Source organism: Arachis ipaensis, chromosome B1 (assembly GCF_059453495.1).
Source record: "Arachis ipaensis isolate K30076 ecotype BB chromosome B1, ASM5945349v1, whole genome shotgun sequence".
Classification (NCBI taxonomy): domain Eukaryota; kingdom Viridiplantae; phylum Streptophyta; class Magnoliopsida; order Fabales; family Fabaceae; genus Arachis; species Arachis ipaensis.
In genome coordinates this window covers 115,231,487-115,303,575 of record NC_142436.1, presented here as the reverse complement: position 1 = coordinate 115,303,575, position 72,089 = coordinate 115,231,487, and the positions used below count along the sequence as shown (strand labels likewise).

Sequence of the window (72,089 nt, the reverse complement as noted above, 5' to 3'; positions counted from 1 at the left end):
TTCCTAAAAATTCGATACTTTATTGTTTTCGAAGACCTATAAATGTATATGAAAAATTTGTTATTAGCACATTGTTTTGTTAAGCAACAAACAACTGAATGCGCTGATGTAGCAGCCCATATTATTTCTGACTTTGTGCTGGCAGAGTGAAGATCGACCATTTTGGACAGACAAAATCATAGGTTTTATTTAGTTGCCATGCGTGCAAGAAATGTGTGAGTATGTGACCCTACCATTAGCTTTTGTCTCTTTATGATCTTCTATGTCACCAATGGAGTTAGATAAAATATTAGAAGAATGTCAAAAATATTTACATAATAAAATAAAATTAAAATAAAATTTTAGGAAAATTTAAATTAAAATTTATATATTTATGAATGCTATTTTATCATTTCTAAAATAATATGTAAGTTATCCTTTTTGATAGATCACATTTTAATTAGGTATTTATTTTAATTTGAGTTACTTTTTCCATTCTTTCGTCGTCGTTGCGCCTCCCAACCATTACCGTCTCATTCGTGTTTTATTTTCTCTTCCCAAATCATTCTTCTAGAAAAGGTACTCCAACTCTCTCTAATCACTACAATAATATAGACTATTTTATAGGATTATTATGTGTCAAAAAAAATTAAAATTCGTCAAAAAAATAAATTTTGACATTATTTTAACTATGAAAATATGTTAATAAAAGTTTTGTCAAAAATAGTATTTTTAACCTATAAGTAATTGTAAAAAAAAAGTTTAAATCTTATTTTGATAAATATTGGCCGTAAAAAATAATTTGTTAGAAAAATTTAAGAATATATTTTTTGTGATACTTATTAACCGTAAAAAATACTATTTATTTTTATACTTATTGACCATAAAAAATTCTCAACAAAAAATTTTAACAAAGAATGAGATGAGATCTTGAAACTGAAGAATAAACTGAGATTTTGAAGATGAAGAATGCGTATTATGATCCTAAACTGAGAGTAGTGTGATGCCAAAATTGACGGAGCTCAACGAAGAAAAGGAATAATAGAGTAAGTTGAAAACAAATAAGTGTCAAAATTGAGGAATAATTTTCTACAATCAAATTATTCATCAAAAAAATATAGAGAATTTGACATTTGTGATATTTGTCAAAAATATATATTAATTTTTACACTTAACTATGGCTGTTTAAAAAAATCATGTTAAAATAGCTCTTTTTTCTTGTAGTGAATTGCGTTATCATTACGTCTCCCAAGCATCACCGTCTCATTGGGTGTCTTATTTTCTCTTCCCAAATTATTCTTCCAGAAAAGGTATTCCAACTCTCTCTAATTGCATTTACTCCTCCCCCGTTGTACTCCATCATCGTTGTCGTTACGCCTCCAAGCATTACCGTCTCATTGGATGTCTTGTTTTCTCTTCTTAAATCATTCTTCTAGAAAAGGTACTCCAACTCTCTCTAATTGCGTTTACTCCTGTTTATTTCTTCTTCTGTCAGGCCGTCACCTTAACTCAGATTAAAATAAACACACAATTAAAATATGACATATCAGAGAGGGTAACTTACATATTACTTTAGAGAGGGTATGATAGCATTCACCATAATTTATATGTAAAAAATTAAAATTAGAGGATCGTTGCCCTCCTTTTCCACTATGTAATAGTGTCACCATTTTCATAGAGTAGACACAGATGGGATCTAATCTACATATTTACGAATCAGATCAGATCGAATATCAGATATATTTGTAAAATATTAAAATATAGTTAAAATTTTATTTTTATTAAAAAATATCAATAATATCTTTTTTTATTCTTTTAAACATGTTTACTCTTAAAATAATATATATCAAACATATTTTTTAAAATAATAAAAATAAAATAATACAATATATATGATAATTATTAGTTGAAATAAAATATAAAAAATATTTATTTATTTTTACGGATTCGCAAATATGCGGATACCTACACAAAATCTGCAATTCAATCTTATTAATGTGTGGATCTGATCTGATCCGATCCGATCCGACAGTCTTATAGATCGAATCTATATATATCCGTAATTTTTATATCGAATTCGAATAAATACTATGGATATGTAAATTAGATTTGATCCATGAACACCCTACATTTTCAAACATGTGAAGTTGTGAACATACAATTTGACTTTTGATACGGTACCTGTATCCTCGGTCACCCGGAATACTCGGCACACAAATATCCGAGGCTGACGTCACGTTAAACAAGCTCGGAACAAAAGCAGATAAGCTCGGCCTCACCCATTCAAATAAAAGACACGTGCATCATAAAGCTCGGTCCCGTATCAGCCGTCCGAAAATCTCGGCACGTGATCAGGACCGAAACAGCATCACGCAACTGAAAATAGGAAACGTGCTAAACTAGTTTATAGCACCAAAACAGAATATCTCAACTAACCTATAAACTAGGACTTATCCACTAACGGGCAGAAGACAACTTCTATAAAACCTAGCTAACATGCTTGGCTAGGTCTCAGGTTCCACTACCAGTTTCCATATTCATTTATTCACTCTCACTTAATCACTCTCTCTTTCTCTCTTTTCTGAGACTATTACTAACTTGAGCGTCGGAGTATCTTTTGCAGGTATTCCCGCCGCGGTGTTTGTCCATCGGCCGACGTGAAGCCCTTCCTCTCCGTCGACGACTCACTCGGAAGTGCTTAAGCTCGGCCTACCCAGTGTTCGGACGAATCACTTGGCGCCCACCATGGGGCCGGAGTACATCTAACCCCACTGTTTCCTTTGTTTAGTCTTTCACCTTATTTTGCAGGATCCCCGATCCTCGGACATGGCTGACAAGGAAAATCCACAACTTTCACAGGATGACCTCCTAGCTCAGATCGCTGAGCTTCAGGCGGAGGTACGAAGGATAGCCGAGCTCTCAACACAAAGTAATGGAGAGAACTCCAAGGGCTCAGCTCAAAGTACGGCGGACCCTTTAAACATCGTCCCGCCAAAGGAAAAGCTCACCCTTGACAACCCCTTCTCCGAGGAGATCACGAATTACCAGATGCCAAAAAACTTTACGCTGCCCACCGCGCTGGAGCCGTACAAGGGATTCGGCGACCCCCGAGCCCATGTGAAGAAGTTCCAATCGATGATGTTCTTCAACGGCCCGAACAATGAGCCCATCCTCTGTCGAGCATTTCCCACTTACCTAGATGGTGCAGCGTTACTCTGGTTTTCTAAACTTTCTGCAGGTTCGATCTCCTCCTTTGAAGACCTCGCCAGATCATTTATTGATTACTTCGCTGCATCAAGAATATATGTACATGGCTCGGACTTTCTCGGCACCATCAAACAAGGTCAGCACGAGAGTCTGAAAGACTACATGACCAGATTCGCTGACGCCACTATGGAGATCCAAGACTTGGACCCAGCCGTTCACTTGCATGCTCTCAAGGCCGGCCTCAGACCTGGCAAGTTTCGGGAGACCATTGCCATAACAAAGCCAAAGACGCTAGAGGAATTCCGAGAAAGGGCGGCTGGGCAAATGGAGATCGAAGAACTCCGAGAAGCCCAGAAATCAGACAAACAGCCACATCGGAGAGATGAGGAAAGGACTTTCAGATCGCCAGGCAACAGGGACACAAAGAAACCTCCTAAGCCCGCGTCAAAGTACAACACATACACCAGATTTAACACCCGAAGAGAGAACATCATCAGAGAGATTCTCAACGCCGGAATCATAAAACCACCGGCCCGAGCAGGGAACTACCAGGATCAACGATTCGTGGACAAAACAAAACATTGTGCCTTCCACCGAAAGTTCGGTCATACCACAGATGGCTGCATCGTTGCGAAGGACCTCCTGGAAAGACTAGCACGCCAAGGTCTCCTGGACAAATACATTGAAACCAGGAAGGGCAGAGGAGGAAACTCGGACAGGGCAGAGCATAAGCAAGCAACGGCTGACGACAAAAAAGAGAGGACGACTCCTGATCCGCCAAGAGGAGTCATCAACCACATATCAGGAGGATTCGCAGGCGGAGGAGAAACAAGCTCGGCCAGGAAGCGGAGCTATAGAGCGATGATGGCAATCGAAGGAACCATACAGCCAAAGAAGGGCAAAGAACCAGACGTCACAATATCCTTCAACCAAACAGACTTCAAATCGGCAAGCCCTAACCTCGACGACCCCGTGGTAATTTCCATCCAGGTCGGAGAACTGTTGGTAAGAAAGACATTATTAGATCCAGGTAGTAGTGCTGACGTTTTATTTTACTCTACTTTCACAAAAATGAAATTATCAGAGAAATTGATACAACCCTCCTCTGGAGAGCTAATTGGGTTCTCCGGAGAAAGAGTCCCCATCATGGGGCATATATGGCTAAAGACCACAATGGGAGAGATCCCTATGTCAAAATCAATTGATATTCAATATCTAATAGTAAACTGTTACAGCCCTTATAATATTATACTGGGGAGACCCGCACTGAACATATTCAGGGCAGTGGTGTCCACATTACATCTGTGTGTCAAGTTTCCAGTGCAGGAAAACAAGATCGCTATGGTGCATGCTGACCATCAAGAAGCTCGGCAATGCTATAACGCTGGTCTAAAACCAGACCAAACAAAACAGGAAGCTCGGCCCCAGGTCCAAGCCATCCAAACATCTGCCAACACAGCAACACTAACCGATCTTGACCCAAGGGAAGACCTCGGCGAAAGACCTCGGCCAACGGACAATCTTCAACAAGTAACACTAACAGCAGACGACAACCAATGCACATATGTTGGAGAAGCCTTAGAAGGGGCAGACCGAGCAAAGCTCATTCGCATACTACGTCAGAACGCCGACCTTTTCGCATGGACGCCAGACGACATGCCTGGAATAAATCCAGAGGTCATCTGCCATAAGCTAGCAATTGACAAAACAGTCCGACCAGTTGCACAGAAGAAAAGGAACCTCGGAGAAGAGAAAAAACAAGCAGCACTCGAAGAAACCCAGAAGCTCCTCAACGCAGGCTTCATCAGAGAAATTCGCTTCACCACATGGTTGTCCAACGTGGTAATGGTAAGAAAAAACTCAGGTAAATGGCGCATGTGCGTCGACTTTACAAACTTAAATAAAGCTTGCCCAAAAGATGCATATCCACTGCCTTGCATTGATAAATTAGTTGATAATGCCTCTGGTTATAAAGCTTTGAGTTTTATGGATGCATACTCTGGATATAACCAGATTCTAATGCACCCAGAAGACCAAAGCAAAACAGCTTTTATAACAGAACACGGGAATTTTTGTTACAAGGTAATGCCCTTTGGCCTAAAGAATGCAGGTGCGACATATCAAAGGCTAATGGACAAAGTGTTCCAACAACAGATAGGCCGCAATATGGAGGTCTACGTAGATGACATGGTAGCAAAAACACCTTCGCAGGGGTCACACTGTGACGACCTAGTAGAAATCTTCAGACAACTCCGAGCATATAACATGAGACTCAATCCAGACAAATGCGCGTTCGGAGTACAAGGAGGGAAGTTCCTGGGATTCATGTTAACATCTCGAGGCATCGAGGCCAACCCAGAAAAGTGCAGGGCCGTGCTGAACATGGCAAGCCCAAAAACGGTAAAGGAAGTCCAGCAACTTGCAGGACGAATAGCTGCCCTGTCACGTTTCCTACCTGCAGTGGCAAACCGATCTTATCACTTTTTCCAGACATTCTCTAAAGGCAGGAAGTTCAACTGGACAGACGAATGCGAAAATGCTTTCACCGAACTTAAACAACACTTAACATCACCACCAATCCTCCAAAGACCAGAGACAGGTAACCCACTGTATTTATACCTATCAGTATCTAACCATGCTATAAGCTCGGTTTTAGTAACAGAAACAGGAAGAAAGCAAAACCCAGTATACTTCATCAGTAGGGTGCTACAACCAACAGAAACAAGGTACCCGAAGATAGAACAACTGGCGCTAGCACTAATCACCACAGCAAGAAGACTGCGGCACTATTTTCAAAGCCACACAATCATAGTACGAACGAACCAACCGCTAAGGCAGATATTAACCAGACCCGAGCTCGCCGGCAGATTGATAAAATGGTCGGTTGAGCTCTCCGAGTTCGACATCCAGTACGAACCAAGGAAAACACTGAAGTCACAGGTGCTAGCCGACTTTATATCGGAAATGACTAATGATACACATAATACAGAAGTCAGTTGGAGCATACATGTAGATGGAGCGTCAAACAAAGAAGGCAGTGGGGCAGGAATACTACTAAAAGAAGGAGACAAGGTGGTGGCCGAGCAGTCACTACAGTTCCGCTTCAACGCAAGCAACAATCAGGTAGAATATGAGGCCCTACTTGCTGGACTAAAGCTCGCCCTACAACTACAAATACCTCGAATAACAGCCTACTGCGATTCTTCCTTAGTGGTACATCAAATAAAGGGCGAATTTCAGGTAAAAGATCCTTTGTTAGAGAAATATTGGCTCATAACAAAGGATCTAATTTCAAAATTTAAAGAATTTGATATTATCCATGTAAACCGAGAACAAAACACCAGGGCCGATGTGTTATCTAAGCTAGCCACAACTCGGCAAGCCGAAAACACATCGGCACTGTCCCAGCTAACACTTAACAGACCAAGTTTTGAGCAGGATACGATTCTAAGTATTACACAGGTCTCAGATTGGCGAACACCTTTTCTCGATTACATCAATACAGGCACCATTCCAAAAGGTGAGCCAAACTTGCCGCTCTTCAGAAGAAGAGCAAGCTTCTATACAATGCTCGGAAACACCTTATATAGGCGAGGACATTCACAACCACTGCTCAAGTGCATCAGCAAAGAGGAAGCCGAGGAAGTTATGGCTGAAACACATGAAGGAGTCTGTGGCAACCATATCGGCGGCCGAGCATTAGCAGCAAAGATCTTGCGAACAGGATACTATTGGCCGACGATAAAACGGGACTGCATCACAAAAGTCAAAGCATGTGATAATTGTCAAAAGCATGCCACCCTCTCAGAGACCCCAGCCGAAGAGCTCCATACCATAGAGGTAAGCTGGCCTTTCGATACGTGGGGATTGGATATCCTCGGACCCTTTCCGAAAGCGCCAGGCCAGGTAAAGTTCCTCTTAGTGTCAATCGATTATTTCTCTAAGTGGATAGAAGCACAACCACTAGCACACATAACATCAGAAAAAGTGCGATCTTTTCTATGGAAAAATATCATATGCAGATTCGGTATCCCAAGAGAAATAATCTCAGATAACGGAAGACAATTTACAGACCATAAGCTCGCCGCCTTTCTGACAAACTTTAACATCAAACATCACTTCAGCTCAGTAGAGCACCCGCAAACTAACGGACAAGTTGAATCAGCTAATAGAATTATCTTGCAGGGATTAAAGAAAAAGCTCGGCGAAGCTAAAGGGGAGTGGGCCGACCTCATTCCAGAAATTCTATGGAGTTACAACACCAGCATTCAATCTGCCACAGGGGAAACTCCCTTCAAATTGGTATATGGCGCAGAAGCGCTCATTCCAGTAGAGGTCAGCATCCCAACACTAAGGACCGAGCTCTATAATCAACCAAACAATCAACAAGCTCGGTCAGTCGAACTGGACCTCGTAGAAGAAGACAGAGACATCTCCGCCATAAAGCAGCGAGCCAGAAAACAATACCTAGAGCAAAGACACCACAAAAGAGTAGTTCACAGGTCTTTCAACAATGGAGACCTTGTACTCAGACGAACAGAAGATGCACGAAAACCACCAGCACATGGCAAATTAGCAGCAAATTGGGAAGGTCCTTTCCGAGTTCTCCAAAACCTCGGAAAGGGGGCTTACAAATTAGAAACCCTTAGAGGAGAGCAATTTCCGGGAACATGGAACGTCTCCTCTCTAAAGGAATATCAATCGTGACATAGCCTGTGTAATAAGCGAATGATGGCACTCTTTTTCCCTCCGACAGTTTTTTCCCAAAACACAAGGGTTTTACTCGGAAAGGGTTTTAATGAGGCCGGACGCAACAAACCATTGTAGCCATACAACTTAATGTGCAACCAAAACAGTTCTCATTTTGGCAGTTAGCATACATTTCAGCTAGTAAACACTTCAAATTATTCGAGCATAACCCTCGGAACCTTAACATCACGAGCCGAGCTTATCCCTCGGAAAACCTCCACCACAAAAATAAGTCAACGTTATTCCCAATGAACAAACCAATCCGAGCCTCATACTCGGAATTCTAAATGCGCATACCGAGCATAATACTCGGACAAGTACAAACTAACACATTTTTACGATGGTCTCCACCATACGTTCCAACAAATAAAAATTTCAAAGAAATCCGAGCTTCATACTCGGAAAGCAACATACGCACGCCGAGTATACTACTCGGAGGAAGTACAAACAAACAATATCATCTAAATTAGTCAAACAAATCTTACCGCATTTCCATTCAAAAATACAAGTACTACGTTTAGAACAACTACTCTCATTTCTAACAAGTTCACCTAAACAGAGAATGGCTTTGGCCATCTTCGATACACATATACGATTACTTCCAACACACAATCATAAGTTTATCCAAAAAATCAAAGTTTATAAGATAAGTCATCATCAAGCCGAGCTATATGCTCGGAAAACAAAAGTATCGCAACCGAATTACATACTCGGTACCCAAAATGTTATCGCCAAATATTCGAAAACATAGTTCAAGATAAAACAACCACAAGTTTCAAGCATGCTACAAATATACAAAATAAACAAGATCAAATACTAAAAGCCTAGTCTGCCTTGTCACCTATGCTAGATCCCTCACTCTCACCAGCACCTTCATCTTCAACAAGTTCACCGTTAACAACCACTTTCATGACATCAAGTTTTGAAGGATCAGCTTCCGGACACACCACCTTGACCTGGGAAACAGCACGGTCAAACCCTTGGGCAAAAGCCTCATAAACTCCGCCTTCCAACTCTTTGACCCTAGCAGAAAGCTGATCGTTCTCAGATTCCACAACCTTCAATTTTTCAGACAAGGACTTTTGAAGTTTTTTCTCATCGGCCAACTCCAACTCCTTTTTCTCCATAGAAGCAACAAGCTCAGCAATTTTCTGATCTTTTTCCTGAATGAACCCAGACAGCTCTTCTACACGGGAAGCTTCAATCTGCTCCCGATCCAGGGAAAGCTCCTGTGCTCGGCCAATGGCAACAATCCGAGCACCAATCACCTACGACAATAAAACAATATAATAAGAGACATCAAAAAGCCACAACCATAAACAAAATAAACTATACCTGCAGAAACCGACTAACACCAGCTCGGCCGACTTCCTCAATCATTTTCATATCGTCCGGAAAACAACACAGTTCGTCAGCCATAGTACTGAAAGGATACAACTTTGCCCACAGAGACCTAGCGTGCTCATTCTCGTCATAACCGTGAAGCCTTTTCTGCGACTCGTATGCAGACTCAACCTTCTCCAAAATCATAGAAGACTCCCCCTTACCCTCCAAAACCTCGGCAAGGCTGCCCTGGGCTTGTCCCCTCTTCCTCTTATGTTTCGGCCCATGATGAATCAAGGCAGCTACACCTTTTCCAGCATTCGAAGACACCTCCTTTTCACCTTTCTTGCGCTGATTGAAGAAAGATTTCAGGCCCGCGGTTGTAATGGCAGGAGCCCTCTCGGCTGCAAAACAAAAACAAGCAAATAAAAACCAGAAGGAGCACCTTATAAAGGAAAGACAGAAGCATGGCAAATTACGTTACCTATGTGATCATAAACAGCCTGTCTATTAGTATCCCATTTCAACATCTCGGCAATCGATAACAACCCCTTCGGACCCAATGATTTAAATAAGAAGCTCATCATAATATCATCATCTGGATGCCTATCATCTACGTCTAATACCTGATAAGGTTCGGGACACCAAGACAAGGGGAACTTTTCGACCAAGTGCTCATTCAAATAGAAGGGAAACTCCTCGGGCACACTCCTCACCTTAACAAACATCGACTTAAAATCCTTAAAAGAAGATTTATACAGACCAAAGATAGCCCGACGCGGATAACTACTAAGATTTACCCATAACCCACGTCCCACCCCCTTAGCTTGAAACAACGAGAAGAAGAGCCTCAGAGAAGGGGGGTAATCTAATAACCCCATCAATACCTCGAAAGCCCGTACAAAACCCCAAGAATTCGGGTGCAGCTGGGTAGGGGCGCAGTTCAACCAGTATAAGACCCCACATTCAAATTCGGTAAAAGGCAGTTTGACCCCCAATTCAGTAAACAAACAGCTATACATATAAAAGAAAGACCAATCCCTCAACTGGTCACAGACTCGGTCCTCTTTACCACACGGCAACAACTCTATCCTAATGTTACTACCCTTTCTAACCCACAAGTCTGACCCCAGTAACTTTACTGACTCCTCATCATCAAACTGAGATGCATATTCCCTCACCCTGGCATCAACCCACCCACACGGATCAACCACATCACAGTTCTCCATTGCAGACAAAGAAAGGAAAAAATAAAGCACAAGAAGGAAGAAGAAAACGTGAATTCAGCACTGACCTTTGCTAGACATTCTCAGACAAGAAACCAAACCAAAACTCCTTTTCTCCAGAAAACAGCAGCAAATAGCATTTACAAAAAGCAAAGGTAATAAAGGAGTAAGCCCAGTAACCTAAACGGTTACACAAAAACCCCACATTTAATCCTCGTCGTCAAAAAAGAGAGGAATTTAATGACCTCCAAATCCGACGGACAGGGGTACCTGGGGATGCGGGGCACGTTTCACGTCAATCATGTCAAAGAGGCGCGAAGAACGAAGCAAGTATTAAACACATAGAAAACCGTTTCGTAGTCCAAACAAGACCAAGCCGAGCTTGGGGGCTACAGCGACCATATGCGACAAACAAATTCGGCAACCGAGGATCCAATACTCTTGGTCCAAAAGCTCGCCTTAGTCCTGTCCACACCAAGGCAAGCTTGGGGGCTATGATACGGTACCTGTATCCTCGGTCACCCGGAATACTCAGCACACAAATATCCGAGGCTGACGTCACGTTAAACAAGCTCGGAACAAAAGCAGATAAGCTCGGCCTCACCCATTCAAATAAAAGACACGTGCATCATAAAGCTCGGTCCCGTATCAGCCGTCCGAAAATCTCGGCACGTGATCAGGACCGAAACAGCATCACGCAACTGAAAATAGGAAACGTGCTAAACTAGTTTATAGCACCAAAACAGAATATCTCAACTAACCTATAAACTAGGACTTATCCACTAACGGGCAGAAGACAACTTCTATAAAACCTAGCTAACATGCTTGGCTAGGTCTCAGGTTCCACTACCAGTTTCCATATTCATTTATTCACTCTCACTTAATCACTCTCTCTTTCTCTCTTTTCTGAGACTATTACTAACTTGAGCGTCGGAGTATCTTTTGCAGGTATTCCCGCCGCGGTGTTTGTCCATCGGCCGACGTGAAGCCCTTCCTCTCCGTCGACGACTCACTCGGAAGTGCTTAAGCTCGGCCTACCCAGTGTTCGGACGAATCAACTTTCATAGAGGCTCGTGAACTTAATCACCACTCTAGAACCACTTTGATTAACTAACAACGTTACTAATCATTTTGCATATGGCTCTAAGGCATGCATGTTTGGTATATCACAATTTGGAATTCAAGAATAATAGAATAAGAAGAAAATTTAGAGAAAAAGACCTGCACGATGACAGAATTTGCACATAGTCACTAAAGAACTTTTTGGAATACTAATTTTAGCGATCAAATTTTTTTTTGTTAATACTTAACGATAGATTTAGCTGATATTGCAACAGAAAAATTAGGAAACAAATTTTCCTTAAATATTCATAATAATTGACGAATAAATAACTATTTTGAATTATGATGTATTTAAGTGCTGATAATTCTGATTATGACTCATTTAAATAAATTTTGTAACTAGAAAAGATTATATTTGTCTAACATTCCTAACCAAACATTAATCTGGTGAGAGATGTTATTAGTTCTGATTCTACGTAGCTGTTATCATTATTATCAAATTTGGCTCAATTCGGCCGGTTCGACTGAAAATTCGGTCACCCGATCACCTGGCCGAGTCGAACCACTTGTCGAATCGTTTATGCAACAGAGCTGGTGAAATCCGATTTGACCCGATGGGTTTTATGCGAACCTGGTGACCCGGCCAGTTAATCAAACTCGGTCTGGGTCGTGTTTATTATTTTTTTTTCTTCCTGAAACGACGTCATTTCAAACCAACCCCACTCCCTCTTTGAATGAACCCTAGCCACTAATCTGAGACTTCTGAATTCTGATTCTGAGTGGAACTAACCCCCAGCCAACATCGTCTCTCTGTCTCTACTCTCTCGAGCTTGGCGTCGACAGCCCCTCATCCTCACTCGTCACTCTCCCGTCTCTCCCCTCACCTTGTTAGTCGTCAATTCATCACTCTTAATTAGTCTCTGGATCTCTCACCGTGACCCTGCGTTCACTTCGTCAGAACCAGTGAAGCAGCATCTGCTCCCTCGGGTGGTGCTGGTGGTCGTCTTCTCAACCAGGTGAGCTCCAATTTTCGGCCTTGTTCTTTCTCTAGTTCAATGTTGATTTCGGTGAATCTGATGGTTCTTGAATGTTATTGTTGCTGTTTTATTTAGTTTTGAGTTGTTATTGCTGTTCTTTCTCTAGTTCGATGTTAATTTCGGTGAACCTGAGCAAATTTTAGAGCTGTTGCTGTTCTTTCTGTTTGTTGAATGTTGGTTTTTAGAGTTGTTGTTGTTATTCATTATCTGGTTCGATGTTAATTTCGATGAACATGAGCAAATTATAGAGTTGTTGTTGTTCTTTTTGTTTGTTGAATGTTGGTTTTTTAGAGTTGTTGTCTGTTCTTTCTCTGGTTTGATGTAAATTTTAGTTAGAATTATTGTTGAATCTGGTCGTTGCTGCTGTTGTATTTGATTTTTTAGAGGAGTTGTTGAACCTGAGAAAATTTTAGTGAACTTTGGTTGAATAGTTAAATTTGTTGTTGATTATCATTAGTGAACTTTGGTGGTTGTTGATTATCATTAGTTGTTACTGTGTTGTTGTGTTTCTTTTTGTTCATATCCTCGCACTTTCTATCCAACGGCTTTCCACATAATTTCTCATTACCTGCAAATGAAGAGGCATTGTTGAATCTAGAGCCCAATGCTGGAGGTATCTCACTGTCAAGGTTGTTCCCAGAAGCGTTGAAGTAGACCAAGCCAGGGATCATAGAAAGATTACTAGAAATTTTCTCACTGAAGTTATTAGCAGAGAGATCCAGCATTGTTAGGTTTGACAGATTTGTCAATGCTTCTGATATGTTCCCTGAAAGATGGTTGTGATCCACTAACAAATATTTCAATGAGGAGAATTTGGAAATATCCCCAAGCACATCCCCAGATAAATTTTTCCTGCCCAAATATTTTTTTAGATCATTAGTTATATTTAAAAATTGATATTGAATTATTAATGTTTGTAAAGGCTTATATTTTTAATTTTAAGACATTATTTTAATTTTATTTATATAATTTTATTTTTGTTAGTTATAACCAGATTAATCAGATAAATCAGTGACCCACCAATTAAACCAGTGACCTGATAACCCGGTCATATGATCGGATTGATTATCGGTTCGGTTCTAATAACTATGACTGTTACTGATCCAATATGTCAATACTTTATTTTAATTAAAAATTTAAATAATTAATTAATAGTAATTTACTAATCCTTTTGCATCCACTAACTTTTTTGGTTGAAACTTGAAATAACAAGCTTGGGGTTTTATTCTTTCAAAGAGAAGAAAGTTCTTCAACAATGGCAATTTTCATTCCCTTCTAACCCAACGGACTTCATCATTCTTCGCTGGCGTCTATCATTTGTGAGTGTGGCCGGTGCATCGTTGCAGCGATTGTCTTCGTCGGGTCTCCAGAACCTTCACATCGTCATCCCAGTCGTCGTTGTCGTCACCTGCGAACTGTGCTACTTTCAAGTAGTCGTTCTCGCCTTTCCGGCGTTATCGTCAATGTCTCTGTTCCAGTTGATGCAGTCCTATACATACTCCTCATTTTTCCAATTGTTGTGTTCGTTGTTTAGTTTAAAGCATTTTGTATTTTGCTGCATTCGTAATTTAGTAATAATTTGCACAATACTAGACTCTATCAATACCACTTTCAACCCATAGTAACATCTCTCACTCTCATCCAAATTCTTAGCCCTCTTTCTCTTTGAACCAGTAGTTTTTTTAAAACTGTTGCATCTCGCATTAGATGTAACCGAGTTTGTGGTTTGATGCATAGACATTCTTCCAACTACTTCAAAAAAGTTTTCTCAGACTTTGATAAATAGGATTTCAAATAGGGAAAGAAAACACACACTTATGAAAAAGAAATACCTAAGGTCATTGTGGTAACATCAAAAAATAATGCCAGGCTGGAATGTGCATTAAGCCAAGCTAAAAGAATAATTGCCAAGTAAAAAGCTAAGCAAACGGCATCACAAGAAAATTGACGTTTGGTCAAAATTGTCAGACGGAGTTAATCTTTCATGATTGTTAAGTCTATTTTTTTTTATGGATAGTATTATCAGCGTTTTAATTTTTTATGATCAGAAAATAGTATTTACTCGAAAATTGACAAATAAATTTGTTCTATCGCTAAAATTTAGGTAATCCAAAAAATTTCCAGAAGTGCATCACTACTAGATATTGATTTTTTTCCCCAATGCTCGTGATATTGTCATCGGAAAGTTTTATATTAATGCTCTCCTTAGTTTTAGAGACTTATTATTAGTTATTACACTGCTAGATTTGGAATATAATTTATTTATTTTATTAAATTACCATTTTTTGAAGAGACTTCAACATATTATATGCAAGAAGAAAATTTTAATATGTATGAATAAGATAGATAACTGCTACAATATATGTACACTGACACGGATACATGATACGATACGATACGAGACATGCCGATACGTGAATTTTAAAATTTTATATGACACGGGGAATATAAAATATTTTTTAGATAAATCGTAGTGATATTTTTATATTTTTCTTAATATTAAAACATACAAAATTTTTTAATTATTTTTAATGTCTTATTTTAATTATATAAAATATTTAAAATATTTGTTTTTTTAATAAATAATAATATATATTATTTTTAAATTTATTTTAAGAATACATGTTAAAAATAAGATAGGACATGCTGACACGTGATGGTATTTAAGTGTGTCTAAGCGTATCCGGCAAAAAATTTTTTATTTTAATTTCATTAAAACACGGTTGAACACAACAAACATACGTATCAAACGAATATCGATAAATGTCGTGTCCAAAATGTATCCGACAAACGAACATGATAACTCATCGAGATATCTGCGCCTAATAGGATAACTGTGATCGGGGTATAAGCGTTACAACAGATCCGGGAACGAAAATAGTTTCCCTTTTTTCCCATTTTGTCTCTACTCTCAACCATTCATCAAACATAAATAGTAAATGTGCTGCTATCAAGGCATAATTGACGTGAAATGGCGTGAGCATGTTACTGGGTTGTAATTATTATGAGCAATGATTTTGTTTGTGATCTACATTTGGTGAAAAAGAAGAAACCACTCAACAAAACAGACAGCTTTAGAGTTATGTAGTACAGTAAGTTGATTCTTTATGTTGTGACTATCAAATTGGCTGTATAGAGGTCAATGTTTCAATCATTTGACTTCTTTTTCTCTCTTTGATTTTCCTTCTCTGTTTTTCCTTGTGACACATATAACTAATAATGATACAAGAGTGAGCATCCTTGGAGAAAGTGTTTGTGCTCCAATTAAAGTTAATGTAGTAATCAAACCTACACAGTGTCCTACATGTAGCCACTTCTAATTGTTAAAGTCTTAATATCAAACAAGTCAAACATTCTTTTGATAGGCTTATGGTGCCAAAAAGAAAGGAATATATATATATATATATATATATATATATATATATATATATATATATATATATATACAGAATTTTTTTTGTTATAAAATAAAAAATATTTATTTTAAAAATAAATTAAACTAATATTATTTTTTAGAATTCATTTTTTTTAGCTTTTATGAAGTTCGTCCAATTTTTAGTTTTCACAAAATATTCGTTTAAGGTTTGGACGACCTTCATGAAAACTCAAACAAACAAAAAATAGATTTTAAAAAATAATGTTAGCTTACTTTGTTTTTAGAAATATTTTTTATTTTATAATAAAAAATACATTTAATACACATTTAAATACATTTAATAACACTCATGAAATAAATCTCATAATATATTCGATCACAGATAAATGCATCTTAACTTAAGACGCATTCAGTTAAGACTCTTAACTAAGTGTTTGAAACAAAAGTAAAATACAAAGTAAAAAATATTTTATAAACAAAAAAAATTAATTAGAAAATTAGTAACTATATCTATATCTATACATTTTATTTTTGTCTCATCCTTAAATATTTTTTATTAAATAAGAAGTGTTGCTTGCATTCTTTATTAGATAAACAAATTTTAGCTCTTCATTAATTATATTTAGGATTTAAATTTTAAAATTTAGAATTTAAAATTTAAAATATTTATTTTTTATTTATTATTTTTTTATCCTTAGTAGTAAGTTAATTTTCAAAGAACGTTACATTTATTTTTTTCCAAAGCGCATTAATATTTACTGTTATTTTTCATATTTTTCTAATATTAATTAATACTATAATAATAAAAGTTCATAAATAGAATAATCAATTTTTTTATAATATTATTATTTTTTGTATAAATACTAAATATTTATCTGTGTATATTAGTTAATGATTAGTTTTTGGAAAAGTTTAAGGTGCCAGCAACTTTGTTAAATTCTGATCACCATATAATTAGCAAAGAAAAATGAGTCATTGGATGAAATTTCAAACCAATCTCACACCATTAAAACTATGGTGGATACTACCATGAAGATTTTATTATTGTCTTCATATAAAGATACTTCTTTTTTACCATTAGATGATGAAATGTATGGTTTGATTTTGATGTGTTGCAAAAGTGTTAATTTTTTTAAAGTGTGGCTAAACAAATAAAGTACACTTTTAACACAAGAATCTTCATAAAAAGATGTTTTTAGCATCTTCATTTGAGTAGTTGCCTAAAACTATTATTGATGGCTATTTGATGGTTATAAATCACGAAAGTTGCTACCCCTAGCATTCCTCATAGTTTTTTATGTGGAAGTATGATTGATAACAACTTTGCATGTATGTTACCAACCGTCCTCTTTTAGGCACTCAAAAGGGAAAAAAAATTAAAGGAAGCACGAAAGAAATTTTCTTTAATTTCCTTCTACAAAATGTGCATAAAGAGGCACTTCTTTTCTCTTCACATACATATATGAGTGACGGATCAGTCTCATTCATTTCTCTTTTAAGAAGATTTATTCCATGCTACAACACAAAAATCTTTGTTCCGTTCAACATCATCATCATCATCAGTTTAACATTCATATACATACGAATCTTCCAACATGCGTGGTATCAGCTATTTGAATAATAAGTACTCATCACCATCTCCATTCCAATCTCATTCGTATGATGATAATAACATGCCGCCATCATCATCTGTAATTAGCAGAATAAGTCCACTCATTCTGTTAGTTATAATAGTCTTAGCAGTTATCTTCTTCGCTTATGGCCTTGTCCATTTGATTCTATGGTTCTTCATCAAAATCCTATCATCATCGTCGTCGTCGTTCTTGTCGCCGTCTACTCTCTACAACTCTAACAGATTCCAAGAATCATCGAGGCGCTCCCGCGCGATTCAGAGACAGCTTCACCATCTCTTCCGAATGCACGATTCCGGACTAGAACAATCCACCATTGATGCTCTCCCAGTGTTCTACTACCAAGAATTGTTGGGGATGAAAGAACCATTCGATTGTGCAGTGTGCCTCTGCGAATTCTCTGCGAATGAGAAGCTGAGGTTGGTTCCAATTTGCAGCCACGCATTTCACATGAACTGCCTCGACACATGGCTTCTCTCAAACTCTACATGTCCTCTCTGTAGAGCAAATCTCTCTAGCTCTATCGTGAATCAGAATCCAGTGTTGCTTCGTGTTGTTGAGGAAGAGAATAAGAATGGTGGTGAAGGGAGTGAAGAGGAAGACGAAGGTGGTGGTGGGAGGAAAAGGGTGTTTTGTGTAAGACTTGGGAAACTGAGGAACAGTGAATTGATTCAGAGAGAAGAGGGTAGTAGTAGTAGTAGTCGTATAGGGTTGGATGGGAGAAGATGCTACTCAATGGGTTCATATGAGTATGTGGTTAGAGAATCGAATCTGAAAGTGGAAGTGGTGTTATCATCTCAGTCTCTTCATGTTGGTGGTGAAGAACAAGAAGAAGAAAATGATGATGGAAAGAAGATAGGGAAGAAGAGAACCAGAGGTGAGAGCTTCTCAGTTTCAAAGATTTGGCTATGGTCCAACAAGATCAAATATAATCATCATAGATCCAATAATGCAGATGCAGATTTTCCTTTGTCACCAATGTTAGGATTTGGTTGAATTAGTCCCACATTACTCAGGATAGCAAATGGAGTGGGTGGCCTAGGCTATAAATATGAGGCTAAGTTCTCCATTTGTTTTTGCACTAGTCAGAAATACTTTAAGCTTGTATCTGATTTTTCTTTTCCTCTGTACTCTTTATTAGAGAGTGTTGTGAGGTGTAGTTAGATATTTGCTTTGAGAGAGTGTGGGTGTACTGGGGTGCCGGTGAGAGAAAGAAGTCTATGTGTTGTAACAATTTTCACATAGTGATATTCTCTGGTTGTCATTTGACAACGGCCGTGGTTTTTCTCCAGTAATTGGAGTTTCCACGTTAAATTCTTGTGTTGTGATTGTGTCTATTTTATTTCTCTGTCAAAGGTATTTTCTCAAGGGGGAATGGTGTCTTATTCCCAACAACCAATAACAAAGAAAGCACTATTAATCTAATTTCGGAACTTTGAAGAAGAATTCTGTTTGATACCAATTTCTAGCATACTTTAGTTTTGTTGATACCACTTTCTTATTCTAATTTTACTTTTTCTTTTAATTGATTATATACACAAAGGCTGATTTTAACTTTTACCGAGAGAACATTTTTCTTTCCATCCAAAAATTCTAGAGGGTCAGCAGGTTTTTATAATTTTGATCATTATTTAATCAATACAAATATTAAATACAAATAATCTTCGATTTTTTTCAGATTTAGCGAGCATCTGAAATAACTAGTAAATTACAACTTTATTGCACCGCAATTAGTGCATTAGTATTTGCAGTCTTAATATTTTTTGCTGGTTAATTTCATTATCACAAAGCTGCTCTAAAATTGGCTTGATTCCAAGTTGTAGAATCTATGTTAAATCACCATTTAGCAGGATTACTAGGACTTGGAAGGCTTTCTTATATAGAGGGAGCTAACCTCTATTCCGCTATTAAGTCTGGGATCGAGCCCAGCTTGACTTTGTCATCCAACCGATACCTTACTTCTTTAGTTCCAAAACCTTACAAGGGGAGTTCCGCTAACAAAGCTTGCTTGGATTTAGTCTTTTCATTACCTATACCATCTTTCAGTCATATTCCCGCTCCATCGTTTATATTATAACTGATGGCAAAAGAAAGAGAGATTTATGTGCCTATCTCATGTGGTTTTGAATCTAACTTATGAAAAATATATATACAAATTGTATTGATTTATGTATGTAAATTCTGATAAAAAAATATAGAAAAACAATGATGATTGTAAATAATATGAATAATAGATTAAAAAAAGAATGCAAATTAAAAATTAAGAATTTGATTCTTAATTAATTATTTAACTTCAAATTTTAAAATTTGAAAAAGTAGGATTAGAAATTAAACATATTTACACTACTTACGGTTACTTCCAATTTCACCATAATATTCCAATTTCTGGACCATGCCCAAAACTCGCCATTGGTGCCGAAAACAGCCGTTCCGACGCATCATAATACCATTATTCCCCCTAACGTCGTTCAACCGCTGTCCGTGCACATCGCCGACATGGCCACAGTTCAAGGATGGGCAGACACGAGGAGCCTCAGCCTTCATGTCATCACCGGCCGCTGGTTCCTGGTGTTCGCCTCCTTCTTAATCATGGTAGCCGCCAGAGCCACCTACATGTTCGGCCTCTACTCCAGCGAAATCAAAAGCACCCTCGGATACGACCAAACCACCCTCAATCTCCTCAACTTCTTCAAGGACTTTGACAGCAACGTCGGTGTCCTCTCTGGCCTCATCAATGAGCTAACCTCACCCTGGGTGGTTCTAGCCATCGATGCAATCCTCAACCTATTCGGCTACCTCATGATTTGGCTCTCCATCACCAAAAGAGTTGTGAGACCAGCGGTCTGGCAAATGTGCTTATACATTTGCATCGGCGCTAACTCTCAGTCATTCGCGATCACAATTCTATTATACTCTGTGATTTACTATGATGATACCAAGGCTTTGATTCTCTTCATTGGTTGGCTTTCCGCCACAATCTCCGTCGTTTTTCTCTGAACAATTCGGTATAAGAAGCTGGTTCATCAGCCTAACGAGCTCAAAGTCTTCTTTAACTTCCTTTACATTTCTCTTGCACTCGCCGATTTCTTCTCATCATGATCATTATTCAGAAGAGGGTTAACTTTAACCGGTACAAATTTTCGATAAGGTATTTATTGGAGGTTTTATTTGCATGTGGATGGTCATTTTACATACAAAAGGAATGGTTATTTTTGTTGCAAATTCATTATTATATTTTATTTTACATACAAAATGGATGGATGTTTATTTTACATAAAAAGGATGAATGTTCTTGTTGTAAATCCAATGGGAGGCTGGTGGGACAACAATAGCGCTGATAGGATTTTCAGGAGATGCAACAGTGGCAAATGGTTAAAAATTTGAAAAGGTAAGGTAAAAGAATTTTTTGTTACTTGATTGGGTGATTTTTTTTTGTTGGGCCAAAAGGTAATGTGCATTTCCATGAGGATGAAGTTCAGCTCGTTACCATGGCAATGGTTGTGGTGGTTTCACTTCGACTTTAATCACAACTCGCTCTCGTGAGATGATATAAGTCCATGGGCTAAATAAGCTTATTCGGGTATGAGAAATGACTTAAAGTTAGCAACTGTTATTGCAATTAGATATTATTATGTACTATGTAATATTCTTTGTGGTTTGTACCGGTAATATTGGAGGTACTAATGGTGGCTGTATTTATTATGAAATTTTTTCGAAAATGAATTACAATTAGCCAATTATTTTGCTAGAGTTTGTAAACTTTCAATACTCTTCGTCGTATACGTATGAAATATATTCTTGGTCATGGTAGTGTCTTCAGGGTCCACTGCATAAAGAGACAAATTTGTCACTGCATCATCGATTTGTGGAAGTGCTTTTGTCTCCCTTGCTGATATATAGTTTTGCTGGAGTAAGTCGTATCAACTAATGCTTGTGGTTCTTATTTCATAGAAAATTTAAATAAGTCAACACTAAATTCCATCAAAGTATTTTTTTAAAATAAATAGCATTGATGTTGAACGAGCTAAAGTGTAGCATCAATGGGCAAAACGATTAAATCTGTAGAGGTTTTAATGGTTTTTGGCAACTGTGGCCATAATGTGTTGGTCACAACCATGGTTCTGAAAACTGGACCGGACTGGCCGGTTGGACAGGATCAATAACTGGCCGGTTATATGAAAACGACACCGTTTTGTGCTAAAACTTAAAAAAAAAAAAGAAAAGAAAAACCAAATGTGCAAGGAGCTGAAGCCTAAAGCCATTCGCCCATTCCATTCGTGAAACCCCCCTTCCCCCATCATTCGTGAATCTCCCCCTTTGAAGCAAAAACCTAGCCGCTTCTTCCTCAAGTTCCTTGCCGCCGTCGTCCCCAAGTTCTCCATTCTCGGCACCTCTGCTTCTTCCTCTTCCCCAGGTCCGGAACCCAGGTAGCTCGGCACGTCGTCCACTGGCTTATCTCTTCGTGGCTTGGAGGTTGGAGCAGCTTGCCGTTTGCCGTCGTCTCACCTGTCACCGTTGTCTCTTCTCTTGTCGGTTGCCGTCTGTGTCTTCGTCGAAGGTGAGTGGCCGTGCTTTGCTTCTTCCTTTTAATTTTGCTCTAGTTACTGATGGCTCTAGTTACTGAATGCATGGTTCTTCTTCTTCCTTTTAATTTCTGAAATTTTTGCTCAAATAATTTTTCTAATGTTGCTAATGTTCTTCTTCTTCTGTCTTGCTAATGCTCAGTTTAATTTCCAAAATTTAATTTAGTGTTTAATTTAGTGTCATCACTGCCTTGCTGAATGGTGTTGCTAATGTTCTTTTTCTTCTGCCTTGCTAATGCTCTATTTAATTTATTGTTGTTTTAAACTTTTGAATTTCTGCCTCGCTAATGCTCTATTTAATTTCTGCCTTGCTAATGCTTTATTTAATTTCTGAAATTCAATTCAGTGTTTAATTTAGTGTCATCATTGCCTTGTTGAATGGTGTTGCTGTTCAATAATGTACTGGTGTGCTGTTTTAGTGTTTTATAATGTATTTTTATTTTCAGTGTTTTGTAGTTGCTGAATGCTGATTGTTGAGTTTAGATATGGTGTTGTTGATGATTAATTTAGTGTCACCCTTTAAATGCTTGTTGCTGAATGTTGCTGCTTTTTTTAACCTTCCATACATGTTGGATACACCCAAAGGTAACAATCTTTTCCTTTCTTTAATCTTATCATCATCATAACAATGGTGGGACTTCAATGAATTGAGATTATTCAAGTTTTGATTTTGGGGTGTAGGTAAGGTGAAGAATCCAGACTTTCTAAAAGGGGTTTCATCTATTTGCAACAAAGAAGAACATCTCATTGCGGTAACTCTTATCTTCTTCCTCACTTTGGATTTTAAGTTTGTTGTGTTTTTTTCCAACTTTTTCTTGTCTATATTTTAGGATTTCAAAAGTTGAGTGAGATCTTTGTATGAAACTATCGATCTTGTTGCTGATGTAAGTGTAGTTGTAGTTCATCCCTCACATTATATAATATAGAAGCTATTATCACTCTACCTCAAATATATAGCAGAGGCTATGCTTATTTGTGTATTATAGGGTTATATTATCATGTTGTGTATGTGGCTTTCCATGGATGAAAAGACAAATAACTTTGTGTTTGATGTGAATTTGTAGGGCTACAAGAATGTGAAGGACATGGGAGGTGGTTATATGGAGTGGGTCAAAAACAAGTTTCCAGTGAAATCATCATTAGGGAAAAAGGATCTCTAAAGTGTTGTTGATGATAGGAACATATTTTCCATCTTTGAGTTGTACAATTGAAATATATAGTTCTTCTTGTTAATTGTTTGTATCCAAAGTATTTGGCATACACAATACTCATTAATTACCCGGGAAGACATCTGAATCAGGGGTATAACTTTTTGAGTTTGTATTTTGATAAGATCATATGAATTTGGTTGATGATATTTTATGTAGTATTTTAAATTTTGAATATATTTTAATATTTATATTAGACTATAATTATATTTTAAGATGTTTATTTATAATTTATTTATTATTCTATTCTAAAACATTTTTTCCGGTTGAACCACCGGTTAGACTGGTTGGACCAATGAACCAGTGAACCAGTGACTAGAGCGATTTGATGACTGGTCCGGTTTTCAAAACCTTGGTCACGACAATATTAACACAAATATTGAACCCATTTGTGATGAGGTTACATTTTGCTAAGATCTGACTTTGGCGAAATGTAACGTATCTTAGAACAAAAAAAGTGCCGCATGATATAATTAATATAAATAAACCTCAAAATGAGTTGGTTTGCCCCTCTTCGATAGATGATATTAACCTCTGGTCACCTACTATGACTGGATGGATTTTGACAATAGCGACATGGTGCAGGCAAATAACATAGTTTCGGTAACTTACTTCTTACATATATACCCGGATTTGCTGTCCCGCTTACATGGGAATGGTAATGCTGCTCTGATGGCCTATCCGAGGTTTAAAAAAGGCATCATTTACAAAATTCATTTTTCCTTTTAAATTCAAACAAATATAAGTCACTGGGGATGCACTAAAAATATATTTTTCCTTTATAAAGAGGCTGTGAAGAAACATCATGTATCTATCCCAGATGGAGGTTAACTCAAGCATCTCTAGAAACGACTATGGAAATGCTTGCAATTCCATGGCAAGAAAGCATTTTGCATCTCAAAGAGAGTGTGCAAATCCCCGGAGGAGCCACCCTTACAAAGCCATAAGATAATGTAAGTAAATATTTTATCCACGCATGTCATGTTTTTGATGTTATACTAAGAACAAAACTCAGAAATCTATTATGAATGCAGACTCAAGCTCCATGAAACTCTGAGCTCATCGCTGCCATTAAGGCACTTGCTAACGTCGTGGATACGTTGGCCATGAAAGTTGAGTCATCTCAAACCAGCATGCCAGGATGGAGGTCAACATCCATGTGTTGTGTTCGACATTGCTTTGTCGCGAGAAGAACACTGTGAAGCTCGTAGGTTCTCGGAATACGGACAAGGTAACTCATTTGGGAATATCGACTGCGAAAAATGAGCTCGCAGACATGAATGCCAATATGTCAGCAACAACAACTCTAACTAGAAGACCATTCAATAATAGATCGAAGAACAGGGAGTTGTTCAAGACAAATGGTTCTATTCCCATTATAATACCTAACGACGACGACACATATCCTGGTGGTAGATCCTATGAAGGACGTAACTCCAGAAGATCTAGTTACCGCAAAGGGTTGTCACGAAGACCACCATCAAAGGTATGCTGACAATAACCAAGTCTTTTCTCAAATTTAGTTGTATATTTTAATCATTTTTATATATTGTCAAAAAGGTAGAAAATTTTTGAAGTCATTAAGTAAAAATAAGAAATTTTTTTGTGATGAAAAAATGTTATTTTTTTTAAGTGAACTATTTATTTGTTATAAATCATGGAATGTGTTATTTAATGACCTAGGTTTTTTCTTGGTTTACAATTTAAAATGTCACCCATATTCAAGGCCTACTCTACTAGGCCTGTGGTTGCTTCCTTAGTAGAACACAATGTGTTTTTTAGACATGATTTGGGTCATGATTACAGTTTTGCTTCATAAAGAGCATTACTCGTATTTTTTATATATACAGTATTTTTTGTATCCTTGTTGGATTTGGATGGTACCAACAATAGTTTTTCCAAGGCTCAAATAAATCATCAGAAAACAAGAACCACACATATCTTCAACAAAAAAAAAAACATTCCTTGCACCTTTAGGGACATTCTTCTTCATTTGCCTCCCCATTGTTCGTCGCAAGGCATTAGCGATGGAACCACATGGAAGACTATCGCTTCATTGGATGTTCATCATGGAATAGTTACAAATTTGAGAACCACAAAAGGATTGCAGTTCACCTCGACTTCCCTTTCTTCGGTCCTTATCGCGGTTACTTTGTCTGGGAACATGGGACTCGCAAAGTCATGTCCACCACCTCTAATTGGAACGACCAACTATGATGTTTTACCAAGCAACCGTTAGCCTTCTCGAATACTTCCTGAAAAATGGATCACTTAGAGGTCATGGAAAGAGCCGTTTGTCCATTGGTACTGGTATCATCCAAGGGGATGGGATTAAAAGAAATTATCCTGGTGATATCGCTGTCCCCAACAATGGCGGGATTAATATAGTCAAGGTATTTGGTAGTGTCATGAACAATTCTCCTCCACAGCCCCCCACCGGAATAAAAAATTTAGGGATACATGTCAACACTTTTCACATGAATCTGTCCACTATAAAATCTTTGATAGAGCCACAATGATGGGCCACATGCTATGCGTTCAATCCTTCCAAAAAAACCTACTGTGAGGCTCTTTTCAACTTTTAAGTTATGTCACCTTAAGTTCTTTAACTTTGCATATCATATTAGCCTAGCATGGACTCGTAAAAACCTGTCTCAATGCAGGGAGGAGCTAATGAAATTTGGTGATTTGGTACTCACCAGGGAGGACACCTTGAGCCTCACTGTAGGCTCATTTCCAGTGGATAATATCTTCCACATGTTTGCGATGCTGCTAACTAAGTATAACGATGCCATGGAGAGGCCAAACATTTGGTGTCTACCTCCATTATTTTTTATGTTATCGACCCCTGGCATGTAAGTATTTTCATGGTACTTAGTTTATAAATGTTGACCTAAATTCACGTCATACAGAGAGATGTTCGTCAGGGAAAATCGATCAAGCAACTGGTGGCGGACTATTCAAAAACATGGATGAAGCCATCTCTAACCCTTAACTATGCAAATACTTGACTTCTTTTGTTATTCCTTGTGCTTCATGCATTATGCGTTAGAAAAATATGCACTTACCTCATGCTCACCCATTGTTACCCACAAGCATGCCTCCCAATAAAAGAGGACTCTGCACATTGGTACCTCATGGTCATTGCATTCAGGGAGGACATGATGTATTACTTAGATGCATCGATGGGAGATGATGAAGCTGTTAAGCAAAAGTCATTCATAAAAAAGGTGGTAAGTCTTTCAGAACCAACAGAGCATAGTTCTGTCGCTGGAGGAGCATCTGTCTGGCGTTCAAACGCCAGAACAGAGCATAGTTCTGGCGCTGAACGCCCAGAATGGGAGCATCCTGGCGCTGAACGCCCAGAACAAGCATGGTTCTGGCGTTCAACGCCAGAAATGGTAGCAAATGGGCGTTGAACGCCCAAAATGGGCACCAACCTGGCGCTGAACGCCCAGAGTTGTGTGCAAGGGCATTTTATATGCCTAAATTGGTGCAGGGATGTAAATGCCTTGACACCTCAGGATCTGTGGACCCCACAGGATCATCTCAGGATCTGTGGACCCCACAGGATCCCCACCTACCTCATCATCTCTCTTTCCATTCATGATCATCCCTTCTGTTTTCCATTTACCACTCACATCCATACACCCACTACCTTCAAAATTCATCAACATCTCTCTCCCACCCAATCCCACCCATATGGCCGAATACACACTCCCATCCATCTCCTCCATATCTTCTTCTTATTCTTCTATTCTTTCTTCTTTTGCTCGAGGGCGAGCAACATTCTAAGTTTGGTGTGGTAAAAGCATAGTTTTTTTGTTTTTTCCATAACCATTGATGGCACCTAAGGCCAGAGAAACCTCTAGAAGGAGGAAAGGGAAGACAAAAGCTTCCATCAAGGGTCTATAGCTCAGTGGTAGAACATTTGACTGCAAATCAAGAGATCCCTGAGATACCTCAAGGGATACATTTTCTTCCACACAATTATTGGAAGCAACTAAGGGTGGAACATCAAGAGCACTCCATCATCCTTCATAAAATCAGAGAAGATCTAAAAGCACTGAAGGAGGAGCAGCAAAGACAAGGAAGAGACATAGAAGAGCTCAAGGACATCACTAAGGTGGACTCATTCCTTGTTCTTACTTTTTCTGTTTTTCGTTTTCTATGTTATGTGCTTATCTATGTTTGTGTCTTCATTACATGATCATTAGTAGTTAGTAACTTTGTCTTAAAGTTATGAATGTCCTATGAATCCATCACCTCTCTTAAATGAAAAATGTTTTAATTCAAAAGAACAAGAAGTACATGAGTTTCGAATTTATCCTTGAACTTAGTTTAATTATATTGATGTGGTGACAATGCTTCTTGTTTTCTGAATGTATGCTTGAACAGTGCATATGTCTTTTGAAGTTGTTGTTTAAGAATGTTAAATATGTTGGCTCTTGAAAGAATGATGACTAGGAGACATGTTATTTGATAATCTGAAAAATCATAAAAATGATTCTTGAAGCAAGAAAAAGCAGCAAAGAACAAAGCTTGCAGAAAAAAAAATAGAAAAAAAAATATAGGCGAAAAAAAAAAATTTATAGAAAGAAAAAGAAAAAGCAAGCAGAAAAAGCCAAAAGCTCTTAAAACCAAGAGGCAAGAGCAAAAAGCCAATAACCCTTAAAACCAAAAGGCAAGGGCAAATAAAAAAGGGATCCCAAGACTTTGAGCATCAGTGGATAGGAGGGCCTAAAGGAATAAAATCCTGGCCTAAGCGGCTAAACCAAGCTGTCCCTAACCATGTGCTTGTGGCGTGTAGGTGTCAAGTGAAAACTTGAGACTGAGCGGTTAAAGTCAAGGTCCAAAGCAAAAGAAGAGTGTGCTTAAGAACCCTGGACACCTCTAATTGGGGACTTTAGCAAAGCTGAGTCACAATCTGAAAAGGTTCACCCAATTATGTGTCTGTGGCATTTATGTATCCGGTGGTAATACTGGAAAACAAAGTGCTTAGGGCCACGGCCAAGACTCATAAAGAAGCTGTGTTCAAGAATCATCATACTGAACTAGGAGAGTCAATAACACTATTTGAAATCTGAAGTTCCTATAGATGCCAATCATTCTAAACTTCAATGGATAAAGTGAGATGCCAAAACTATTCAAGAGGCAAAAAGCCATAAGTCCCGCTCATATGATTGAAGCTCTGTTTCATTGATAGTTTGGAATTTGTAGTATATTCTCTTCTTTTTATCCTATTTGATTTTAAGTTGCTTGGGGACAAGCAACAATTTAAGTTTGGTGTTGTGATGAGCGGATAATTTATACGCTTTTTGACGTTGTTTTTAGTATGTTTTTAGTAGGATCTAGTTACTTTTAGGGATGTTTTCATTAGTTTTTATGTTAAATTCATATTTCTGGACTTTACTATGAGTTTGTGTGTTTTTCTGTGATTTCAGGTATTTTCTGGCTGAAATTGAGGGACTTGAGCAGAAATCAGATTCAGAGGTTGAAAAAGGACTGCTGATGCTGTTGGATTCTGACCTCCCTGCACTCAAAGTGGATTTTCTGGAGCTACAGAACTCGAAATAGCGCGCTTCCAATTGAGTTGGAAAGTAGACATCCAGGGCTTTCCAGAAATATATAATAGTCCATACTTTGACCAAGAATTGACGACGTAAACTGGCGTTCAACGCCAGCCTTCTGCCCAAATCTGGCGTCCAGCGCCAGAAAAGGATCCAAAACCAGAGTTGAACGCCCAAACTGGCACAGAAACTGGCGTTCAACTCCACAAATGGCCTCTACACGTGTAACACTCAAGCCCAAGCCCAAGCACACACCAAGTGGGCCCCAGAAGTGGATTTGTACATCAATTACTTACTCATGTAAACCCTAGTGACTAGTTTATTATAAATAGGACCTTTTACTATTGTATTTGGCATCCTGGATTGTATTTTGATCCTGTGATCTCGTTTAGGGGGCTGGCCATCTCGGCCATGCCTGGACCTTCACTTATGTATTTTCAACGGTAGAGTTTCTACACTCCATAGATTAAGGTGTGGAGCTCTGCTGTTCCTCAAAGATTAATGCAAAGTACTACTGTTTTCTATTCAATTCTTCTTATTTCGCTTCTAAGATATCCATTCGCACCCAAGAACGTGATGAAGGTGATGATTATGTGTGACGCTCATCATCCTTCCCCCTTATGAACGCGTGCCTGACAAACACTTCTGTTCTACATGAATTAAGCTAGAATGAGTATCTCTTAGATCTCCTAACCAGAATCTTCGTGGCGTACGCTAGAATGATGGCGGCATTCAAGAGAATCCGGAAGGTCTAAACCTTGTCTGTGGTATTCTGAGTAGGATTCAATGATTGAATGACTGTGACGAGCTTCAAACTCGCGATTGTTGGGCGTTAGTGACAGACGCAAAAGGAGGGTGAATCCTATTCCAGCATGATCGAGAACCGACAGATGAATAGCCGTGCCGTGACAGGGTGCGTGAGCATATGATTCACTGAGAGGAGGGGATGTAGCCACTGACAACGGTGATGCCCTTGCATAAAGCCAGCCATGGAAAGGAGTAAGACTGATTGGATGAAGATAGCAGGAAAGCAGAGGTTCAGAGGAACGAAAAGCATCTCCATTCGCTTATCTGAAATTCCTACCAATGATTTACATAAGTACCTCTATCCCTATCTTATTATATAATATTCGAAAACACCATTATCACTTTATATCTGCCTGACTGAGATTTACAAGGTGACCATAGCTTGCTTCATACCAACAATCTCCGTGGGATTCGACCCTTACTCACGTAAGGTATTACTTGGACGACCCAGTGCACTTGCTGGTTAGTTGTATCGAAGTTGTGACAGACTGTAAAACTAGATCAGAGTATCTGGCCTAAGAAGCCATTACCAGAGATCACAATTTCGTGCACCAAGTTTTTGGCGCCGTTGCCGGGGATTGTTTGTGTTTGGACAACTGACGGTTCATCTTGTTGCTCAGATTAGGTAATTTTCTTTTTGTTTTATTTTCAAAAATTTTTCAAAAATCTTTCAAAATTTTCTCCTTTGTTTTCGAAAAAAAAAATGTTTTCAAAAATAAATTATTCTATGGCTTCAGAATTTTTAAGAATGAATTCTAGTGTTTCATGAAGCATGTTGAAGCCTGGCTGGCTGTAAAGCCATGTCTCAATCCTTATACTCAAGAGAAGAGCTTCTTTATATTTCTTAGCCAATTGGCTGTTGAATGTAAGGAATGTCAGGCGTGTCATGTCTGAGTTACATACTAAAGCTTGGCTGGCTATTAAGCCATGCCTGACCCTTTGATTGGAGCTTTAGAGCATAAGATTCCTGGAATTCATGTTGAAAATTTTGGAATCCTTATTTTTTCTTTTTCATATAAATTTTCGAAAAATATAAAATAAAAATCCAAAAAAATTTAGAAAATCATAAAAATCAAAAATATTTTTGTGCTCTTTTTTTAGTCTTGAGTCATATCATAAGTTTGGTGTCAATTGCATATGCATCTTGCATTTTTTCGAAAATATCATGCATTCATAGTGTTCTTCATGATCTTCAAGTTGTTCTTGGTAAGTCTTCTTGTTTGATCTTGATGATTTTTTGTTTTGTGTCTTTTCATGTTTATCATATGCATTCTTGAATTCTTAGTGCGTAAGCATTAAAGAATTCTAAGTTTGGTGTCTTGCATGTTTTCTTTGCATTAAAATTTTTTCAAAATTGTGTCTATGATGTTCATCTTGACATTCATGGTGTTCTTGGTGTTCATCTTGACATTCATAGCATTCTTGCATGCATTCATTGTTTTGATCTAAAAATTTCATGCATTGCATAATTTTCATGTTTTTCATAAAAATTTCAAAAATTAAAAAAAAATATCTTTCCCTTTTTCTCTCATCAAATTCGAAAATTTGAGTTGACTTTTTCAAAAGTTTTTAAAATCAAATTGTTTCTTATGAGTCAAATCAAATTTTCAATTTGAAAATCTTATCTTTTTCAAAATCTTTTTCAAACATCAAATCTTTTTCAAAATTCTTAGTTATTTTCGAAAATTTCAAAAATATTTTTCAAAAATCTTTTTCTTATTTTTATATAAAATTTTCGAAAATAACTAATCAATTAATGTTTTGATTCAAAAATTTCAAGTTTGTTACTTACTTGTTAAGAAAGATTCAAACTTTAAGTTCTAGAATCATATCTTGTGATTTCTTGTGAATCAAGTCATTAATTGTGATTTTAAAAATCAAATCTTTTTCAAAAACTAATTTCTATCATGTCTTTTCAAAAATATCTACTTATCTTATCTTTTTCAAAAAATATCTTCTCAAAATATCTTTTCTAACTTCCTAACTTCTTATCTTTTCAAAATTTGTTTCAACTAACTAACTAACTTTTTGTTTGTTCCTTAACTTTTTCAAAACTACCTAACTAATTCTCTCTCTCTCATTTTTCGAAAATATCTTCCCCCTTTTTCAAAATTTCTTTTTAATTTATTAATTATTTTAATTTTTAAATCTTAATTTTCGAAAATTACTAACATTTTTCAAAAACTATTTTCAAAAATCACTAACTCTTTTTCAAAAATTATTTTCGAAAATTCTCTTCTCTCTCATCTCCTTCTATTTTTTTTATTTATTCATCTACTAACATCTCTCCCTCATTCAAAAAAAAAAAAGGATCTCTATTATTATTATTTTTCTGTCCATTCTTCCTTGTATATGAGCAGGAGCAAGGATGAGAACATTCTTGTGGAAGCAGATCCAGAACCTGAAAGGACTCTGAAGAGAAAATTAAGAGAAGCTAAAATACAACAATCCAGAGATAACCTTTCAGAAATTTTCGAATAGGCAGAGGAGATGGCAGCCGAAAATAGTAATAATGAAAGGAGGATGCTTGGTGACTTTACTGCACCTAATTCCAATTTACATGGAAGAAGCATCTCCATTCCTGCCATTGGAGCAAACAACTTTGAGCTGAAACCTCAATTAGTTTCTCTGATGCAGCAGAACTGCAAGTTTCATGGACTTCCATCTGAAGATCCTTTTCAGTTCTTAACTGAATTCTTGCAGATATGTGATACTGTTAAGACTAATGGAGTAGATCCTGAAGTCTACAGGCTCATGCTTTTCCCTTTTGCTGTAAGAGACAGAGCTAGATTATGGTTGGATTCTCAACCTAAAGACAGCCTGAACTCTTGGGATAAGCTGGTCACGGCTTTCTTAGCCAAGTACTTTCCTCCTCAAAAGCTGAGCAAGCTTAGAGCTGATGTTCAAACCTTCAGACAGAAAGAAGGTGAATCTCTCTATGAAGCTTGGGAAAGATACAAACAGTTGACCAAAAAGTGTCCTTCTGACATGCTTTCAGAATGAACCATCCTGGATATATTCTATGATGGTTTATCTGAGCTATCAAAGATGTCACTGGACACTTCTGCAGGTGGATCCATTCACCTAAAGAAAACGCCTGCAGAAGCTCAAGAACTCATTGACATGGTTGCTAATAACCAGTTCATGTACACTTCTGAAAGGAATCCTGTGAGTAATGGGACGCCTATGAAGAAGGGAGTTCTTGAGGTTGATACTCTGAATGCCATATTGGCTCAGAATAAAATATTGACTCAGCAAGTCAATATGATTTCTCAGAGTCTGCATGGAATGCAAGCTGCATCCAACAGTACTCAAGAGGCATCTTCTGAAGAAGAAGCCTATGATCATGAGAACCCTGCAATAGCAGAGGTAAATTACTTAGGTGAACCCTATGGAAACACCTATAACTCAACATGGAGAAATCATCCAAATTTCTCATGGAAGGATCAAAAGCCCCAACAAGGCTTTAATAATGGTGGAAGAAACAGGTTTAGCAATATCAAGCCTTTTCCATCATCCACTCAGCAACAGACAGAGAACTCTGAACAAAATGCTTCTAATTTAGCAAATCTAGTCTCTGATCTATCTAAGGCCACTGTAAGTTTCATGAATGAAACAAGGTCTTCCATTAGAAATTTGGAAGCACAAGTGGGCCAGCTGAGTAAAAGGATCACTGATATCCCTCCTAGTACTCTCCCAAGCAATACAGAAGAGAACCCAAAAGGAGAGTGCAAGGCCATTGACATAAGCGCCATGGCCGAACCTGAAAAGGAAGGAGAGGACGTGAATCCCAAGGAGGAAGACCTCCTGGGACGTCCAGTGATCAATAAGGAGCTTCCCTCTGGGGAATCAAAGGACTCTGAGGCTCATCTAGAGACCATAGAGATTCCATTGAACCTCCTTATGCCCTTCATGAGCTCTGATGAGTATTCCTCTTCTGAAGAGAATGAGGATGTCACTGAAGAGCAAACTGCCAAGTTTCTTGGTGCAATCATGAAGCTGAATGCCAAATTATTTGGCATTGATGCTTGGAAAGTTGAACCTCCCTTGTTCATCAATGAACTAAGTGATCTGGATCAACTGACATTGCCTCAGAAGAGACAGGATCCTGGAAAGTTCATAATACCCTGCACCATAGGCACCATGATCTTTAAAGCTCTGTGTGACCTTGGTTCAGGTATAAACCTCATGCCCCTCTCTGTAATAGAGAAACTGGGAATCTATGGGGTGCAAGCTGCTAAAATCTCACTAGAGATGGCAGACAGCTCAAGAAAACAGGCTTATGGACAAGTAGAAGATGTATTAGTAAAGGTTGAGGGCCTTTACATACCTACTGATTTCATAGTCCTGGATACTGGAAAGGAAGAGGATGAATCCATCATCCTAGGAAGACCTTTCCTGGCCACAGCAAGAGCTGTGATTGATGTTGACAGAGGTGAAATATTCCTTCAATGGAATGAGAACTCCCTTGTATTCAAAACTCAAGGATCTCCCTCTGCAACCATGGAGAGGAAGCAGGAAAAGCTTCTCTCAAAGCAGAGTCAACCAGAGCCCCCACAGTCAAACTCTAAGTTTGGTGTTGGGAGGCCACAACCAAACTCTAAGTTTGGTGTTGAACTCCCATATCCAAACTCTAAGTTTGGTGTTGGAGAGTCTCAACAAAGCTCTGCACATCTGTGAGGCTCCATGAGAGCCCACTGTCAAGCTATTGACATTAAAGAAGCGCTTGTTGGGAGGCAACCCAATATTTATCTAATTCTTATTTTTATTGTTTTTCATGTTTTCTTAGGTTCATGATCATGTGGAGTCACAAAATAAAAAAAAATAAAAAAATCAAAAACAGAATAAAAAACAGCAGAAGAAAAATCACACCCTGGAGGAGCATCTGTCTGGCGTTCAAACGCCAGAACAGAGCATAGTTCTGGCGCTGAACGCCCAGAATGGGAGCATCCTGGCGCTGAACGCCCAGAACAAGCATGGTTCTGGCGTTCAACGCCAGAAATGGTAGCAAATGGGCGTTGAACGCCCAAAATGGGCACCAACCTGGCGCTGAACGCCCAGAGTTGTGTGCAAGGGCATTTTACATGCCTAAATTGGTGCAGGGATGTAAATGCCTTGACACCTCAGGATCTGTGGACCCCACAGGATCATCTCAGGATCTGTGGACCCCACAGGATCCCCACCTACCTCATCATCTCTCTTTCCATTCATGATCATCCCTTCTGTTTTCCATTTACCACTCACATCCATACACCCACTACCTTCAAAATTCATCAACATCTCTCTCCCACCCAATCCCACCCATAGGGCCGAATACACACTCCCATCCATCTCCTCCATATCTTCTTCTTATTCTTCTATTCTTTCTTCTTTTGCTCGAGGGCGAGCAACATTCTAAGTTTGGTGTGGTAAAAGCATAGTTTTTTTGTTTTTTCCATAACCATTGATGGCACCTAAGGCCAGAGAAACCTCTAGAAGGAGGAAAGGGAAGACAAAAGCTTCCATCAAGGGTCTATAGCTTAGTGGTAGAACATTTGACTGCAAATCAAGAGATCCCTGAGATACCTCAAGGGATACATTTTCTTCCACACAATTATTGGAAGCAACTAAGGGTGGAACATCAAGAGCACTCCATCATCCTTCATAAAATCAGAGAAGATCTAAAAGCACTGAAGGAGGAGCAGCAAAGACAAGGAAGAGACATAGAAGAGCTCAAGGACATCACTAAGGTGGACTCATTCCTTGTTCTTACTTTTTCTGTTTTTTGTTTTCTATGTTATGTGCTTATCTATGTTTGTGTCTTCATTACATGATCATTAGTAGTTAGTAACTTTGTCTTAAAGTTATGAATGTCCTATGAATCCATCACCTCTCTTAAATGAAAAATGTTTTAATTCAAAAGAACAAGAAGTACATGAGTTTCGAATTTATCCTTGAACTTAGTTTAATTATATTGATGTGGTGACAATGCTTCTTATTTTCTGAATGTATGCTTGAACAGTGCATATGTCTTTTGAAGTTGTTGTTTAAGAATGTTAAATATGTTGGCTCTTGAAAGAATGATGACTAGGAGACATGTTATTTGATAATCTGAAAAATCATAAAAATGATTCTTGAAGCAAGAAAAAGCAGCAAAGAACAAAGCTTGCAGAAAAAAAAAATAGAAAAAAAAAATATAGGCGAAAAAAAAAATTTATAGAAAGAAAAAGAAAAAGCAAGCAGAAAAAGCCAAAAGCTCTTAAAACCAAGAGGCAAGAGCAAAAAGCCAATAACCCTTAAAACCAAAAGGCAAGGGCAAATAAAAAAGGGATCCCAAGACTTTGAGCATCAGTGGATAGGAGGGCCTAAAGGAATAAAATCCTGGCCTAAGCGGCTAAACCAAGCTGTCCCTAACCATGTGCTTGTGGCGTGTAGGTGTCAAGTGAAAACTTGAGACTGAGCGGTTAAAGTCAAGGTCCAAAGCAAAAGAAGAGTGTGCTTAAGAACCCTGGACACCTCTAATTGGGGACTTTAGCAAAGCTGAGTCACAATCTGAAAAGGTTCACCCAATTATGTGTCTGTGGCATTTATGTATCCGGTGGTAATACTGGAAAACAAAGTGCTTAGGGCCACGGCCAAGACTCATAAAGAAGCTGTGTTCAAGAATCATCATACTGAACTAGGAGAGTCAATAACACTATTCGAAATCTGAAGTTCCTATAGATGCCAATCATTCTAAACTTCAATGGATAAAGTGAGATGCCAAAACTATTCAAGAGGCAAAAAGCCATAAGTCCCGCTCATATGATTGAAGCTCTGTTTCATTGATAGTTTGGAATTTGTAGTATATTCTCTTCTTTTTATCCTATTTGATTTTAAGTTGCTTGGGGACAAGCAACAATTTAAGTTTGGTGTTGTGATGAGCGGATAATTTATACGCTTTTTGACGTTGTTTTTAGTATGTTTTTAGTAGGATCTAGTTACTTTTAGGGATGTTTTCATTAGTTTTTATGTTAAATTCATATTTCTGGACTTTACTATGAGTTTGTGTGTTTTTCTGTGATTTCAGGTATTTTCTGGCTGAAATTGAGGGACTTGAGCAGAAATCAGATTCAGAGGTTGAAAAAGGACTGCTGATGCTGTTGGATTCTGACCTCCCTGCACTCAAAGTGGATTTTCTGGAGCTACAGAACTCGAAATAGCGCGCTTCCAATTGAGTTGGAAAGTAGACATCCAGGGCTTTCCAGAAATATATAATAGTCCATACTTTGACCAAGAATTGATGACGTAAACTGGCGTTCAACGCCAGCCTTCTGCCCAAATCTGGCGTCCAGCGCCAGAAAAGGATCCAAAACCAGAGTTGAACGCCCAAACTGGCACAGAAACTGGCGTTCAACTCCACAAATGGCCTCTACACGTGTAACACTCAAGCCCAAGCCCAAGCACACACCAAGTGGGCCCCAGAAGTGGATTTGTACATCAATTACTTACTCATGTAAACCCTAGTGACTAGTTTATTATAAATAGGACCTTTTACTATTGTATTTGGCATCCTGGATTGTATTTTGATCCTGTGATCTCGTTTAGGGGGCTGGCCATCTCGGCCATGCCTGGACCTTCACTTATGTATTTTCAACGGTAGAGTTTCTACACTCCATAGATTAAGGTGTGGAGCTCTGCTGTTCCTCAAAGATTAATGCAAAGTACTACTGTTTTCTATTCAATTCTTCTTATTTCGCTTCTAAGATATCCATTCGCACCCAAGAACGTGATGAAGGTGATGATTATGTGTGACGCTCATCATCCTTCCCCCTTATGAACGCGTGCCTGACAAACACTTCTGTTCTACATGAATTAAGCTAGAATGAGTATCTCTTAGATCTCCTAACCAGAATCTTCGTGGCGTACGCTAGAATGATGGCGGCATTCAAGAGAATCCGGAAGGTCTAAACCTTGTCTGTGGTATTCTGAGTAGGATTCAATGATTGAATGACTGTGACGAGCTTCAAACTCGCGATTGTTGGGCGTTAGTGACAGACGCAAAAGGAGGGTGAATCCTATTCCAGCATGATCGAGAACCGACAGATGAATAGCCGTGCCGTGACAGGGTGCGTGAGCATATGATTCACTGAGAGGAGGGGATGTAGCCACTGACAACGGTAATGCCCTTGCATAAAGCCAGCCATGGAAAGGAGTAAGACTGATTGGATGAAGATAGCAGGAAAGCAGAGGTTCAGAGGAACGAAAAGCATCTCCATTCGCTTATCTGAAATTCCTACCAATGATTTACATAAGTACCTCTATCCCTATCTTATTATATAATATTCGAAAACACCATTATCACTTTATATCTGCCTGACTGAGATTTACAAGGTGACCATAGCTTGCTTCATACCAACAATCTCCGTGGGATTCGACCCTTACTCACGTAAGGTATTACTTGGACGACCCAGTGCACTTGCTGGTTAGTTGTATCGAAGTTGTGACAGACTGTAAAACTAGATCAGAGTATCTGGCCTAAGAAGCCATTACCAGAGATCACAATTTCGTGCACCATATATGCTTTTGTTATGGTTTCTTGCCATCTGTCTGTGTCCTTGGACATTAATGGTATTGGGAATATGGATGCTCTCTAACTATCCCGTGCTTTGTCATGGCTTTGAATTATGCATTTCAACTTTGAATTTATGATGCAACAAAATGTTCGCCTACCTTTTTGTGACTTGCGTTTTCTGGTCTATTGTACACATCACATTTAAATCATTAGTTTTAGTCCACAAAAATAAAACACAACTGAAACACCAAATATGCTTTACTCATTAGTCTTAGTGACTGGGTTATCTGGTCTATTATGCACATCATATTTAAATCATTAATGTAATCCATAAAAATAAAACACAATTGAAACACCCGTTACACTTTACTCATTAGTTTAGTATGGAAAAGTAAAACACATCTTAAACAAGGCTAAATCAACATTGCTTCAACAAATGAATCTTTAACTCCTATGCCTTAGACAAAGATACATCCAGGTAATGGTCTTTCTCACATGAGTCATCTTCATCTTTCTCATTAGCATCCTGACCGCTCCAATGAGTTTTCATCCAATCTACTTCACCAACCTAAGCCAAAGTAACACGAACCAAAGCCACAACATCAACGACAGAGTGTTAGTTTTAATGAATTATCAGGCAAAAGCTACACACTAATCTCCACTAACCTCTTCCATTACATTTTCATACTCATTGTCATCAGTCTCTTCATAACCCACCTTCTGCGCCCTCCTTTGGGTGCCTGAACCACCAAAAAATTGACCTTACCCCTGTGTTTGCTTTTGTGAACAAGATAACTGGTTATAGCCAACTGCACGGCGAATTCCGCATCTCTTTACACCCTTGACTTATGGCTGGCTACCTATACCAACTTTACGCTGCTTGCAATGATGTACAACCTAAGGATCCCTTATGCAATCCTCGAGAGTAGAAGACACCGAGGGTCAACTCCTTCCCCCGTTGGAGATAGTGTCTTGCCTTTAAAGTGCGAAATTTCATTTATCACTTTCGCAGTTACGTCAACAAAATCATCCACTCGTGCAGAAGCAAGCACACACAACTCCCTGCACAAATAGTTCAACATCCAGTTACGGCAGGTAACCATCGGATCCCAGCAAAACGGTCCCTTTTTTGTGAAAGCCCTCACTTTTGAAATGGCATCTTTCAATCACCTCTCCAACACTACACTAGCAAGCATTTCAATGATATCAAGGTGGACTAAGACTAAAATAATATGGTCACAAGGAATCTCGAGGGTCTCTATCCTCATGCACGAATACTTGAAGAATGATCCATTCTGATAATGTGTAACACTCCACTCTCGGGGCGAATTCCAGACCGGGACAACGTGTAAATATTTGAACATGCTGTGAATGTACACGGACGTACCTTTAACGTGTAAGCACGTGAAAGGATTTGTCGTAAAAGAAGAAAGATTTCTCTTGTCAGAACACTTGCTGCAGACCTTTCTAGTAATCGTAGAGGGCTCTGTAGTACCATCTCACCAACAGTCGATCGTAAGTCAAACAATGCTTCCTGAGACCTCATTTGACTTATACATCTAGAGAATTATTCAACAAAGTCTTTTAAGTTGTGCTAGAAATGCACAAATTTGCCTAGCATAGAGTGAAGTCCCTCACACCTTGAGGTGGTTTGAAAGACCCCAAATAAATGACCACGGATGTGTGCAGTTTCCCACATACATCTTCTAGCATAAAGATCACACACCCAAGGATTGTCCTATACGCCTAGCTCGGAAACCACATTGTTCCATCGCTCTTCAAACTCCACAACTTCATAGTTAAATAACATGCATTTCTTGAATTCATATGTGAACACAAGATTGCTTATGTTTGAGGTTGCATTCTAGAATAAGTGTCATGCGCACAGACGATGATGCGACTTCGGAGAAACTTATTCAATTGCCTTTTTTCATGGCTTTGTGACCATCAGTGATGACACATCCCGGGGCCTTGCCCTTCATGGCTTTTGAAAGTTACTGAAATAGCCACTTATATGTTTCCACGGTCTTATTTGCTACAAGGGTAGCAGAAAACACTATTGGTTGATTGTGATGATTAACACCCGAGAAAACCACCAAGGGACATATGTACTTATTCTTGCGATATGTGGCATCAAATGCTAAAACATCCTCAAATGCTTCATAATCTAGTTGACTACATTTGCTAGACTAAAACAAATCCACCAGACGACCTTCCTTGTCCGTTAGGTATCTAATACACATTCCTAGATTTTCTGCTTCCATACATTGCAACAACTTAAGGCATACATTTGCATCCCCACCAATAATCCTCCATTGCTTGTCAATTTGATTATACATGTCTCTCTTCAAAAATAGAACATTTTCACAGCCCCTGCTATCTGCACAAAGGATGCATAAATTTGTGAAGTCTTGATGCCCACTTTCAACATCATATTCATCTGATCAATTGCCGTAGAGTTCATCCTTCTATGTCCTAGAAGCATGAAACTTAAGTGTGTCCTTGACGATCAGGATTTCTACTAGTAAAGAATTTTTATAAAAATAATCACGTTGTAAGTATAGTTTCTAAACCAACAGAGAATTATTTCGTACAAAAGTTTGGTTGTCACAAGTAACAAAACCCAATAAAATTTATAACCGAAGTATTTAAACCTCGGGTCGTCTTTCAAGGAATTGCAGGGAGGTGTATTTATTATTGGTTATGAGTTTTCTGGGAAATTTAGAGTTTGGGCAATGGGCATAAGCATATGATTGTAAATTAAAGCAATGAAAATTAAAAGAGATTTATATTATTCTATATAAAAATTCTTGAATGAAAGAATGATTAATTGGAAGAAAATAAATTATTAATTAGAAAAACTCTTGGCAAGGTATGAAAACTGGAAATCCCATCCTAGTTATCCTTATCAAGGGTGATGAAAATTGTTTATTGCTCCCACTTAGTTAACCCTTACTAAATAAAGGAAAGTCAAGTGGACTAATCAATTTGATTCCTCAAGTCCTAGTCAACTCCTATGGAAAGACTAGCTTTAGAGGGATCCAAATCAATCAGTAAATTCCAATTTTCAATCAACAGATGAGTTTGATAACTCAAGTGTCACCAATTACTCAACCAAAGCCAAAAGGGAAAAATCTAAATTATTTATATAATAAATAGAAGAAAGCAATTATAAATCTGAAATATCTCGAATTGTATTGAATCAAATTAAACATAGGAATCCATAAACCAATTTGGGAAAATAAACAAACTAAAGTAATAAAATAAATAAAAGTAGAAGTGAAACATAAATTAAAGGAACATTGAACCTGGAATTTGAAGAAGTAAACATACTCTAAGAGAAATCCTAATTCTAAAACCTAAGAGAGAGGAGAGCATCTCTCTCTCTAAACTACATCTAAAAACCTAAAATTATGTATTATTGAATAAATGATTAATGATTCTTCTTGATTCCCTCATTCTCCAGCCTCTATACTACGTTTCTGAGCTTGGATTTGGGCCAAAAAAGGGCCTAGAAATCGCTGGGAGCATTTTCTGCAATTTTCTGCACGTGGCGTCCGTCACGTGTGCGTGTGGGTCACGCGTGCGCATCATTGGAGATTTTTCTTGCCACGCGTACGCGTCAGTCACGCGTACGCGTCATTTGTGCTCTGCGCCAAGTGCGCGTCCGCGTCGTCCATGCGTGCGCGTCGCTGCCATTTTCTTTAAAACTCCATTTTGTGCGTTTCTTCCATTTTTGCATGTTTCCTTTCTGTCCTCTAAGTTATTCCTGCCCTATGAAGCCTGAAATTACTTAACACACAGATCACGATATCGAATATTAATAACGGATAATTAAAATTAATATTTTTAAGGCATAGGAAACATATTTTCACATATATCACATAATAAGGAAGGAGTTGTAAAACCATGCAATTCATATGAATAAGTGGGTGAAGAATTGATAAAAATACTCAATTGAGCACAAGATGAATCATAAAATAGGGGTTTATCAACCTCCCCACACTTAAACATTAGCATGTCTCATGCTAAATCCAAGAGAAAAGAGTGAAGGTAGAATGGTGGAATCTTATGCAATGCAATCTATTCTAAATGCAAGCTACCTAAATGAATCCTGCAATTCTAATTATTATCCACTTATATATATAAAGCTTATATGTGGTTAAATTGATTCATATTTTCAAGGAATCATATATACACAACCAAGGCCAAATCATATTAAAACACATTCACAATTGAGTTGAGTTAATTAAAGGAGTTCACAAACTTGCAAGACAATCAATGATTAAATATGGATATATGGGAATGAGCTATTAAACCCTCACTGGATTTGTGTATACACTCTAGTTACTCAGTGTTTGGGGTTAATCACTCTAGTCTTCTCTAGTCATGCTTTCTAAAACCTTGTTCTTCATCTAACCAATCAACAAATATCTAATGTACACATGCAAACATCATGAGGTCTTTTTCAAGGTTGTAATGGGGCTAAGGTAAAGGTGAGGGCATATATATAAGGCTAAGTGAGCTATAAATTGAATCCTTGATTAGTCTAAGATCTCACCTAACATATACATGCTCTATACAATTAAGATTATTCTTAGTTTCCCATAATTTTTTTTTACTTTCTTATCACATACTCATGCATCAAATTCTTTTTTATTTTACCCCATGTGCATTGATTTCTTTACTAAACTCATTGTTGGGGTAATTTTGTCCCCTTATTCATTTATTTATTAAAAAGGGATTTTTTTTGAAGCATAAACACAACATATCAATGCACATGGTATTTTAATTATTTTGGTTTCACATGAGCATGCTCCCAAATTTCAAATGATTTATAGAGTTAATACCTTCCTATCAACCCAAGTTCCCACAGTTTTCCCACACTAAGTTGATACATAATCTCTATCTTAAGCTAACCAAAGATTCAATTTGGAATTTTTAATTTGTTTTTCTGCTTAAGGCTAGTGATGTGGTTATAGAACAGAAGGGGATTAAAAGGCTCAAGGGGGCTAACAAGGGTGACATAAAAGGGTAGGCTTATTTGGGATAAGTGAGCTAAAACAAGTAACGGCCTCAATCATATGCAAGTATGTAAATACATTCTATATTGGACATATAGACTAAAACAAAGTAAAGATTGTAAGCATAGAAAAGAAGGGCGAAACACACAAGAATGAAAACTATGGTTAAATATAACCATGCAATTAAGCTCAAAAACTCACGGGTTGTGTGTTCTTTGGCTCAAAAACCATATATCAGTTATGTATATCATGCAAGTAGAGATCAAGAGTTTCCATTCAACTCAATGTGAATCTTTGAATGGCTCTTATAAAAATAAGTATTTTCTTTGAAAAATGCTGTCAATTTACCAATATTTATTGCTCTATATATATATATGGTGGGTGGATTGTTGTGATTCTGAAAAACTAAAATTTCTAGTTTACTCTTTTATTTTCAATTAAACCAAATTATTATATGCTAAAAGGGTAAACTAAACTAAATAATCTATATTTTCTATATCACAACTAAATAAGCTAAGAGTGCTAATTAAGCTAAATATCTAAGATATATAAATACAGAGTGCAAAATGCAGAATGTAGAAATAAAGTAGGAATAGACAGAAAATACAGTAAAAGAAAATGTGCAAGTACTGAAGGGGGAATAAGATAAAATAAAATAAAAATAAAGTAAAAATACAGAAAAAGAAATAAAATAGGATAGAGAGTCTGAAAGTAGTTCACCAAAATAAAATTTGCCAGAGATGGTGATCTCCCCACACTTAAATAATAGCATCGTCCCCGATGCTCAATCAAGTAGGGTGTGAAGAAGTGGCATCTCCGGAAGGGTGCTCTGTTGGTGTCTCAATGGTGGCCTGAGGTGCTGCAGTCTATATAGGTGCCTGAGGATCTGCCTGCTGAAGCGAGGGCTCTATCTGTAAAGGGATATGTGGATCGGCTGGCTGTATCTACTGGGGTTCCTCATGATGTGGCGCAGCCTGCTCGGGTCCTGCCTGCTCAGCCTCTGCTCATGCATCGTCCTCCTGCTCATTATCCTCCTCTCCAGATGTCTCTGATGGTGTGTCAAGCTCGGAGGAGATGTCAGCGTGGCCCGATCGAATCATCAACTTCAAATGCTCATAGCATCGCTTGCTGCGACGCTCAGACCGCTCATATCGCCGCTGGTTGCGGCACTCAGACCTCTCATATTGCCGCTGGTGGCGGCGCTCCATCTGGTCTAGCCGCTCAAAAAGACGGTGCACCAAGTGGTAAATAGGCTCGGGAGCAAGTGAAGGTGCTGTAGGTGTAGGTGGTGCAGGTGGTGCTGAAGGGGCATCAGAAGATGTAGCTGCATCAGTGGAGGCAGGGAGAAAGAGTGGTATGTAGCCCAGAGCCATGAACTTCCTGCCACGTGGGATGATCTTCTTACAATCTGCGGCTGGTGGCTTTTCATCCGCAAGCTCCCAGGGTACCTCAGCTCGGCGGCCCAGCTGGGTAATCAAGTAGGGGAAGGGCAGAGTGCCTCGGACATGGATCCTGGCCATATAATACCGGATAAAGCGGAGAAGGTATAGGTCCTTGCCCTACATCATGCACCAGATAAGAGTAATCATGGCAGCTGACACCTCAGTCTCGTGAGTGCTCGGCATCACATAGTTGCTCAGAATCTGCTGCCATAGCCGAGCCTCATCATTTAAGTAGATAATTCTTATGCCTTTTGGGTTCACTGTTGACTTCCACATAACCCATGGGACAGCAGGATCAATAGCTATAGTGCGCTTCACTACTTCCCAATCAAATCTCATAAACCTTATATCTTCTTCAGACTTCTAGTAACCATCCGGCTGATCAGATTTAGGCTGGAGTTGGAGGATGTCTTCAATTGCCTCCTCAGTAACTAGAATTTGTTTGCCTCTGAGCTGCACGGCATCCAGGGTCGTCTTAAAGTAGTTGTAGTAAAATTCTCTGACCCAGGATGCATTTACCTCAGTCAAGTTCCTCTCCAGAAAGTACCAGCCTCTTTGTTTGATTTGGTCTGTGGTGTACTCTAGTAATTCGGCTGGAATTCGGAAGGTCTTTTCTAGATATAGGTTCCTTGAAGTTGCAAAAACTGGATACTTGAGTTCGCAGTGTTGGTTGGCAAACTTGACTGGGTCTGTGGCAGGCACTAACTGATCAGCCTTTTTCTGCGGAGTAAAATTCTTCTCCCGCCAGGAATCATCATGGAGAATATCTAAAATAGTAGTAGAGGATTCTTCTCTTTTTCTTTTGTCTGTGCCTGTTTTGGCTTTTCCTTTGCCTTTGGGGTCAGACATCTTGAAAAGCAGAGGTTTCAGGATACAGTTTATTAAACTAAAGTAACAAAACAGGTAAGCAAATAGAATTTTAGCAATATAAGCATAGAGGGGAAAAAAGGAATAATAGCAATATAAGCATGAAGTGAGTTAGATAGATGTAAAATTTTGGACTGTAGGCAAGCCAAAAATCAAAGAATTAAAATAAAATCACAGTCCAAGATCTATGATATGCGGAATTTTTTGTTTATCAGGAATAACAATAATCATGCCTTGAAATGGATTGAAAGAAGTTAGTTGAAAACTAAGAGAGAAGTTAGAAAGTTAATGCAGTTAAGAGTTAAGAAAATGAAGTTAAAGTAAGTGGCATGGTATTGTATTTCCTAATTAACAAAAATTGCACAAACTTGAAGAACAAGCATTACACATTCAAGCAAAGATTGCAGTTTATTGATGATAAATCATATAAATGAAGGAAGTGCAAAATTAAAAAAAATCATCAATAATGCGATTTAATCAACAAGGGAACCAGAAAAAGGAAGAATTCTAGCCTATTCATCCATGAATTGGCTTGGTTGAAACCAAATAGTGCAAAACTTGAAAGTGCCAAAACCAATTCATGAATGGGAGTTGAGTGAAACAATTTGCGGAAAAAATTGGGCAGCATTCCGGCTATAAATTGGACGTTCCCGGAAAATAACAGCAGCATAAATTTAGTTCATATGACTTTTAAAAGTGGTGCAGAAAAGAGTAACAAATAGCAATTCACATGAATTCATAATAAACAAACTCAATCTGTAGCAAGGAATGCAATTCAGGTTGAATAATGTAAAAATAGCATTAAACAGTAAAGAACAGTATATGAGCAGCATCATCATCACAGCAATTTCAGAATTGCGAAATAGATAAAGCAAGCAGCAAGAACGGCGCAATTATCAGACCTAAATCCACTAACCACATCCTAGCTACCTAACCACCTAAAATCCACTACGAATAGGCATCTCTAACTATCCTAATTTGAAACAGAATTTGAAAAATATGCAACTAACTAACTGGAATGGGAATGGGATCGGAGCGCAGTGGAATCTGGTGTGCGCAGTAACAGAAATTGAACGCAGAGAGAGGGTAGTGGTGTGGTGGGAGACACGGCGGCGCGGTGATGGTCCTTGGTGGAGGCAGGGGTTGACAGAGGGAGAGGGAGAGGAAGAAGGAGGGGGCGAGGAGGGGGGTGGCGTTGGGTGTGGTGGCCGGCAAAAGGGGTGCGGCGGCGGGTTCTGGTTTGGCGTGGTGGGGACAGGGGAGGGAGGGGAAGAAGAGGAAGGAGAAGAAGAGAAGAGGGAGGGGGTGAGGGTGGTTCGGCGACGGTGGGGGAGCGGTGGCTGGGTCGGTGGTGGCGCGACGGTTTTGGTGGTGGTAATGGCTGGGTGGCGTTGGGTGTGGTGGCCGGCGAAAGGGGTGCGGCGGCGGGTTCTGGTTTGGCGTGGTGGGGACAGGGGAGGGAGGGGAAGAAGAGAAAGGAGAAGAGAAGAGGGAGAGGTGAGGGTGGTTTGGCGATGGTGGGGGAGCGGTGGCTGGGTCGGTGGTGGCGCGACGGTTTGGGTGGTGGTGATGGCTGGGTGGTTGATGGGAGGAGAGGAGGGAGAGGAAGCGCTGAGGGGATGTGGAGGGGAAAAGGGGCGACGCTGGAATTAGGGTTTCCGCGTCGGGGGGTTAAGTGGATTCAAATCCACGCGGACGCGTGGATCACGCGAAAGCGTAGCTGAGGCGGAAGTGTAGCGACGCGAAAGCGTCATTGACGTGAACGTGTGACTGGTGGATAAGGAAAATGACGCGTACGCGTGCGCGTCAACTAGAATTTGTGCGAAACACACAAATCCAGTGTCGTTTTGGCGCAACTCTCTGTTTCAATTGGAGGGAGCAAAATTTTCACGTGACGCGTACGCGTCGCCCATGCTTACACGTGGTGTGTGTTAATGAAAATGACGCGTACGCATGGCCCAAATTGTGCCTAACGCATACCAGCCGCACGATTCCAGCCCAACTTTCTAGGCGTTGGATTGTTACGCCGATTTGGAATCGACACCCACGCGTGGCCCATGTGCATGCGTGGTGTGATTTTTTTTTCAATGCAAAATGCAGATGCGGATGCAAATGTTATGAATGATACTAGGGAAAATAAAATAAAATAAAATAAAATGAAATGAAAAACAAACAAAATAAAATTAAAAATTTTAAAGGAAGGATCATACCATGGTGGGTTGTCTCCCACCTAGTACTTTTAGTTAAAGTCCTTAAGTTGGATATTTGAAGAGCTTCCTATTATGGTGGCTTGTGTTTGAATTCATCCAGAAATCTCCACCAACATTTGCAGTTCCAATATCCTCCGGGGTCCCAAACTAGGCACGTAAAGCCTTTGAGCAAGTTAAAGCATGTTTTTAGGCTCCATGGGTGTTGGTTGTCAGAATAAATCCCAGGGTCCCAAACCTTGCTTTTGAACCCGTCTTCACTTCTGTCTTCATTATTCCAACCGGGCGGTACACAACCTGAATTTCCACTGAGATATCCAAACTTCTTCCGAAATTCATTCAATCGAGCTCTATACCAATCCTTGCACTTCCATTTGAAGCGTGGAACCTTATTGAACCTTAGGTGCCAACTGTTATTACCAACCATCTCCCTCTTGCTCTTAAAGCCACAAAGAGCTCTAAGCTGGCCATCGGTTTCAAGCAAACCATATTCAAGTAGAAAGGTAAAGATAAAGGCTAAGGATTTCAACCACTTGAAGTTTGTATTAGGTGGTAATGGCCTTGGGAGAGGTGTTTCCAGTGGTATTTCAAGCTCCACTTCCTTGTAGTCCTCTGTGAATTCTTCCATTTTCTGACAGACCTCTTCAACTGCAACCACGTCTTGATCAAAGTCTTCAATTTCTTCCTCATCACTTAAGTCATAAGTTGGAGGTTGGGAGAAGTCTACCTCCACATCATCTTCATATTCACTTGGGGCAGATTCTTCAGTCTCAAGGAATTCAATTGCGAATGCAAGTTCATTATTAGGAGAGCTTAGTTCATGATTATCGTTACCAAGGAAACTTCCTTCTTGATTTGTTCCGTCCAGTTCTTCATAAGATACATGCCTTGGGGATTGTGCACTATCCTCCTTAGCATCAATTGCAAATTTCTGGGCGGAATTCTCCACAACTCTTGATTCCCATGGAGGTTTAACGTCTCCTAAATCTTCAACCAATTCTTCTTCTTCGATAATCTGGGCTTCCTCCACTTGTTCCAGTACAAAGTCATGATTTTTACTGTCCACTAGAGCTTCCAGTGTCTCCTTCGTACTGGGGACTAATCGATTTATCGCTTGCTCCAATTGATGAAGGGTTAATTACATGAAATTGGTTCACTGTGTCCTTGAGACGATCCTGTGATTCTTGGTTCGACGGATATGGATATGGTGCATATGGGAGTGGTGGTTCTTGGAAGTAATTGGATCGGGATTGGGGTGGATAAGGGTTAGGGTCATATGGAGGTGAACGGTTGTGGTTGGCTTGTGAGTATGGTGGTTCAAAGCTATGTTGAGGAGGTGGTTCATAGGCATATGATGGGGCTTGTTGGTAACTACAAGGGGGTCTGAAGAGAGAACTTTTGCGTGGCCTAGAAATTCGTAGAATAAACCCTCGTTGTAGGTATAGCTTCTAAACCAACAAAAGTCCTTTCTCACAAACGTTTTGGTTGTCACAAGTAACAAACCCCTTTAAAATTGATAACCAAAGTATTTAAATCTCGGGTTGTCTTCTCAAGGAACTGCAGGGAGGTGTTCTTATTATTGGTTATGGATTTTGTAAATTGGGGGTTTTGAAAGTAAGGAACAAGTAATTTAAATGACAAATAAAATAAATAAATAACTATAAAATAAACTCTTGGCAAGGTATGAGAATTCGAAAGTCCTATCCTAGTTATCCTTATCAATGGTGATGAGAATTGAGTTTGAATCCCACTTAGTTAGTCTTTACTAAAGCAAAGGAAGGTCAAGTGGACCAATTAGTTTGATCCTCAGGTCCTAGTCAATTCCTAAGAAAGGACTAGATTTATTGAAGTTCAATTCAATTAGCAAAGACAACAATTATCAATCACGTTGAGTTTGATAACTCATGAGTTACCAATTAATCAACCAAAGCCAAAAGAGAAAATTCTAAATTATTTATACAATTAAAGGAAAGCAATCATAATTCTGAAATACCTCAAATTATATTAAATAGAAAATCAAATCTAAACATGAATGGTTCATAAGCCAAATTGGCAACAAAAGTAATTAAAAGAAAGCTTTAAAAGATCTGAAAGCAAAAGAGAAATATAAAGCAAAAGGAATATTGAACCTGATAAAGAGTCGGAATACTAAATTGAAATAATAAGAAATTCTAATCCTAAAACCTAAGAGAGAGGAGAGAACCTCTCTCTCTAAGAACTACATCTAATTCATGAAAAGTGAATAATAGAAGACCTCTCATGAATGGATGCATTCCCCTACTTTATAACCTCTAATCTGTGCCTTTTGGACTTGGATCTGGGCCAAAAAGGGTTTCAGAAATCGCTGGGAGCGTTTTCTATAATTTCTGGTGCGTGGCGTCTGTCACGCGTCCGCGTGGGTCACGCGGTCGCGTCATCTGGAGTTTTCCTTGTCACGCGCTCGCTTCGGTCACGCGTACGCGTCATCTGTGTTCTGCTCATGATGCGCGTCCGCGTCAATCACGCGTTCGCGTCGCTGCCTTTTTGCGCTGGGCATGCGACCGCGTCGTCCATGCGTTCGCGTCGATGCCAGTTTCTTCAAAAACTCAATTTTGTGCTTTCCTTCCATTTTTGTATGTTTTCTTTCCATCCTTTAAGTCATTCCTTCCTTAGAAGATCTGAAACTACTCATCACACAAATCACGGCATCGAATGGTAATAAAGGGTAATTAAAATAATTATTTTTAAAGCATAGGAAATATGTTTTTCACATATATCACATAATAAGGAAGGGAAAGTAAAACCATGCAATTTACATGAATAAGTGGGTGAAGGGTTGAATAAATCACTTAAATTGAGCACAATATATATCATAAAATATGGGTTTATCAACCTCCCCACACTTAAACAATAGCATGTCCTCATGCTAAGTCCAAGATAAAGAGTAAGGTAAGGTTAAAGTGGTGGAATCTCATGCAATGCAATCTATCCTAAATGCAACTACCTAAATGAATCATGCAATTCTAATTGTTATTCACTTGTATATATGAAACTTACATGTAGTTAAATTAATTCACATTCTCAAGGAATCATATATGCATAGCCAAACCCTAGATAATGTTAAAGCACTTTTACAATTGAGATGGGTAAAAATATTTTTCAAACTTGCAAGACAATTAACAATTTAAGCAGAGATATATGGTGATGAGCTATTGAATCCTCACTGGATTCTGTGTTTACTCTCTAGTCACTCAGTGTTTATTGGGTTAATCACTCTATTCTTCTTTTTATCCTTACTTTCTATAACTTTGTTCTTCATCTAACCAATCAACAATTATAGAATATAGGCATACAAAAATCATGAGGTCTTTTTCAAGGTTGTAGTGAGACCAAGGTAAAGGTGAGGGTATACGTATAAGGCTAAGTGAGCTAACAAGTGAATCCTTGGTTAATCTAAGATCTCACCTAACATACATATTTTATAAATCAAAGTTTCTTAACCTATTTGCCCAAATTTTCTCACTTTGTATTGCAAACTCATGCATTAACTTTAATTTTATCCCATGTGCATTGATTCTTTTTATTTTGCAATTGGGAAATTTTTGTATCCCCTTATTTAAATACTGAAAATAAACTTCTTTTTCTTCTTCTTTTTTTTTTTGATGCACATGGGAGTTCAATTGTTTTGGTTTTACATGAGCATGCTTCCCAAATTTCTGAAATAATTGATTTTTTTAAATTCCTACTTTGTTTCTATCATCCCATGTTCCCATAAAATTCTCTACACTTAAATAATATACAATTTCTATCTTAAGCTAACTAAGGATTCAACTTGGGATTTTTATTTTGTTTTTCTGCTTAAGGCTAGTAATGTGGTTTATAGAATAAGAGGGGATTAAAAAGCTCAAGGGGGCTAACAAGGGTGATGTAAAAGGTAGGCTAATTTGGGATAAGTGAGAAAATATTTCAAGCAATGGCCTCAATCATCTCTTAGTATGTATCTATATTCTATATTGGACATATAGATTAAAACAAAGCAAAGAACATCAGAATAAAAAGAAGGGAGAAACACAAAGGAATAAAAATTATGGTTTGAATGTAACCATACAATTAAGCTCAAAACTCACAGGCTGTGTGTTCTCTAGCTCAAACATCATATATCAGTTATACATGTCATGCAAGTAGAAATTAAGAGTTCCCATTATTCTCAATGTAAAAATTTTTTTTGGATGGATTTAAAGTTTTAGCGTTCCTCCTTGAAGAAATGTTGTTAACTAACTAACATGTAATGCTATATATACAAGGTGTGTGGATTGTTTTATTATGTTAAAGTCTCTAGTTTACTTCTTTTTTATTTTCAATTTAAACCAAACTATCATATGCTAAAAGGGTAAACTATACTAATTAATCCACATATTCTATAACTAATAAGTTTAGAATTGCAAACTAAACTAAATGTCTAACATATAAACTAAAGTGCAAAATGCGAAAATAAAGTAAAAATACAGCAAAAGAGCAATGTATAAGTACTGAAAGATAAAAATAAAAATAAAGATAAAAATAGAGAAAAATAAGCAAAATAAGATAAAAAGAGTCTGTAGTAGTTCACCAAAAAAAATACGTCAGGGATGGCGACCTCCCCACACTTAAAATAAAGCATCGTCCTCGATGCTCACTCAAGCTGGGTGTGAAGGAGTGTCATCACTGGAAGGATGGGTTGCTGGAGTCTCGGTGGTGGCCTGAGGATCTGCAGACTGGATGAGAGTAGGAGGATCTGTCTGCTGCAGTGGAGGCTCTGACTGGATAGGAATCTCCGAATCTGTGGCCTGGATCTGGTGTGGCACCTCCTGCTGTGGTGCAGCTTGCTCTGGTCCTGCCTGTGCAGCCTGGGTACGTGTCTCCTCCTCGTGATCGTCCTCCTCCACCTCAGATGTATCAGAAGGGGTGTCAAGCTCGGAGGGGATGTTGCCGCCGAATCGGATCATCAACTTGAGGTGCTCATAGCGTTGCTTGTTGCGACGCTCCATACGATCCAAGCGGGCAAAGAGTCGATGCACCAAATGGTAAATAGGCTCAGGAGTAGTTGGATGTGTAGTGGGTGGGGCTGGTGCAGCAGTGGAAGAAGAAGGGGCAGCTGAAGGCGTGGCTGTCTCATCAGAAGCAGTAAGGAATGGAGGTCTGTAGCCTAAAGCCAGAAACTTCCTGCTGTGAGGAGTGATCTTCTTGCCGTTGGCAGCAGTCGGCTTCGCATCAGCATCCTCCCAAGGCACGTCAGCTCGACGGCCTAGCTGGGTAACCAGGTAAGGGAAAGGAAGGGTGCCTCTGACATGGACCCTGGCCATAAAGTGCCGGATGAATCGTGGGAGGTATAGGTCCTTACCCTCCATCACACACCAGAGAAGGGTGATCATAGTGGCAGGCAGCTCCGTCTCATGAGTGCTCGGCATAACAAAGTTGCTCAGGATCTGGTGCCAGAGCTGAGCCTCATCATTCAGATACATCAGCTTGATTCCTTTAGGCATTGTGGTGTTCTTACCCATGACCCATGGGACAGTCGGATTAAGGGCTATCATCTGCTTGACAGCATCCCAGTCAAATCTCAGAAAGCGCATGTCCTCTTCAGCTTTTTGGTAACCGTCAGGCTGATCTGACTTAGGCTGAAGCTGCAGAAAATCCTCAATGGCCTCTTCAGTGACCAGTATCTGTTTCCCTCTGAGGTGCACTGCATCCAGGGAAGTCTTGAAATAATTATAGTAAAACTCTCTTACCCAAGAAGCATTGACCTCTGTCAGGTTTCTCTCCAAGAAGAACCAGCCTCTCTGTTTGATCTGATCGGAGGTGTACTGCTGTAGTTCTTCTAGAATTTTCAAAGTCCTCTCTAGGTACAGATTTCTGGAGGTAGCAAACACTGGATACTTCAGCTCACAGTATCGGTTTACAAACTTAATTGGATCATTGGCAGGGAGGAGCTGGTCAGCCTTCTCCTGCGGGGTAAAGTACTTTTCCCGCCAGGAGTCATCATGCATAATCTCCAGGATAGACATAGAGGATTCACCTCTTTTCCGTTTGCCAGTTGTTGCTTTGCCTTTGCCCTTACGCTGACGGTCAGACATCCTGAAAAACAGAAATCTAAGATATAATAAAAACAGGAAAATAAATAGGCAAATAACAAGATAAGCACAAAGTGGCAAAGGAGCAGTAGAATTTATGAAATGAGTTGAATAATTGTGCATTTTGGATTGTTTCGGAGTTAAAAAGCTGAGAGGAGAAATTACAATCCAAAATATGTTATAAGTAGAATACCTGTTAATTAGGAGAAACAATAAGCATGCTATGAGTTAAAAAGTTGAAGGAGTTAGTAAAAAGGGCAAAGGGAGAAGTTAGAAAGTTAAAAGTGGTTAAAAGTGAAAAAGTAAAAAGTAGTGAGTTAGGAGAAAGAAAGTTAAAGTAAGTGGCATTGAGTATTGTTTCCTAAGTAACCAGAAATTCGTAAATTGAAAAACTAGTCAACTCATATTCAAAAATGTCAGGTTAGTGACGATGATTCATAAAGATATAAAAATAGCAAAAATTAAAATCGAATCATCAAAAGTGCAATTTATTAACCAGGAAAACGAAAGGAATAAGAATGCGGGCCCGTGCATTCATGAAGTGGTTCGGAAAAAGCTAAGTAATGCCAAATTCAAATTGCCAAAACAAAAACATGAATGAAAAACAAAACAATTTACAGAAAATTGGGCAGCATTCCGGCTAAAATTGGATGTTTCTGGAAAATAAACAGCAAGCAGAATAGTTCATATAAATTAAAATAAAGCTGTAATTACATATACGAAATATGAACATGAAAAAGCAGTGTAAAAAGCAGCATGAAACAGTAAAGAACAGCATATGAACATTATTAACATCAGAATTGCGAAATTGATAAAACAAGAAGCACGAACAGCGCAATTATCAGGCCTAAATCCACTAACCACATCCTAGCTAACTAACCACCTAGAGTCCACTACAAACATGCATCTCTAACTAGCCTAATTTGAACATAATTGGAAAAATATGCAACTAACTACGAATGAAAGAAAAAAATGGCGTTCGACGGAACCTGGTAGGCGTATGAACTCTAGGGAACAGAGAGATGGTGGGGGTGTGATTGTGGTGGTGGTGGGAGGGGCACGGTGGCGCGGTGGCGGAACAGGGCGGCGCGGTGGTGGGAGGGGGGTTTCGGGTAGGTGACTGGTGGAGGGGGGTGGTTGAAGAAGAATGGGGGTAAGGTTGGTGGTGGTGGGAGGGGCGGCGGTGATGGCACGATGGTGGTGGTGGCCGATGAGGGGGCAGTGGTGGTGGAGGAAAGAAGAGAAGAGAAAGAGAAGAAAGAGAGGGAAGGAAGAAGGAGGGGGTGGTTGAAGAAGAATGGGGGTAAGGTTGGTGGTGGTGGGAGGGGCGGCGGTGATGGCGCGGTGGTGGTAGTGGCCGCAGAGGGGGCAGCGGTGGTGGAGGGAAGAAGAGAAGAGAAAGAGAAGAAAGAGAGGGAAGGAAGAAGGAGGGGGGTGGCGTCGCGGTCGTGGCTGGGTGGTCGAGGGTGGTGCGGCGGTTGGAGGTGGTTGGGGTGGTGGTTAGTGCAGAGGAAGGAGAGAGAGAGAGCAGAGGGGGTTGGGGAAGGAGAATGGGGACGCGGGGGGGATAGGGTTTCGCGTCACCGGGGTTAGTGAATTTGAATCCACGCGAACGCGTGGGGCACGCGATCGCGTGGCTAGGGTGGAATGAGGTTGACGCGATCGCGTGAGTGACGCGATCGCGTGGAATGGGTAAAAGGATGAATGACGCGGTCGCGTGAGGCAGGCGACCGCGTTGATGGAAATTGTGCTAAACGCACAATTCTAGCGTCGTTTCAGCGCAACTCTCTGCCTCCATTTAGGGTGTTGTGCAATCCACGCGACGCGAACACGTCGCTCACGCTTTCGCATGGGATGGGCATTTTGCAAATGACGCGTTCGCGTGATGGACACGAACGCGTGAGCCATTTTGCACTAAACGCACAACAGCCACACGATTCCAGCCCAGATTTCTGGGCATTGGATTTTTACGCCGATTTCCAGATCACGCGTTCGCGTGATTGACGCGGACGCGTGGGAGGTGGTTTTCGCAACTGACGCGAACGCGTTAGCAATGCGGTCGCGTCGCGCCCCTTTTTTTTATAAATGTAGGTATGCAATTTTGCAGTATGCAATGCTAATGCAAATGCTATGAATAACATGCAGGTTCAATAATATAACATAAAATCAAACAGTACGAAATAAAATTTGAAAAAGAAACGACCATACCATGGTGGGTTGTCTTCCACCTAGCACTTTTAGTTAAAGTCCTTAAGTTGGACATTGGATGAGCTTCCTGTTATGGCGGCTTATGCTTAAATTCATCCAGAAATCTCCACCAATGTTTGGAATGCCAACAGCCTCCGGGATCCCAAACCAGGCATGTGAAGCCTTTGAGTAGCTTCAAACAGGTTCTCAGGCTCCCGGGGTGACGAATGTCAGAATAGATTCCAGGATCCCAAACTTTGCTTTTAAATCCGCCTTTGTCTTGATCTATATTTTTCCATCCGAGCGGTTTAGAAATTGTATTCTCACCAAGATGACCAAACGTCTTCCGAGACCCATTCAATTGAACTTGATACCAATCCTTGCACTTCGAATTGAAACGTGGAACCTTATTAAACCTTGCGCACCATATCTGAGTACGAGCCATTTCCCTCTTACTCTTAAAGCCACAGAAAGCTCTAAGCTGGCCATCTGTTTCAAGCAAACCATATTCAAGTGGAAAAGTAAAGATAAAGGTTAAGGATTGTACCCACTTGAAGCTTGTATTAGGTGGTAATGGCCTTGGGATAGGTGTTTCCAGTGGTTCTGTAAGTTCTAATCCCTTGTAATCTTCCGCGAATTCCTCCACTTCTTTGCAAACTTCTTCAAATGCAACCACGTCTTGACCAAAGTCTTTGAGATCTTCCTTATCACTCAAGTCATAAGTCGGATGTCGAGAAAAATCTACCTTTGCATCATCTTCGTATTCACTTGGGGAAGATTCTTTAATCTCAGAGAATTCACTTGCGGATGTAAGCTCATTACTAGGAGAACTTGACTTGAGACTATCATCATCAAGGAAACTTGCGTCTTGGATTATTCCGTCTAGTTCTTCATAAAATACCTGCTTTGGGGGTTGTGCACTATCCTCCTTAGCATCAATTGTAACGTCCTTGACGGAATTTTTCACAACTCTAGATTCCCATGGAGGTTCAGCATCTCCTAAATCTTCAATCAGTACTTCTTCTTCTTGGATAATTTGAGCTTCCTCCAATTGTTCCAGAACAAAGTTATGCTCATTACTGCCTACTGGGGTTTCTAGTGTCTCTTTCATGTTACGTTTGTCCTTAGATTCTCCACATAAAGCTATTGGAATTCCTTGAGTGTCTAAATGTCTGGAAGATAATTGATGTATTGCTTGCTCCAGCTGATGAAGGGTTGTATGAAGTTGATCTACTGTTTCCTTGAGGCGAGCCTGTGATTCTCGAGATGATGAATATGGACATGGTACATAGGAAAGTGGTGGTGTTTGGGAGTAATTGGATTGGAATTGGGGTAAAGAAGGATCATACGGTGGTGAATGGTGAAAAAGAGCTTATGAGTGTGGTGGTTCAAAGTTATGTTGAGAGGATGATCTATAGGCACAGGGTGGGGCTTGTTGGTAGTTACAAGGTTGTCCACCATATCTATTAGCTTGGTATGCATTGTAAAGTGGTCCTCGTCTGTGATACTGTGGAGGGTGTTGTTGCCTAAAGGGTTGATCAAGTCCTCGTGGCTCCATCCATCTTTGATTGTTCTGACCTTGATGCATGTTCATGCTATAACTTCCGTTCCCTTCAACAATATTAGAACCAAACTCAAAGCGAGAGGGGTGAGAATTCATAGTAGCTAATGGAAATAAAAGTAGAAAACAAAAACAAATAAACAAGTAAAAGAAAAATATTTACAATAACCAATAATAAGGCACACGTTTGCAGTTCCCCGGCAACGGCGCCATTTTGAAGAGAGAACTTTTGCGTGACCTAGAAATTTGCAGAATAAACCCTCGTTGTAGGTATAGCTTCTAAACCAACAAAAGTCCTTTCTCACAAACGTTTTGGTTGTCACAAGTAACAAACCCCTTTAAAATTGATAATTGAAGTATTTAAACCCCGGATCGTCTTCTCAAGGAACTGCAGGGATGTGTTCTTATTATTGGTTATGGATTTTGTAAATTGGGGGTTTTGAAAGTAAGGAACAAGTAATTTAAATGACAAATAAAATAAATAAATAACTATAAAATAAATTCTTGGCAAGGTATGAGAATTTGGAAGTCCTATCCTAGTTATCCTTATCAATGGTGATGAGAATTGAGTTTTAATCCCACTTAGTTAGCCTTTACTAAAGCAAAGGAAGGTCAAGTGGACCAATTAGTTTGATCCTCAGGTCCTAGTCAATTCCTAAGAAAGGACTGGATTTATTGAAGTTCAATTCAATTAGCAAAGACAACAATTATCAATCACGTTGAGTTTGATAACTCATGAGTTACCAATTAATCAACCAAAGCCAAAAGGAAAAATTCTAAATTATTTATACAATTAAAGGAAAGCAATCATAATTCTGAAATACCTCAAATTATATTAAATAGAAAATCAAATCTAAACATGAATGGTTCATAAGCCAAATTGGCAACAAAAGTAATTAAAAGAAAGCTTTAAAAGATCTGAAAGCAAAAGAGAAATATAAAGCAAAAGGAATATTGAACCCTGATAAAGAGTCGGAATACTAAATTGAAATAATAAGAAATCCTAATCCTAAAACCTAAGAGAGAGGAGAGAACCTCTCTCTCTAAGAACTACATCTAATTCATGAAAAGTGAATAATGGAAGACCTCTCATGAATGGATGCACTCTCCCACTTTATAACCTCTAATCTGTGCCTTCTAGACTTGGATCTGGGCCAAAAAGGTTTCAGAAATCGCTGGGAGCGTTTTCTGTAATTTCTGGTGCGTGGCGTCTGTCACGCGTCCGCGTGGGTCACGCGGTCGTGTCATCTGGAGTTTTCCTTGTCACGCGCTCGCTTCGGTCACGTGTACGCGTCATCTGTGTTTTGTTCATGGCGCGCGTCCGCGTCAGTCACGCGTTCGCGTCGCTGCCTTTTTGCGCTAGGCATGCGACCGCGTCGTCCATGCGTTCGCATCGATGCCAGTTTCTTCAAAAACTCCATTTTGTACTTTTCTTCCATTTTTGTATGTTTTCTTTCCATCCTTTAAGTCATTCCTGCCTTAGAAGATCTGAAACTACTCATCACACAAATCACGGCATCGAATGGTAATAAAGGGTAATTAAAATAATTATTTTTAAAGCATAGGAAACATGTTTTTCACATATATCACATAATAAGGAAGGAAAAGTAAAACCATGCAATTTACATGAATAAGTGGATGAAAGGTTGAATAAATCACTTAAATTGAGCACAATATATATATCATAAAATATGGGTTTATCAGGGTCCAACATATCTATCATCTTGGTATGCATCTCGGAATGGCTCTTGACCATAGTAATTTGGTGGAGGTGGTTTGTCACGAAGGGGTCCACCATAACTATTGTCTTGGTATGCATCACAGAATGGTTGTTGTCCATGGTATCTTGGAGGGTGTTGTTGCCGAAAGGGTTGATCAGATCCTCGTGGCTCCGTCCATCTGTGATTGTTTCGACATTGATGCATGTTCCTGTTATAGCTTCCATTCCTTACAACAACATTCGAACCAAACTCAAAGTGACGGGGTGAGAACTTATAATAGCTAATGAAAATTAAAAACAAAAATAAAAACAAATAAACAAGAAAAATAAAATATTTACAATAACCAATAATAAGGCACACGTTTGCAACTCTCCGGCAACGGTGCCATTTTTTTGACGATCAAGATTTCTGCTAGTAAAAAATTTTTATAAAAATAATCACGTTGTAAGTATAGTTTCTAAACCAACAGAGAATCCTTTCGTACAAAAGTTTGGTTGTCACAAGTAACAAAACCCAATAAAATTTATAACCGAAGTATTTAAATCTCGGGTCGTCTCTCAAGGAATTACAGGGAGGTATATTTATTATTAGTTATGAGTTTTCTGGAAAATTTAGAATTTGGGCAATGGGCACAAGCATATGATTGTAAATTAAAGCAATGAAAATTAAAAGAGATTTATATTATTCTAAATAAAAAGTCTTGAATGAAAAAATGATTAATTAGAAGAAAATAAATTATTAATTAGAAAAACTCTTGGCAAGGTATGAGAACTGAAAATCCCATCCTAGTTATCCTTATCAAGGGTGATGAAAATTGTTTATTGCTCCCACTTAGTTAACCCTTACTAAATAAAAGAAAGTCAAGTGGACTAATCAATTTGATTCCTCAAGTCCTAGTTAACTCCTATGGAAATACTAGCTTTAGAGGGATCCAAATCAATCAGTAAATTCTAATTTTCAATCAACAGATGTGTTTGATAACTCAAGTGTCACCAATTACTCAACCAAAGCCAAAAGGAAAAAATCCAAATTATTTATATCATAAATAGAAGAAAGCAATCATAAATCTAAAATACCTCGAATTGTATTGAATCAGATTAAACATTGGAATCCATAAACCAATTTGGGAAAATAAACAAACTAAAGTAATAAAATAAATAAAAGTAGAAGAGAAACATAAATTAAAGGAACATTAAACCTCGAATTTGAAGAAGTAAACATACTCTAAGAGAAATCCTAATTCTAAAACCTAAGAGAGAGGAGAGAGCCTCTCTCTCTCTCTAAACTACATCTAAAAACCTAAAATTGTGTATTATTGAATAAATGATTAATGATTCTTCTTGATTCCCTCATTCTTCAGCCTCTATACTACACTTTTGGGCTTGGAGTTGGGCCGAAAAAGGGCCTAGAAATCGCTGGGAGTGTTTTCTGCAATTTCCTGCACGTGGCGTCCATCACGCGTGCGCGTGGGTCACGCGTGCGCGTCATTGGAGATTTTCCTTGCCACGCGTACGCGTCAGTCACGCGTACACGTCGTTTGTGATATGCGCCAAGCATGCATCCGCGTCGTCCATGCGTGCGCGTCGCTGCCATTTTCTTCAAAACTCCATTTTGTGCGTTCCTTCTATTTTTGCATATTTCCTTTCTGTCCTCTAAGCCATTCCTGCCCTTTGAAGCCTGAAATTACTTAACACACAGATCACGGTATCGAACGGTAATAACGGATAATTAAAATTAATATTTTTAAGGCATAGGAAACATGTTTTCACATATATCACATAATAAGGAAGGAGTTGTAAAACCATGCAATTCATATGAATAAGTCGGTGAAGAATTTATAAAAACACTCAATTGAGTACAAGATGAATCATAAAATAGGGGTTTATCAGTCCTCAACCATCTTGTGATTATGAACTTCCTGGAAATAGGTTACAATCCATCTGCCACTATCCTTGTTCACATGGAACACGCATCTCTGCCTCACACCCACATCTAGTCTTTGCCTTTGGCTCATGTTTTCAATCGTCAACTACATCACACGGTTTTTTCTTTCCGAAAGTCCTGCCTAAAACATACAAAAGATTGTTGTGTCACCTCATTATTTACATTTCGCCGACACCTATACCTTCGAGCAGGAAACCCATTCATTTTTGTATATAAGTTATAGAATAAAAATGCAACTTTCTGATCTGGAAAATGGAGACTTTTAATCTCTTCCACTGTGATTTCCTTCATATTCATACAACCTAGATCCGCGATTTCATCAGTTGTCCTTTCTTCCCAGATGTCATAGAACCCATCTCCAAATTCGTCATGTATGTCTGACTCTGCTCCAAAACCTTCAAAATGTTCAAATCCCTCACTCTCTTCCTCGCCTACGAAACTTTCTTCAACAATAACATGGCAACCTTCGACTGAATCGGGGGCACAGACTGACTCCTCAAAATAGTGCTCTGATTCTTCCACTTCCAAACCTTACAACCGAATAAACTCAACATAAATCAATGGAACAAAAAATTTCTTTATTTCATAAAATTGGCATTTTAAATAACATAACAAACACGCGAAAATAAAAAAAAGTCTAACCATGAAAAAAATTAGCAGACTAAAGAGGTGGCTACTTATACGCAGATGTAGGCAGAACATCAACTTTACTTCACTATGCAAATCTAGGCAAAACATCAACTTTACCTCGCTTTCCTTTTTAGTTTCACAACCTGCGTCCCACTAACCATAGTTATTAAAATCAGACCGGACCGTTCAATTGAACCAAAAAATTGGTGAACTAGATTCTATATCGGTTCGGTTCGATGCTTGAACCGAACAAGGCAGAGAACCGGTGCAAAACCGGAGTGAATCGGTGAAAACTGGTTAAACTCGGTGAGATCGTCTGATAGAATCACTGGAAGTTAAAATCTTTTCAAAATGCTTGGGGTGAATTTTGAACCCCTATCCTCAATTAAAAAAGTGCCTTTCACAGCCACCAAGCTATCATATTTGTTGTTAATTTATTTGCAAATTATAATATATATATATATATATCTTTCATCAAATAATTTGCTTCTATTTAATTTATTTTAATCTTAGTTATAAACTCACTTATTTTTAAATTAATTATATTTTTATTTAACAATAATTATAAACTCACTTATTTTTCCTTTTTATAATTATATAATATCTATTAATAATATTTTTTAATAAATACTTGTAGTATATAATAGTATAATAGATATAAATTAATTAATAAATTATTAAAATTTAAAATAATAGTTATTTTAATATAAAAATAAAATAAAATATTTATGATAGAGTAGAATTAACAAAATACTTATTGTTCCTGTTCCATATTGTTTTAGAATAGTTAGATATTCCTAAAATATTAGTGAAAATATGTGTTTTAAATTTTTGACTTTTTATTTTTTATTTATATAAAATTATAGAACCGGATTAACTGATTTAACCAATAATACCGGTTAAACTAATGACCCGATAATCCAACAATTTAATTGATTCAATCACCAGTTCGATTCTGACAATTATGTCACTGACATTCTCTTTTTTAATACGGACTTCGAAATTTATTTTCGCTACCAAGGTTTTCTTAATAAACTTTTTGAAATAAAAAAAAAACTAAAAAAAATAACCTTGCAACACCAAAACGAAAAACCTATAAATATATCCTAAACTTCTAAAAAAAATTGACTGGCCTGCCCACATCATTAGCGCTACGAATCCACCAATCAAGACTTAAAAATTCAAAAAACCTGTTTCCATAATATATATTAGTTATGTGGTTAGTATTTAAATTCATATTACCATCCGAGGTGAAACTGAAAAGCAACAAAAAATTCACATAACTTTTCTTTTAAAATAACTTTTTAAAAGATTATATATGAATAAAAATATTATATATTAATAAAATATTATATATTAAAAAAATTTTATATTATATTTTTTATTTGAAATAATTTTAGAAAATTTATATATTAAATTGAACAATATTTAAAAATTAGATTTTAAAAAAATTTAAAAAGGCCATAATCCATATTGGAGTTATACTACACATCCAAGTATTTTTTTTATCCAAGTTTTATTCAAATAGGTCTAACACCAACAAAACTACTCTCACTAAAGAGCATCATTACACAGTGCTTTATCTTCTTCTTCTCTTCCGCGCTTCTTCTTCTTCTTCTTCTCCCCTGCGCTTCTTCTTCTTTTTCTTTCAAATATACGCATACGTCATCTTCTTCTTCTTTCAAATTCACGTATAACTCCTCCTCCTCCTTCTTCACGCACGCAGATTCTCCTCTTTCGTTATTGTCATCACCAACAACACCAACATTTTGCTAATAGATTATTTTTTTCAATCGAATTGAATTGAATTGAATGGATGCAAGTATTCTGAATTTGAATTGAATTGAATTGAATTGATAATCTCTAAATTGTAGACAGAGATATTTCGAATTTGATTTTATATAATAGATTATGTTTTGTTCATTCAGTACTATACAATTGTTTCACCATGAGTACGTGTTTGGTTCATTATGCAGAAAGCTATTTGAATTTGATTTTATATAATGGATTATGTTTCGTTCATTCAGTACTATACAATTGTTTCACCATGAGTACATGTTCCGTTCATTATGCAGAAAGCTGTTTGAATTTGATTTTATATAATTGTTCATTCAGTACTATACAATTGTTTCACCATGAGTACGTGTTCGATTCATTATGCAAAAAGCTGTTTGAATTTGATTTTATATAATGGATTATGTTTCGTTCTTCAGTACTATACAATTGTTTCACCATGAGTACGTGTTCGGTTCATTATGTAGAAAGCTGTTTGAATTTGATTTTATATAATGGATTATGTTTCGTTCATTCAGTACTATACAATTGTTTCACCATGAGTATGTGTTCGGTTCATTATGCAGAAAGTTATTTGACTTTGGTTTTATATAATGGATTATGTTTCATTTATTTAGTACTGTACAATTGTTTCAGCATGAGTACGTGTTCGGTTCATTATGCAGAAAGCTGTTTGAATTTGAATTTATATAATGGATAATGTTCCATTCATTTAGTACTATATAATTGTTTCACCATAATAACACGTTCGATTAATTTCTGTTCTGCACAATTTAAAACTCTTCCTCCTCACCTTCTACCGCTTCTTCACCTGGGAGAGAAGGACAAAAAGACAAAAAAATACAGCAACAACAACAACAAAAGAATGACGATAAGGAGAAAACACGTGAAGAAGAAGGAACGCGAAAAAGAAGGAGAAGAATGAGGAGGAGGAGGAAGTCAAACAAGAAGAAGATGCACTGTGCATAAACGAGCGTGAGGCGCGAGAGAAGAAAAAGAAGAAGCGCGAAGGAGAAGAGAAGAAGAAGAAGAGAAGAAGCGTGAGGAAAGAAGAAAGCGGGAAAAGCGCGTGACCTAAAATTGCTTGGATGAACTTGGATGCCAAAATTACTTGGACGTGGAGAATATCTCATCCATTATATAAAAAATATTTACTCTCACTGATAATTCTAATCCCTCTCCCTCAAACCCTAATTTCTCTCCACAAATCCTATTTTCTCTCCCGCATGGAACACAGAGAGCCTTCATGAGTGGCAGGAAAATTTCACCGGAGCGGGCTGAAACCGACAGGATCGCCGGCGCGAGAAGCGCTTCGCTGAAGACCAACCTGTACCCTAACCCCAGCGAGGAGCTTCTGAAGAGTGAGACGAGCTGGTACGCGATGCAGTTCTCGAGGCTGGGCTTGATGAATCCCTTGGCGAAGAAGAAGGCGAGGCAGACGAGCCACAGGATCGGGTCGCCAGAGCCTGAGAACGCCGCAGCGAATGGAAGGATTTTAGTGAGGATGGAGACACTGAGTCCGAGGATGGTGACAGTGATGGAGGACCAGATTCGACGTGGTTGAACAACGTCCGGCAGCAGAATTTTCTGCACCTTTAACCGGACGCATCGTCGGCACGAAACGACGACAGGCATGATGACGACGACAACAGCGTCACCGGAGAAGCATATGGATCATCGGAGGATCGATGCTGGACGCGCAGACCGATGCTGGGAGAAAGTATGCAGCGAAAGTTTTATATATGCATGTAGATGTTTATTTTTCATGTAAATGAGATGTTTATTCTTAGTGTAAATGGGATGTTTGTTCTTTATATAAATGAGATGTTTGTTCTTAATGTAAATGGAATGTCTATTTTTCTTGCAAATGAGATGTTTGTTCTTAATACGGCACTCGAGGTTGGTGACGACAGAATATGGCGACGCTGGGGAGGGAGTTTGAATTAGAAGAGAGTGTAATTAGAGTTAAAAGGGAGAGAATGATTAAAATTTTCACTGAGTTAAAATAATCTAAATGTTCAATTAAAATAATTTAAATATTCAATGCAATAGATATGCATATGGTTGTTTTAATGAGTATTTAGATGATTAGTTTATTGGATTTGGTTGAAACATAAAGACCTAATATTTTCAGGAGCGATCATTTTTATATGTAATCGGCTGCTGAGGTGGGTGACAACTAGAGGAGGTGTCACGGCGCTCTTAGAGCGGTTGGGTAAGGCACTGCTAGGGTTTAGTAGTGGATAAGAGATGTTTAAAATTTAAAATTAGGAGGTAAAAGTTTTTTAGATATTTAAAATTTGAAATTAGGAAGTAAAAGTTTTTTAGTTACTAAAATTTAAGAGATGTTTCTTATTTTTTAATTTACCTTGGGTCAATAAATCAATCCATTGTACACATTGTTAAGATTGCTCATTGTCTCTCCAGTAAAATTCGGTATAAAAAACATTCACTCTTAACAAAACCCTTTTAAAGGAAAAGAGAAGAAAGAGGTAAAGGGAAGCATCAAGCCATCAAGCAAAAGAAAACAGCAGTGAGAAGTCCAAAGCCAAAAACTCCAAAAAGGGGGCAGTGCGACTGTGACTGTGACGGTGACCGTGACTGTGAGAGTGAGGGTAAACAAGGGTTGACTGAGTCTACCGAGTCACTCACTCGCTCACTCACCTACAATGGAGACCCTGACGGCCACACCCGACACGGGCACGACCGTGCGTGTCTCCAACATCCCCATATCCGCCACCGCCACCGACCTCGTCCACTTCCTCCAAGCCACACTGGGACCCTCCTCCGTCTTCGCCCTTGAGATCTTCACCGATCAGAACAACGCCACCTGGAACTCCCGCTCCTTCGGCCGCGTTCAGTTCGAGACACCCGACGCCAAAACCAAGGCCCTCTCCCTCTCCCACCACAACACCCTCGTCTTCAAATCCCACTTCCTCCACCTTTCCCACGCCCCCGACGATGTCGTCTTCCGCCCCTCCCTCCCCTCCCACCGCCTCGAAAACGGCACCCTCTATGCCGGCTTCATGGCCCGCGACGACCGCATGAGTGTGCTGCACACCTGGGAACGTGTCAGGGGCTGGCCCATGCCCGAGAGGAGGAAGATCGAGTTCTGGGTCCCACATGATGGACAGTGCTACAAGCTCGAGATTTGGTTCGAGGATATTCTGGAGGCCAATGGGTACTGTTTGGGTGGTGGTGACAAACTCAATGCCCTCCTCTTGAAGGTACATCCAAGTGCTTCTTGATTAATGTGTAGTGCCTACAAGGTGTTTGATTTTTTGCCAGTGAGCTTCAGAACTGTGTGTTGTATTGTCTTTTTTTCTTTTTTTTAATGGTATGTTATGCATGTGGGTCTTTGCCAAGGTTTGGTACAGTATTTTTCTTACAAAGTAATGATCTTTTTCTGACTAGGCTATGCACTTAATTTTGTCATCGGTTGATGTAATTTTTGGTTTGTTATATAAACTGCAATGACAATGTTGCAATTTTTCATCTTGATCTGTAATTTTTCTGAACTTCTAACTTCTGCTTGACTATTTCATTCTCAGCTGAAATATGCACCAAAGATTTATCAGAAAAAATTTGGGTCAAATGTGTCGTCGAAGTTTAATGCTGCTAATGGTAGGTACCATTTCTGCAAGGAGGATTATGATTTTACTTGGGTTCGTACGACAGACTTCTCAGCTATGAAGGCACTTGGACATTCTACATCGTTTTGTTGGGAGATTGAGGAAGGACCATTCAATCAGGATATTTTTCGTAGTTTCCCGCTCTACAGAGAAATTCTGAAAGATCTAACTCTAGAGGAGGGGGAAGAGTATTGTTCTCCGGCAGAAATAGTTCCACTTGTAAACTGTCTTTCTACAGATACTAAGATACCGTATGAGACCCTTTTCCAATTGAATTCCCTCATTCATACCCAGAAAATCAGTCTTGCATCAGTAGATAGTGATTTCATTGACTTGCTAGGAAGTTTAGATGAAGAAACCAAAGCCCTGATTTTTCAGAAATTGCACAAGCTGAATTCCACTTGTTATGAACCTCAAAAATTTGTGAATACTCAATTACATGTGCTAAGTAGTAAGGGTAGAGGTCCTCATCCATCATCGCAGAAAAGGCTGATGGAGAATAACATAATGAGCTGTCATAGAGCCTTGATTACCCCAACAAAGATTTATTGTCTTGGTCCTGAGCTTGAAACCTCAAATCATGTGGTAAAGCATTTTTCTCAATTTGCTTCAGATTTCATGAGGATCACTTTTGTTGATGAGAACTGGGGTAAGCTTCCAGTTAATGCTGTATCAGCTAGTTTGCAAAAGGGAATCTTTTCAGAACCTTTTAGAACTAAAATATATGAGCGGATATTGACTATTCTTCGAGATGGGATTGTAATTGGTTTGAAAAAATTTGAGTTTCTGGCTTTCTCTGCGAGTCAACTCCGATCAAATTCAGTTTGGGTTTTTGCTTCGAGTGACAAGTTGAAAGCAGCAGATATTAGAGAATGGATGGGATGCTTCAACAATATTCGCAGCGTTTCTAAATGTGCAGCGAGGATGGGTCAGTTGTTCAGTTCATCAATGCAAACTTATGAAGTGCCCATTCAAGATGTGGAAATAATTCAAGATATTGAAGTTGAGACTGATGGTATAAAATACTGCTTCTCAGATGGTATTGGGAAAATTTCCCTCTCTTTTGCAAAAAAGGTTGCTGAAAAGCTAAAATTGGATAAGAATCAGATTCCATCAGCATTTCAAATTCGGTATGGTGGATACAAAGGTGTTCTTGCTGTTGATCGCCATTCCTTTAGGAAGTTATCGCTGCGTGGCAGTATGCTTAAATTTGAATCAAAAAACAAAATGCTTTGTGTCACTAATTGGAGTGATTCAATGCCTTGCTTTCTCAACCGAGAGGTTATATCTTTGCTGTCTACTTTAGGAGTAAAAGATGAGGCGTTTTTGGCAATGCAGCAGGAACAAGTGCATTTGCTAGGAAGGATGTTGACTGACAGTGATGCGGCTTTGGAAGTTTTGGAAACCCTAAGTGGAGCTGATTCTAAAAGCATTCTAGTGAAGATGTTGCATGGATTTTATAAGCCGAACAGTGAGCCTTACCTGGCGATGATGCTCAAAGCAAATTATGCATACCAGTTATCTGATTTGAGAACTAGATGCCGAATATTTGTTCCCAAGGGTCGTATCTTGTTAGGTTGCTTGGATGAAACTGGTCATTTGGATTATGGTCAAGTATTTGTCCGCATAACTGTGCCCAAAGCTAAGCAACAGTTTGAAGATGAAAGCTTGAGGAAAGTGGATGGTGATGACAGCACTTGTATACTAGTGGGGAAGGTGGTAGTAACAAAAAATCCTTGTCTTCACCCTGGAGACATCAGAGTCCTTGATGCTGTCTACAGTGAAGAACTAGAGGAAATGGGTTTGAGGGATTGCCTTGTATTTCCACAAAAAGGTCGTAGGTATGTATACGATGCATTAAATTTGCAAACCACATTTGATTGCAATCATTATTTTATTAAAGGTGAAATTATTATATCCTTACATTCATATTTAGGCCAGGTTGGTTTTTCTTTTCTCTTGATAGAAAGTCCAGCTAGATTGTTGTTAACGAATGAGTCATTAATCTTTTGGTAACAAAAGAAGATACTTATTTTGTGGTTAGTTGGTGCACTGATGTCTTGTAATGCAAATACTGTTTCGTGGGCATACAGGCCTCATCCAAATGAATGCTCTGGGGGTGACCTTGATGGAGATTTATTTTTCTTAAGCTGGGAGAAAGATATGATCCCATCTCACACTGATTCTCCAATGGACTACACGGGGAGGAGGCCTCGTATAATGGACCACGATGTGACACTGGAGGTAATTTAAACAGTCAGATAAGTATATATATATATATATATATATATATTTTTAACATTGATAAGTATGAAACCATTCCTTATCTGCTTACCTATGTTTGTGAGAGTAGGAAATCCATAGGTTTTTTGTTGATTACATGATCAATGATACCTTGGGTGCTATCTCAACCGCCCATCTGGTTCACGCTGACCGTGAACCAGAAAAAGCCAGGAGTCACAAATGCCGGGAGTTGGCAGAACTTCATTCCATGGCTGTTGACTTTGCAAAGACTGGAGCACCTGCTGAAATGCCAAGAGTTCTGAAGCCAAGAGAGTATCCGGATTTCATGGAGAGGTTTGACAAGCCTATGTATATCTCCAAAGGGGTACTAGGAAAACTCTACCGTGACATAACTGAGTTGAAATTGCAAGTAACATCAAGCTCTGCCTGGTCAGAGAAACTTGCTGAGCAATACTATGATCACGAACTTGAAGTTGATGGTTTTGACGCCTACCTTGAAACCGCATCAAGTCACAAAGAAATGTATGCTCAGAAGATGACTAGTTTAATGAAATTCTATTGTGCAGAGACTGAAGATGAGCTGCTGACTGGAAACTTGATAAACCGCGCGTCATATTTGCAGCGTGATAACAGGAGATATGGAGATATGAAGGACCGGATCCTGATCTCGGTCAAGGATCTTCAGCGCGAAGCCAAAGAATGGTTTGAAACAAGCTGTGAACCCCGTGAATATCAACCTATGGCATCTGCATGGTATCATGTGACCTATCACCCAAAATATTACCAGGAAAGCTCCAACTTTTTGAGTTTTCCATGGATAGTTGGTGATATTTTACTGCATATAAAGGCTGTATATAGTGGAGTTAACAAATAGTAGCTTGGTCTAAGGATTAGGATCACTCCTTGCCAAATGAATACCAGAGGGTCATGTTCTCATCTCCACCCTCCAACTTTTACAATAATAATAATTTATCCTTCTCAAGTTTATTTTAAAAAGGAGGATCATAATGTTAATCTAAGGTTTTCTTTTGGCAAATTATATTCTTGCTTGGTGGTTGGCCCATTCTCCTACAACCGAAGATCCTATTTTTGGTATTGTAAATATAAAAGTTAATAGATATTATTACATTAAAATATTTGATTTAATTATCTATTATCTCAATGGTATTTTAAATTGTAATGTGATTGATTAGTTGTCAGTCTAGTTTATAATACACTGATTGAAATATCAAAATTAAACCCATTCCAATTTCCTAAGTAGCGGAGGTTAGTTTTGTTGGGGTTATCTGTTGTGACTATTCACGGGTCGATATGTTCAAGGCTTTAATCAGTGGGACAATTCCCGTGACTCTTGTAATCAAAGTAACTGTAGGTTAGTTTGAAGAAATGATTTTATGTTTACATATATATGACCTTATTTATGGTATTTAAAAAATTGAAAAATTGGTCAATTATAAAACGTAAATTGGAAAATATTTTGTATACTCTACTGTCTACTCTAGTCTTGACATTAGTCATCTTACCCTGCTGATGATTTTGTCCATCAATCTTTGTAGGTGGTCGGAAAAGAAAAATCGATTGGAGGTGACGATGTTTTGTTATTTAGTGCGGCAAGATCACTGCTTACAATTTCTTAAGACAAAATTTTTGCTAAGGGAAAAACAAGAATTTATTTATACAAAGGAAGTTATGAAAAGCTTTCTCTACTAGACAGAAACCATCTTGTTTCATATGAATGGGAATAGAATGTGGAAAAGGGGACGTTAATATATGAGAAGTAGATTAATCGTGGAATAATTACTTAAATCGGTCTTGATATTTTTAAGATAGGACATTTTAATCTCTCATATCTTAAAATACACAAAATAATTCTTAGCATTTACTTCGATTAGACAATGCAGATTCTCTCTTAGTTACTACTTACTAATGGTGACGGTTAACGCAAAACGTTAACTCACACATGTTACCACTAAGTATCTATGTGTGCGAGTTGGACAAATCCGTTCTTAGGATAAAGTACAAAATAATTTTCGAAAATTTAAAAGTTTCGAATTAATTTTTGAAAAATTTTTAAATTTTAAAATAATCCCTTCGAATATTTTTAATCTTTTTCAAAAGTCAATATCGTATAATATTTTTATCAACCAGACTAATAAAATATTATTAAAAATATATAATAAATAAAAAAATACAAAAAATAATAAAATATATACTAAAAAATAGTTTTATTTATTAATATTAAAATGTCATAAGAAATAATATTATTTAATTATTAATTTATGATACCTATATTTAGATGATGTAAAAATCATAATAATAACAATAAAATCTAAGAGGTTATTGCATTACGAAGGCCATTATTTATATATCTAAATTTTTAAGATATTGATATCGAATAAATTTAAAAAAATATTCTTATGTAAAAAAAAATATTTTTTCTTGGCATAATTGTTAAC

The 72,089-nt window shown here is 38.4% G+C and overlaps 2 protein-coding genes, 1 non-coding gene and 3 pseudogenes across 3 annotated transcripts; 4 read left to right on the top strand and 2 right to left on the bottom strand.

Moving 5' to 3' along the window:
- Positions 1-17,488: 17,488 nt before the first annotated feature.
- LOC107618857 (RING-H2 finger protein ATL46-like) lies at positions 17,489-18,799 on the top strand. Its single transcript, XM_016321035.3, has one exon. It carries the CDS (start codon positions 17,555-17,557, stop codon positions 18,584-18,586), a length of 1,032 nt encoding a protein of 343 aa, XP_016176521.1. The 5' UTR covers positions 17,489-17,554; the 3' UTR covers positions 18,587-18,799.
- Positions 18,800-20,203: 1,404 nt separating this feature from the next.
- LOC148578022 (uncharacterized) lies at positions 20,204-21,114 on the top strand (annotated as a pseudogene).
- Positions 21,115-22,739: 1,625 nt separating this feature from the next.
- LOC107609780 (rhodanese-like domain-containing protein 17 pseudogene) lies at positions 22,740-23,333 on the top strand (annotated as a pseudogene).
- A 9,311-nt stretch (positions 23,334-32,644) lies between these two features.
- LOC148578021 (small nucleolar RNA R71) lies at positions 32,645-32,752 on the bottom strand. Its single transcript, XR_015904186.1, has one exon. It is a non-coding gene; the product is annotated as a small nucleolar RNA R71 (small nucleolar RNA).
- A 5,990-nt stretch (positions 32,753-38,742) lies between these two features.
- On the bottom strand, positions 38,743-40,630 carry LOC148578020 (protein FAR1-RELATED SEQUENCE 7-like; annotated as a pseudogene).
- A 25,556-nt stretch (positions 40,631-66,186) lies between these two features.
- Positions 66,187-70,669, top strand: RDR2 (RNA-dependent RNA polymerase 2). Its single transcript, XM_088501621.1, has 4 exons — positions 66,187-66,984; positions 67,309-69,230; positions 69,483-69,633; positions 69,743-70,669. The coding sequence occupies exons 1-4, from the start codon at positions 66,427-66,429 to the stop codon at positions 70,505-70,507; spliced, it is 3,396 nt and encodes a 1,131-aa protein (XP_088357747.1). The 5' UTR covers positions 66,187-66,426; the 3' UTR covers positions 70,508-70,669.
- Positions 70,670-72,089: the final 1,420 nt, after the last annotated feature.

What these genes read in the sequence shown, in the direction of transcription:
- LOC107618857 (XM_016321035.3), top strand. Translation starts at nt 17,555, where the DNA reads ATGCGTGGTATCAGCTATTTGAATAATAAGTACTCATCACCATCTCCA.
- RDR2 (XM_088501621.1), top strand. Translation starts at nt 66,427, where the DNA reads ATGGAGACCCTGACGGCCACACCCGACACGGGCACGACCGTGCGTGTC. An exon ending in TCAATGCCCTCCTCTTGAAG is followed by an intron (nt 66,985 to 67,308) that starts GTACATCCAAGT and finishes TTTCATTCTCAG; the next exon opens with CTGAAATATGCACCAAAGAT. An exon ending in ACCACGATGTGACACTGGAG is followed by an intron (nt 69,634 to 69,742) that starts GTAATTTAAACA and finishes TTGTGAGAGTAG; the next exon opens with GAAATCCATAGGTTTTTTGT.